Genomic DNA, 72,089 nt, shown 5'->3' with positions numbered 1-72,089 from the left:
AGTAAAACTTGAATATTTTTATGAATCTTTAATTCCATTTAATTAGTAAAAATAACATATTTTCTTAGATGGAAATGATATAATATAATTAGTAATAAAATTATCAACTTATTTTCACTTCATCATACTTATAAAATTTGTAAATACTAAAATAAAAAAAAATAAAAACAATAATGTGGATTCAGAGCTGAAAGTATAAAATGTTTTACTAAAAACAAATCAGTGTAAACTCTGTCAATGATTTGATGCTAAGAGCAGTTTCACAGAAAGTACAAAAAGCCTTCAAGATGATGCAATAAGCTAACACAATTTGACAGCAGCGCGCTTCCATCATTACCTTGCAGCAAAAACTACCGCTTTCCTTTCAGCTTGTTATTTATTAATGATCAACTCATTAAATTTTGCCATCAATAAATTATTAGCTGAGTATTAACGAAGCCTGTCACACGATAAAATTGTGTTTGTGACTGTCAAATTTAAACCAACTTTGTATTTCAATTCTGCACATGATTTAAAGATTGCTGTAGAATTCAATTGGGCTTATTGAACAAACGTATTAATATGTGCACTGAATATACCCGATATTGTGCTCTTTGATATTGTGCACGGAATATTTACAATACCTGAAGTAAAAATACAAGAGGTACGAACAATAAAATAACTCATTAAGCATTCCGCCTATGACTATAATTTGAGAAGTGCATCATTGCACATTGAATCAAAAATTAATCCACCAGATACAAAATACAATATTTCTGGATAGGAATCATCGAGGGAGAAGCGAGTGTGTTTTGGACTGAAGTAAGACACCACACTGATCAGATTAATAAATGTAGATATTATTTTCTAGATCGAATTAAAGAAATTGGATAATAAACAAACAAATACAGTGAGACAGGTGTTCCGAAAAACAGTAATATATTATTTTTATGATTTATCTTAATCGTAAATACTATAAAATAATAATCATACATAGAATCATATATAGGAAGAGAAATCCTAAAGTTGGAGTTTTTAGTTTTCTAAGTCTTTTACTGGCATATGATGTAATATACGGGAGCCATATGGTAATTAATTTTGAAACAGAAGTATGCATATTTGAGGAACATGCGATTTTAAGTTCATATGACTTTTGAACACAATGTACATTTTGCAAATATATATATTATTATTATAATATATTATGTAGCACTGTATATATGTTTCAATTTAAATTCTTGGTGCTTTATCCTAAAGCTACCGGTACGCTCTATAGCCTATGAATTCCTGTTACTGGATGCTCCCAGAATACTGGCCCTCTCGACCACAGAAGCTTCCGGCCTCAAGACGGTTTTATATCTATATGATTTACTGAAGTAAAAATATCTAGCTTTTGTAGCTTTTGGCTTCTGTAAGATTAACGCTTCTAAGAGCTTGTGATATCCTATAAGGTTTTGGCCTTTGGCAGATTCCAACATCTGGGAATCCTCAAACTGTGACAGATCCTAGCCTAGAGCTCACCTTCCTAGAGCTGATTTTCAAGCCTTCTGTATGGGTAAACCAATCCAGAGATTTGAACCTATAACACTTCCTTATTATGGTGCTCATTAAACGTTGAAAAATCAAACCAAGGAGTTAAAAATGGAGAAGCTTACAAATTCGTAACAATACATTTTAAATATACAAGCTCTTTACTTAAGAGTTATACCACTAAATACATGTAAAATAATAAGAAATTCAATTTTTCTTCAACTTTATTATTTTTTATGACTACCACTCATGAAATCCATCGTTTTTTCTACTCATGCCGGAAGATATAATCAATTTTGAGGTTAAAACATATACTCTTATCATCAACAATATCTAGTTATAAAACAGTAATAATGGTGTAATAACATATTTTATAGTCAAGATGAATATGAGATGTTTGAAGTAGTTTTATAAGTAGTAATTATATATATATATATATATATATATATATATATATATATATATATATATATTATATTTAGAGATGATTGTACAAACAGAATCCAATAGCGGAGGGGTAGACTTGCCGAACGCTTCCCCACGTATTAACCGCAGTCAGGACAGGGAGGGGTGTCATCCTTTATAGTCAATACAGCCACACACTCTGTGTCCTCAGTGAAAGGGCATCACTGCTGTCCGGTGTTGATTTGATTTGAAATTGCTACAGCCTGAAATAATATTTGTTTCAAATAAGAACACAATTATTTAATAATGAATAAGAAATATAAATTGATCTTACTTTCATGTTCACAATAGATGAAGCACAGTTATATCACTCAAAAATATGGGCAGTGCTAGAGCACATGTCTATATGTATAATTGCGCTATATTGAGTGTTTTAGCAATCGCACATTTTGCTTCTTGAACGAACATCTCTTTAGTGATTAATAAGTTTGTCGAGTAGGTGCGTAACACAGATGGCATAACGTTTGTGCAGAATTCTAAGGGTTCAATTCTGGCTGGTTGAAACCTTTCACTTAAAACTGCAGTGGGCAGAGCAAAATCTGATGAGTCACTTAAAACTGGGCAATCCTATGGATGTCCAGGTGTGCCACATCACTGACCGCAAATGTCGCAATATTAGAGTGCAAGGATAAATCGCTGGTCTCTGGGTCTAGTCTCGACATGAGGTCTTGCCACCCCTGCCCACTTTGACCGAAGAGGCTAGTACAGATCTGGCCTTCCCTCTTCAAAGGAGACATGGTTGAGATTAATCCTTCGTCAGAAGTTTTTCATACACAAACAAAGTATGGGCTAGCGAACTTTTTCGTTCTGAGAAGCTTTTCACGAATAAAAAAGCGTCCGCGGATGAACATAATAATATACTATTCAAATGTAATGTAATGTTGTTACCGCTTATAAGCCGAAACTTTTTTCAGCGTCAGTGCAAGAACATGAGATGTTTTATGAATGTTTATCCGATTGCCTTCACAATATCACAAATCCAGCAGTTAGAACGGTTGTTGTGGGTGATTTCAATGTAAATCTATCTGTTCCTGACATAAAAGTAGATAAGCTTTTATCGATGATGGCATCTCACGATTTAAGCAATAAAGTAACTTCATTTACGAGGGAATTTAAAAACTCCCGGACCCTAATCGATCACGTATATACTGATCTTTCTGAAGACATTTTGAGTTGCTCTGTCTTGATAAATGCCTTGTCCGATCACCATGCACAAATCTCACATGTCAGGTGTTTATCTAGTCCTGGTTGCCCTAAGGTTATGCTTAAGCGATCATTTGTAGAGGAAAATCTTCGTATTTTTAGACATCTTCTGGGTGGGGAAACATGGCATAATGTTTATGCGGCTAGAACAATGGATGATAAAATGAGCTTGTTTATGTCCTCTATAGAGTTTTATTTCATTCAGGCTTTTCCTGAGAAAAGATATCGGATTCGTGGGCGTTCTCCAAATGCCAAAGTGTCTTTAACCCAGGAGCAAATTGAGGTACGTGATTTGGTTGTGCATTGGTATTATACAACTAAAGACCTGAGTTCTTCTGATGAGAGAAGAAAACACTATCTTTCTTTGAAGAGGCAATTTAGGGCTAGTGTTAGGGAAGCTAAGTCATCTAAAGTTAAACATTTACTGCAGACTTCCTCAAATAAAGTTAAGACTGTGTGGGACATAGTGAACGAGCATAGAGGTAAGGCAAGAGTTTCAGCAGATATCCCTCGAACCATCAAGAATAGTAATGGAGTCATTGTTAGGGATCCGAAACACGTTTGTTCAATGATTTCTTTATTAATGTGTCGAATGCAAGTTCATCTTCCACATCGTTGTCTCTTCTTCAACAACAATCAAGTGCAAGGGTGTCTTCATTTTTCTTTTCACCTGTTTCTGAAGTGGAAGTATCTAACATCATTAGATCTATAAAAGCAAAGGCTTCTTCTGGCTTCGACAATATATCATCGAAGCTTCTTAAATCATGTACGGAGCATTTTGTTAGGCCACTTGCCCATTTGATAAATTTTTTCGTTTGAAAATGGCGTGTTTCCTGACATTTTTAAAGTTGTCTATACTGAAGCCATTTCATAAAGGGGACTGGTTGAGGAACTTGATAATTTCAGGCCTATTTCGATCAGATCGACATTTTGTAAGGTGTTTGAGAAGGCAGTTTTGATAAGGTTAACATTTTGTTTGACAAAAAGTTTGGTTTTGTCAAGGGAGGCTCAACTGTGAAGGCAATGTTTGCTCTCTTGAATAAAGTTGTTAAAGCTCTTGATGAGGGAAAGTTTTCTGCTGGTATCTTTTTTTATTTAAGAAAAGCATTTGACATGGTTTCGCATGAACTTCTTTTGCAAAAGCTTGACAGAGTGGGTGTGCGTGGTTTGGCAAATCAATGGATGTCATCTTTCTTGAGTCAGCGTAGACAAGTTGTGGAAATTCCATACGTTGACGTACATACTAGGATTCTGACGAGAAGATTGTCAAGACGGGTGTGCCACAGGGCTCCATACTAGGACCCTTCCTCTTTATTTTGTATGTGAATGACCTCAGCAGTTGTGTTTCGAGGGGCTTGTTGTGTTTGTTTGCTGACGACACATCACTTGTAATTGACGAGTCTTGCCGTTTCAATATGGAGATGAATACGTTTGTTCAGTGTAATTCAATAGTCCAGTGGTTTCAGAGTAATGGTTTGGCCGTGAATGCTGATAAAACTACATTGCTGGACTTTTCGATTTCATCAAGACGCAATGACTCTTTGAGTGTTTGGGTTGGCGATGCAGAGGTTTGTTCTAAGCAGATGGTCAAGTTTTTAGGCCTAATTGTTGATAGGAATCTTAGCTTCTCCTTTCATATAAATCATGTCTGTGCTGGTATTTTTGTTCTTCGTAGACTTTCATCTTTTACGGGAACCGATGTGCTTCTGACTTCATATTTTGCATTGGTTTATCCCTACCTTTCATACGCTGTTGAGATTTGGGGTTTTGAAAATTGCAGAACAAAACATGTCTTTCTTTTGAAGAAGAAAGCGGTGAGGGCTATTGCTGGCATCCGCCAATCAGAATCCTGCAAATCACATTTTAAGAAGTTCAATCTGCTTACTTTTCCAAATATATATATATATATATATATATATATATATATAATTTACCACACATTGGTATTTTTTATGCAAAACCAGGGCATTTTCGAGTCACTAATTCCACAGTCCAGACACTACCTCAGAAATAGCAACAAATTAAATATTCCCCCCCATGCTAACCTCTTTTTTCAAACAACACTGTTTTTATAATGCCATAATTTTTCATAATTCTCTTCCTGTGGACCTAAAGAATGTAAATGATGATGTAATTATTGTTCAGTGGTCTTTAAGAGAACACTGAAGGCTTTTTTAATAGAAAAATGTTTCTACACCCTCAGTGAATTTATTGGTAAATAGTCTGTATGTATAAATGTAAACTGTACTTGTATTTTTATAATATTTATGACGCATTACAATGCATGTTATATGTCTGTTTGGAAATACAGGTAAAGGATATTTGATTTGATTTGAAATGAAATATTAAAGTTTTGGAAATTTTGTTATCAATACATGTACTTAATTATTGGATTAACAGAAAAATGTTAAAAGACAGTCTAAAGATTGTTTTATATATCATCGAGACAAAGTAAAATCAGTTTACCAAACTCGACAGACGTATATGAAAGTTATCCCTTCAAGTTCTATCCATTCTTCCTTATTATCAAGCTACGAAAAATCTTCATTCGTTTAAGCTGTATAATGTGTGATACATTAAAAATAACACTTACAAAATCATAAATAAATTAATCGCCCAATTTTCAGTTTATGTAAGTTACACGTTGTACCAGACATGAACTCTGCTGGCAACATGATCCCGGCAAGCGATATAAGCCATAAACGCCGCTGCTGTAGGGATATCATACGATCATCCTGCTGACACTCACATACGTTGATACTTTGTGCGATATCATTGGGGCTTTATCTCTCTTTTTACAACTGTCACGTTCTATACACGTGTAACGAACAGAAAACTACCAAGGTAACATTTTGTATGACCTTTTCAAACATTTGCAATATTTCCAAATACAGTAAGTTTTAGACAAGGTATTGTAATTAGTTATTGTCCACTAACTTTGGAAAAAATAAAAACGTAAAGTTCCTATGAAGAATTAGAAATATTGATGTTTACAGGGAAGGGGTTAAAACTATTTTTTCAAAGAGACCAATAAATTATATGCTTAAAGGTATAGTAAAAAATGCTTCCATCACGAATCGGCTAATTATTCACTGAGACGTCAATGTTAAAACTGATCCTATTGGTTAAATAAAAATAAAACAAAATTTATCAAATATATGGTTTAATATCTTCTTTAGTAATGTTTTTCTTAATCTAACGTCTGGTTTAGGATAAATAAATATAACATTAGTTTAATTTTGATACGTACTATGTTCTGTTTTATAGATTTATGCTAACTATTCTACACTATCTACTGTTGTTCCTACTAATTGTGCTGACTGCATGTTTTTTTGTGCATTCTGATCGAACTTATATGTACAATTCATCGAGTGTAAACAATAATATCGATTATAACATAATGTGAATCACGTAAAAGGAAAAATTACCTTTACGGCTACGGAATAAATAAAAATCGTGTAATTCCTAAAATAACAGAATTGTGATTTATAGAATCATACAGTTTTAATGTACTTGTTTTACAAAATGACTTTTAATAATTTACTTGAAAGTTAGCTTTTCTTAGTTTAAAGTACTTTATTAACTTACTTTGTATTTTAAACTAATATAAACAAAGTTAGTAACATAATAAATCTATTTAAATTAATTTATGTAACCAAATTAGTTATCTTGATTTTAAAATCAATTCTAATTATCCAAGACATTTTTCAGCAAGGTCGTTGGTACTGAAACTCACATCTAGAATTCAACGTTATAGACGGCTTGGCCATTGGGTATTAGATGTTACGATAATTGTTATACTTAACATTTTCAGCTAATTGGACACTGTATTAATGTATAGACTGTACCAAATATAATTAATGATGTTTACATGGTTATGGGCAAGTTATGCTAATTCACCCTATGGACTTTAATATACAATACATTTCAGCACGACCTTCTCTCCATTCATCATTAAACAGCCTACCATTCCCGGCATACCGCCGACAATAGAACGCCTTCCGCGATCTCATAATATGCGTGCCTCCACACCACGCTCTCTATTTCGTATTTATATATTTTCTGGTATGCTATATCAATGGATAAATTAAATGTAATTTAGTACAGTTATATTAAATTAATGTATGCATATCACGAGAACTAGTTCTTCACTAAGAAAAATTAATTGAATCAAATAGTTTTCTTTAAAAATGTTAATTGATCTTTCGAGTATTTAAACCCTGATGTTTCAAACAGTTCTAGAGCAATATAGAAACATAATTAAAGTTATTTATTTTAATATTTAACCTTGATAAGAAAGTTTTTAATCTATTTTATGTCATATTACATGTCAGTACTTATTTGAAACTCCTGTTTGTTAGGTTAGTGCGCTTAATGTTTGTTGTTTATTCTTTATTTTTATTCCTAAGAAAGAATTTTAAGTAATTTCTTTAATAATCTGTGATTAATAACTCTAGTCAAATTTTTACGTCAGAGTGATAAATCTTTATGTGTAATTTATTATAAATTAATGCAAACTATTTTTTTTCTTTTGAAAACTTGGCTACTTAAAAAAAACTCACCTCTTATTCGAAATGATCATGAATATCATTTCATATAAAAATGCTCAATTACGCCGTCAGAAGGCACAACAGATAATTTTGAGGCAAACTTAAAGTGCATGGACTCAAAATCTTTGTGGGAAACCTTGCGTGCAGGAGATCTAAAGGTGAGAAATGCGAGGTATTTCCCCGGATGACATAAACCGTTACATTGTTGGCTTGGGCGGCTATAATAAAGTGAGCTCGGAAAGGCCTCACATTTTAAAAGAGCGATATTTGTTGAGAATGTGCAAGATAACTTTTCAGTTTAGGCAGGTAAGTGAGAGGGAGGTTAAAGCATTTTTAAGAATACCTCCACAATAGCGTTGGGAATTGACGGAATTTCAATTAACATTATCAGAGCAGTTAGTCCTTTCCGTATCGGGGCTATCACCCATGTTGTTGATCACTCCCTCTCCTCTACCAGATTATCCTCTGGATGGAAAAAGCCTGGTCATCCATCTGCCCAAAATAGTAATCCTGTAAGTGGTCTGAGCTTAAGGTCCATTTGCATTTTACCAGTTCTGTCCAAGGTATTTGGAGAGGATTGAGACAAATCAGTTGGTTTCCTTTCTAGAATAGACCAGTGTTTTGCTCGATGGTCAGTCTGGTTTCAGGAAGAGTTTCAGCACGACATCTGCTCTACAAAGTTTGACAAACCAACTGTTTTCCGCTTAGGATAAGAATTTCCGTAGTGATCTAGCAGCTCTTGATTTCTCACATGCATTTGACGTAATGCATTTTGATATGTCTTTGGCTAAGCTTCAATACTATGGTTTTAATCAAGTTTCCTCAAGAGTTTCGCTCTTATCGACAGAACCCAGGTAATGAGGTTGAATGACCGTCTGTCCGGGATTACTTTCAAAGAGACTGGTGTTCCTCAGAGTAGCTGCTTGGGTCCTATTATGTTTCTACTGTATACTGTGGGCCTTAATATTAAGCTATGATTTGTTCGCTTTACTCCTAAGCTGATGAAAATCAGCTTGTGCTGACACTCCATTACAGTATACATTGGCAATACAGTGGGATTAATGATGACTTGTTCAGGGTCAAACTCTTGGCTGACGATCACGGGCTTTCAATTCTATCCAAGACAGTGATATCACTTGTTAATTTGTAACCTTCTTTAAATGCAGTCTCTTTTAGTAAGGGGCCTTTAGAGGTTTTCTTTGGGAGGTATTTATTTAAAGGTTTTGGACTTTGGTGTGACTTTTTACAAACAGTAACCTTACTGAGCTATATTAAAAATATCTATGACTTTGTAATTAATGGGTTGAGGGTTTTGTTTGGATTTAAGGGGTTATTTCTGGAGGAAACGAAACTAAAAATTGTCAAAGCTGTGGTTTCCCAGTTATTTTTATGCTCTTATTGCCTTGAAGAAAGATTTTTTCCTTGAGAGCACGTTCTTGATTGATAGGCTGCAGAATATTTGTATACGGCCGGAGAAACTTTGATCACGTCAGTGCAGATATAAATTCTTCTATCACAGTGCAGGTATAATTCTTGCGGTAAAGTGTATTGTCTGGCTTCAAGTAGCTTGTTTTGTGCACAAGAGGTGTTGCTGTTGGGAAAACCCTCTTACCTGAGGAGGATACTGCAGACCAGCGCTGAGATTAGGGATTGTCGCACTCGGCAGGACGCCATGCTCGACGTGCCCAGGGTCAGGCTGGATATGGGGAGGAATGGACTTGGATAACTTGGCCCCAGATATACAACAGCATCCCCCATAGCCTTAAGGCTTATGGATACGCCTCGTTCAAGAACAATGTTAGACTAACTTCGGAAGAGTAGTGTTTTTGCTCTTAAATACTAATTTTTCTTTTACTGTGTTAGCTACTGTATTTGTTTTAATTTTCTGTAATGCTCTGTAAATGTATATGTATATACTTTGATTTTGAAAAGTACTTAAGTTATTTTGAAAAACAATTCTGTAATGTTGAAAATCGCTTTATAAAAAATATTCTTGGTAATAAAATAAAGTTCTCTGATTTTTGTCTGACTGAATAAAATTGAACATTGCCGACAAGAGTATATCAACTGTAAAATACGCATTCTTAAAAAAATAATTATTTTATGTAAAACCTCTGTTTCCCATCCCGGCAAATCGTCGTAATAACAACATTAAGAAATTGAACCCTAGCATAAATTATTTGGTAATGTTGCATCAGCATTCCTCCAGTCAACAAAAGTCTGAAACACCTGCAGTATTTGTAAACATCTTGTGTTTAAATTTGAAAGACCTGACTGTTGGTGTTTCGAAAATAATGCTACCGAAATGCGTTTTGCAAATCTATAGCAAATAAAAAATATCATATTACATCGAGCAGATACTTCTTGTAGAAAGAATAAATTTGTAATAACACTAGTATGTAGCTAGTGAGTAGCTACATAACATTTTAACCAGATCTGCAGGAGCGTCACGACGTCCTATGTAGTCTTATGTAGTCTACAGCTGTAGTCTAACTTATGTAGTCTACAGCTGGAGAGAGATTATTATAATTTATATCGTATTGTAAATATAATAATAAGAATAGAAATAAAACCTGATATGGGTTATAAAAGACTATTGATCACCGGTTTTACCAAAAGGATAAGCACCACATACAATAATGGGTTCAAGGTTGTTTATGGAATACACATATTAAAACCATCAGAATGTAATGCAATAAAATAATGATGCATTATTTTATATATTTAATTTAATCTGAGTAGCACATTTAAATGAATGAGCTGTCTCTCACAGTAATAATAGTGTAGGTTAACGATATAATTGTATACTGTAGTAAGTGATGTATCTCTGAATATTGTACAGTATCTGATTATGATAGGCCTAATCAGAACTGTTTTCCATTCCGCACAACTGACGAGAGCTGAGGTTAGCTTGTCAGAATCAGGCTCTTGGGGTGGGGGGGGGGGGGGGTGGGGGGGGGGGGGGGTGGGGGGGGGGGGGGGTGGGGGGGGGGGGGGGTGGGGGGGGGGGGGGGTGGGGGGGGGGGGGGATTGTTGCAACCACAGTCAATTTTATATATCACATTCTTGGTTTTCTTGATGTTTGTTTTTCGGTTTTAATTTTGTTAAATAGCTTTCTTATATTATTTTGGGACTTAAAAACAGTGCGGATGTTAAATTTATAATTTATCCTACGAATTTTTTCTGATTTTTTTTACATAAGGAATAGTTACGGTAGTGAGATAATTAGGATTGTCTTTTTTTGGTAATTTGTTTTCAACTTTAGTTTTTTAGCTTTAGCTCGTTCAATAATTGATGGAGGGTAGTTGTTTTTAATCAAAAGTTCTCATGAAAATCTGCCCTATATAAGGCTAAGAAAGTATGGCTAACAGAAGAGATCAAACATTGGTATCAATTGAGAGACAATGTTAGTACATATCTTAAAATTATTCATGAACTACTCATTTTGAGATTACATCCCATTGAATTAGATATATTTTCAAGCAGAAACTTTTGATATTGTCAGTGATACGATTCATAATGTTTTACTAAACAAGTATCAAAGATTGTAAGGCTTTGTAATGTTAATAACAAAATATGTCCTTTTTCTGATTCCGAATTACCTTACTCCGATAATAACCAGACAAATAATAATCAGTTTGTTCTTAATCTTTTCTAACAAATCGATGACAGATTGTGAGTTAAACTTGTTGAGCAAAGGCCTAAATTTTCAATATCAAATGGACACTTTTCATGCGTGGATATAGTTATGCCAAACAGATTCATGCTGCTAATCTATTACCTCCTGAACAACAAGACTATTACCGGGCTTTGATCCGACAAACACTGGAAAAGTCAAATAGACCCAAAAGCAATCTTACTTTCACAGAGATTAAGTGCTCTTAAATCGCTAAGAAACGATGAATCCATAGTAATTCTTCCTGCTGATAAGGGTAAAGTTACAGTTATCTTGGACAAGGAAGAGTATGACAGTAAAATTAATAAATTAGTTTAACTGTGATGAATATACTTCAATAAATAAAGGATCCTACAGTAAAAATTGAGAAAATTATTAAAACAAACACTAAAAAACCATGAAAAATGAACTAGGTAAAACCTCTTATTGTAAAATTAAGCCCCCAATATTCAAAGCCACCACATTTGTATTGACTACCAAAAATTCACAAAAGATTTAATTCCTCTTAGGCCAATAGTAAGTTCCATTTGACTCTCCTGTATCAAAGTTATCAAAATTTTTGTTATCTATTATTAGTCCATTATTTGGACAAGCTAATTCTTACATCAAGAATTCAGAAGATTTTATCAATAAAATAAAAAATATTAATACTTGATTACAATGACATTATGGTCAGCTACGACGTAAATAGGTCTGTTTACAAATGTACCTGTCTCTGAAGCTTTGTGTGTGATTAGACAACGACTTTCTAATGATAACAACTTCAGTATGAGAACAACATTATCTATTAACTGTGTAATGGGAACTTCTTACTGTAGTTATACTGTTAGCCACAACTATTTTCAGTTTAAAAGATAGATTTTACAATCAAGTATCCGGTTTTACCTATGGGTGGTGTTCTCAGCCCAATAATTAGCAACATACTTATGGACCACTTTGAAGAGATTGCTTTTGAAAATTGGAGTATTAAACCAAAAAATTTGGTTACGGTATGTTGCTGATGTCTTTTGTGTATGGGAAAATAAAACAAAAATCCAAGACGAATTTTTAAAACACATCAATTTCAAATTAGACCATCGATAAAATTTACTATTAAAAATGAGGTTAACAGAGAAATTCCATTTCTTGATATTTTGATAACAAAAACAAAAGAAAAACACAATTAAAAACAACATTATTTTTACAAGAAGACTTTTCAGTAGACAAGTACCTTAATTATAACTCAAATCATCCTCAACATGTAAAAATTGGATTAGTACAAAGTTTTGTTCCAGAAGATTAATAATTTGGTAACTGATAACAAAGACAAAATTTTAGGAGAAGATTATACTACAGAACTTTTGATTAAAAACAAACTACCCTCCATCAATTATTGAACAAGCTAAGGCTAAAAACTAAAGTTGAAAACAAATTACCAAAAAAAGACAATCCTAATTATCTCACTACCGTAACTATTCCTTATGTAAAAAAAAATCAGAAAAAATTCGTAGGATAAAATTATAAATTTAACATCCGCACTGTTTTAAGTCCCAAAATAATATAAGAAGCTATTTAAACAAAATTAAACCGAAAAACAAACATCAAGAAACCAAGAATGTGATATATAAAAATTGACTGTGGTTGCCAACAAGACGTATATCGGCCAAAACATCAAGACCTGTGGAAATTAGGGTAAAAGAACATATGTATAATTATAAAAAAGAAAACATTGAAAAATCTAAATTAGTTGAACATGCAGTAAAGGAAAATCATCATATAAATTTTGAATCGTCTAGTGTAGTGTTTAAAGAATCTTCCTGGACTAAAAGAAATCTAATTGAAAGTGCGTGTATGACAGTTTTAAAAGATAATTGTACTTCCCAACCTTCCGTAAAATTTCAGTGATATTTTATATACCATTAGTGAAAAAAGAAATACATTCCAAAATTATGAATTGCAAACCATATTTTTCTACATAATTCTTTTATAATTTATTAGTGTTTTGGTCTTTACAATAATTAGTTTTAAATTTTTATTCTATTTTATCATATGTTTATTCTATTTTACACATATGTTTTTTTCTGTAAACAATGTCAAACTGATGATGCCTTTAACCGGCGAAAGCGCTTTTTTTAATAAATTTAATGGGGAAGTTTTATAAAATATGTCTTTTCCATTAAAACCTACTTACTTCCACCAAGGATACAAAAGCAGTTTGATTCTATCAAGTATCTCATTGTTAGTGAGGTAAATACTGGTTTCAGAATCTATGTATTGATTCAATAAGGAAAGCTCGACATACCGATAGTATAGATACCTTAAGATCAGGCCTGGGACATTTCCCTCTTCAACAATTAATATATCTCATCACCTCCCCTCAACACATCTGTTCCCCAAACATCTCCCTTACGATACATCCGCTAACGTCACTTGAGCCCATCTGCTTGAACCTTGTAGTTTTTTCTGTGCTTTCTCCATTAAGATGGTTTGAATATTCGGTTGGAGAAAGGACATAACAAAACTGGAGTTCAGCTTGTGCTTTTAACTAATTAGAGTGTGTTATAAAAATAATTATTCGAAGCTAATCGTATTATTTAGAAACGCTAAACTCTTCATTATTATTTATATCTGCTCACATATGGCTACTCATTTCGATCCTACTACTCAAATGCTCAGTATTATTTCATGATGTGTTTTGGAAGGTAAACTGTTTTAGACTTTTTACAATTTTTTATATACTTACAAGAAGGCAAAACTAAATTTACTAAGTACATATATTTCAATTCATTAAATATACGGAGAGTAAACGTAGGTATGCAATGTATAGGTGTATTTATTCTACACATTTTCATCATACACATATACGTTTTTTTTTTTCAAAAAGAAATTCTGTTAGATTGCATGAACCTAAATGATGCGATAGTGTCATAACTTAAATTTCTCCATAGAGTATAAACATGCTATCACATTTATTGAATAGTAACTGGCTGATCGTAAATGAAGTCTATCTCCCTGTTAGGGCTGCAACCGTTTCATTTCTGTCTGCCTTAATAAAAAAAAACAATAGAATAAATAAATTTGTATACAAACTCAGTATACTCTTAAGAGATTTTAAAACATGAGGTATTAGACATGCAGCCTAATTATCCTAAGACACATCCAATATAATTTTATGACTTGGTGTGTACATTTTTAGTATTTAAATACTGATATGAAACACAATTTAATGCACACAACTGTAAATTATAGCAAGATCTTGTGGATATATCTCGAGGAAGATTTCATCTATAGTCTTAAAATTGTACATGAACCTTCACATCTACATAGACAAGAAGTGAGTTTTGTGGTGTTGTATGTTCAACCATTTGAGATGTGGCTGAGCGTCGTAGAAGCTTGTTATTCGGTAGTACCCCGCACATTTTATCTGTTTTATGTCGGGGGATGTAAATTATTCTTTGCTAAATAACTATGTTTCGTTCTATCTGTCATAATAAAAATAGCTAAAGACATTTGCATTGAGTCTCAGTAAAGCCTGATACGTGGTTTGGTGTACTACTACCTTGTATAGTGTCAATTCGAATTTACATAGGGTAACTATTAAGAGCTTCATTAATGTATTCATATTATTCAGTTGTGAAAATATGGATTGAATAAGGTTAAGTAGTAGAGAGAACTTTATGGTCCTAACTCAACCTCTAATACAGACATTTTTCATTTCATTTCAATCCTTTCTCTGAAAATGACATTTGAATTAAGCAATTTATTTTAATCTCTCTAATAGTTTAAATCTTATCACCTTATTTTCATCTCTTTACTATAATTTAACGAATTAAGTATTTATTTTTGTATATATTTATTTGCTATAATAATTAAGAACGTATTGGTTATTTTCATAAATTTGAAGCTTTATATAATCTATCAGGTTTATATTACATTTAAAAACCTTACTTTAATAATTCATAAACTAAGAAAGAGTTGATTACTCGTATTTTCAAATATTGGATGCTAATTATATAACCTCCAATATAAAACGTGTGTAATTACGTTCTGTTGGATTATTTAGCACCGTGGGGAAATCATTTAAGAACAGTTCATTCGTTTAACTTACACCGACATTATTCTTCTTACAACACTTCCGTAAAATGATAAATATTTGGTACACAATGGTTCTTTTTATCACGATAGCATTGATTTCTTGCATTTAATTTATTTAAAATTATTGCTTTTAATGTTTTATGAAATTTAAGAATCCTCCTGTTACTGGGCCTTGTTGCATTTGTGCAAAATAGCTAGAATATATTGTTTGTGTAGTAAATCTGATCAATATTCGTACATAGTTCATATATCGTATATGATATTTTCGTCAGTTTAGATTATTTTATACGACTTATCTGAATCCATTTTTGTTTGTAACCGTTACAATTTATATTTCTAAAGATTTGAAATAGGCTTACATCTTAAACTCATTAACAGATTGTTTTTTTCTCTGAAAACGGTGTTTATGTGTTGCAACCATTTCTCCTCTTGTTAAAGATTAAAAACTCATTCATTATTTTATCATGAATTTATATTTTTGAGCTTTTTACAATACACAACATTTTATTCAGTTTAAAGCCATGTATCATTACATATGGTGATGAATTAATTCAGTAATTAAACAGGTTTTTACTAAATTACTTTTTGTGTTCAGGCAACTAAAACGCTTACCATTTTCGACATGGTCTCTTTTAACTAAGTTGGAGACTAGAAACAGTAGTAATCAGAGACAACAGTGAGGCTGTTCAATGTAGCCTCCTTGTAATTTATACTTACTTTTCTGTTACGTAAGCTCACAGCCACTTTGGCTTACTAGTGTTTTAAGCTCAATTACTAAATTTGTTGTTGAGATATCGTAAATGTTCTATCAATTTTGTATTTAACAAAGATTCCATCTAACTTTTCACATTGACACACTACTTATCGAATACGAGGCCTATTAATAAATTATATAGGAACATACATACCTTTTTCCCTCATACTAATGGGAATTTCCATAGTGACATTTTTGTGATTAGTACTATCTAATTAAGTTTGGCTTACTTAACCTTGTACCATCATTTTTTATAAAAACAACCTGTCTCATCAAAATAAACATATCTATACTTTGGGTACATAAACGGAAGCAACAAGTTATAATAAGTAATAAGATGATTTGTGAACAAATTTCCCCTGTAAGACAATATCCAATTAAACTAGTATTAATTGGTTAAGCGTTTAGGAAGCCTATCGTCAGAGATGCTGGAAGAATTCCATATTTGTTTATCTGTTCACACAACGATATCTGGAAAACGAACTGACCTATAGACTTTGACCATTGTATGGAACTTCCTTTTATGTAGGCAACATTGATTTCGATGAAGGTGCTTGTCACTCTACAGTATTAACGCCAGAGTTGTTGCATATTGGAATCTGAGAGCGAGTAGATGGGACGGATAACTAATTCCCGGTACTTGGAATGGAGTTAGGCTATCGTTTCTGTGGAAACCAGCCTTACCGCAGAAACGATATAAAAACACGAAACGATGTTGCTCATCATGCGATCTAGCGGTCAGAGTTTGCGATACTGACGCAAACACAACCGGAGTTGTATAGTGGGCACCAGCATAATTCCCATAATTACTTTCCTACCAAGTTTCCTCCCTTTACACATGTAGACCTTTAAAGTATTTTTAGGTCAAAAAGGGATTACTTCCAGCCAGAGTTATACACTATGCTATTTCTGGTACCTTAGTAGCGGTCGCATTGTTCTCCTGGTCAAGATAACATAAACATACGAGTAAGTCTGAAAATATTACTTCCTAAATTTATAATCTACTTTAGGTCTAAAGTAATTCCGGTGCCATAGTTCGTTTGCCTTATTGTCACGATCAAGAAACTGTATACATACATTGGTCTGAAAAGTCTACTTCGGTCAAAAAGTCTCTACTTCCAAATGTAATCCGCCTTCAGCCTAATAATATTACTCTTTATTGCATCAACAATAGTTACAATTGCATTGCGTGGGTCATAAAATGGAATTTAAGTTGAAATTTAAATTGAAACCACAACTTTAAAATAAAAAAATAATAAATTAATAGGCCATCATAATGTATTTCCGCTTCTGTATATTTCAAATGTCACGTTATAGGCCATTTGAAAGTTATGAAACATAATCACAGTTTTTTTTCAGAGTAGATAGCAGAAGTGGAGTATTATTACAATCACTGTCACCTATCGAGGGATAGTATGGAGTATGTTGCTTTTCGCGTTAAGATTTTGTATTCCGTTAAAGTCGTTGGGGGCCATTATGGAATTCATTATGGATCTGCGAGATAGGATAAATTATTACAGATACTATAGTTTCATTACATTATCATAATAACAAAATTAGGCCTCAAATTCTTCTTGGCATAGTATCAGATGACGCTCCTTAGAGGAAGTAGCATGATATCAGTTGAAGTTGAGTGTCCAGAACAACCGGTACCCGTATAATCTATGTGAGATGGTTCCTAATGTGTCAGTGATAGTACATATAACTAATCGAATCAGATACTAATTCTTTGACACATCACTTCGGATTTTTAGTTATAGGTATTCAAAGGTAAAAAAGTAAAACCAATATACAAACAGTGATTTGAAAGTTTATAAACTACTAATAATATAAATAAAGTCTATAAAGCAATAAATCATTTAATTTGGTATAGAAGTCAATATTCAAAATTAAAGTAACAAAGTGGGGAAATATTTAAATATACTCAAAGTAATGAAGTAAAAACGAAACAGACTTATTACCATTTGTAGATAAAATGTTTCAAATAAGAAGTTGAGAAAGTATTACTTTCATTCATAGCTCTCATTATACAATTTCTTTCTTGTTAAAGAAAATAAAGAAGTTAAGTATAATTTATTTATTTAAATATTTAATAAATAAATTTAATTATTACATAACATATTCAGCGAATTTTTACAATGCAATAACATTTTTAAATATTTTTCAATATATCATCGATTATTTGCAAATGAGTTAGTTATGGTGGGAAGGGTTGATTCAATATGTATGTTCACTTTAACTCCAGTTCATTAACGTGACTCCAGAATCCAGGATTCAAATCTGTGACAGTGTCAGATTCCATTCCTCCATTAAGAGGAAGGTGAACTGGAGCTAAATTCAACCTTCATATTCAATCCACTCTTCCCACCATACCTGCTTTATGTGCACACAACTTGGTAGCACCACAGTGCTTAAAGATCGTGTCTAAAACATCGTTTTGTACCTGATGAGTTGATGAGAATTTCTCTTCTCTTATAATACACTATATTTTGTAGTATATGTATCTCCGATGTAGAAACGACATAAATAATTCATTTTGAGCTTCTTCGTGCCGTTTTTTTTTGATTACTTCAAACGAACATGACTCCGGATTCCAATACCTAAGTTTGTCATTTAGACTGCTGCTCAGACCCCAGACGAGGTACAAGAGGAAGGTGAACTGGAGCTAAATTAACATTCACATTTGTAAATTTGTCTGCATTTTTCATTATATTTGCGTGATTCCTGTACTAATTTCGAAAGATTAAATAGTTTTTTCTTATTCATAAAATTTAAAACAACCTATACATTATGTAATTACTTAGATCTGGAAAATCTGCAATAGAGTAAATTACTGTCAACACTTCGTTTTTTTTTCATAAGTCAATTGAATTGACATTCTATTTAGGTCTAAATGCTAACAACATGCGTATTTTTAAACACTCTTAAAGAATAATTTTGCTAATTAAAAAAGTGAAATAATTTTATATTTAATGCCCTAATAATTCTTGTTGTTACTGTAATAGCAGGTTTTCAAACCCAATTTAGGAGAGAATTCCATGTGACTGTCCATACCACACACACGAAGTGCAGGATTGAATAAAACCAGGAGTTAAAAAACAAATATTTTATTATTGACAAAGCAGTATACTGGCTATGATATCTCACAAAAAAAGTGAAAAACGAGTAGCATCTATTTTAACAAATGATATTGTTAGTTCAATATGGCACTGTGCACTCACAAATGTCTCAGTATTTTTTCAAGACATATTCTCGTGTTATAATGACATATCAGCATTACATTGGCATTATAGTGTCATAGTATAATGTCCTCATTATAATGTCTTACAATTATAGGAAATACTAAATACACGGTTATGGAACTGTTTGGTTATACAAATAGTCAACATTGCAAAAATATCTACAAATTATTTACAAATGAACACATAATATCTACAACATGTAGAGTGTGGGATACACAGACTACATCTCTTAACACTTGGTCCTAAGTCAAGGCCATGTTTCAATGTAAAAAGTAATAAAGTTCATGTTTATGTTTATGTGGTATATTAATTAAAATAAAAAAATGAAAACTTCATCGCTTTGAAACACCAAATAATGTTCAACTGCCAGTAAATTTAACTTTTAAATCCATGTAAGTTTCAAAGATCTACCTGCTCCATTTTAAAGCAGTTTCTAAACATTTAAATTACTGTACGGAATGCAATACCTTTATACAAGTATTGTCAGTAAATTGAAATATATTAATACTCCAGGAAAACTGAAAATTATTTTAAATTAGTGTTTTTTTTTAAAATAGTGGTGTAATTTCAAATTATATTTATACGTACAATTTATTTTTAAATACATTTAGTAAACGTTTTTGAGTAAAAAAACTATTAAAATGTATTCAACAAGTATATCGTATATTTTTCTCTGTGGTAGCCTATTAAATTGAGGTTTTAAATTGCCTCTATAAATAAGGGATTTTTATTTAGCTATCAATTTAAAATGTATAGACGATTGTTATTTGTTTAAAAAATATTGTGTTTTTTTGTGTGTTTCTTTTCAAAAATGTTGTTCACATATTTTCTTCAGTTTATTATCATAAACAAATATACTAAATTAATCACAACTGTAACAGTTTTAATAAAACTAATGATATGTAGGCTCGTATTATTAAAGTTATTTCGTCATCGAGTCTTCGACAGCAAATAATTAACTTAGAATTAACTCATTTATAATTTCACAAAATTAATATCGAGTAATTTTGTTATATTTCCAAGACTAAGCTATATCATAGTTTAATATTTGTGACTCTAAACTATCCATATTTTAGTGATAAAGCGTTTATTGATTCTTTGATGCTATGTCTTATATTTTAGTGAAAGGAAAATATTTTTTATCTAATCACATTGTCTTCTCTAAGTCGAGTTAAGAAAATCTAGATTCACCGTCACAATCCGTATTGTTGAAAGTGGTGAAATAAAACCAACGTAATTATGATATAAAAATATAATTAGTGCACTACATTACCATGTTATTGATATGGGTTGTTAATACTTGAGTTAGGCAAAGGATACATGTGATGCGTGGGTGGGGGAGGATAATATCTAAGGGGGCGCTGTCCTGTGTACCCTGTGGAGGAGAGGCCCGAGACCTCCGAGGGGTGGAGAGGTCACCCCGTGGGCCAGGCAGGCTGCGTTACACTGACACTTTAAAACCCACTCCACATCCACTGAGAGGATATGCCTGTGACCGTGGAGAGGCGGACTCGCCGACTGCCAGAGATCGCTCCCTGGTTCCACATCTTCTAGCCCGCTCACCCCACGGCATGCGAACTCCACCCGGATCGTGGAACTCAGCTCGGGCACACAACAACCCCCACACTCCCCGCAGGCCCGGGGGCGATAGCGACGTCGACTACGGCACTGCCCGAACACCAAATGAACCGCCGCTCCAAGTCGCTGAGTCGCTTTACACTCATGGCCTCTCTGAGAATACAGATCAGTATTAAATTACAAATACGCCCATCTTATGAGTTAAGAATTAAGAACATTTTGGATCCTAGCCGAACATACTTGGATTTGGAGTTATAGATTATTCCCAGAGTTCCAATTTTTAAAGTATCAAATTCAAATTAAAAAACCTAAATCGCATTTACTATTCCAAAGTGAATAGTTCAAAACAAAGTAAATAACTTATATAAAAGAACTAACCATGTGGATAAAAATTGACGGTATAATAATTCTGAACATTTAAAGGAACATAGTAGTTAGACAATAAATATAATAGTTTCTATTTAGATACATGACTCCGTAATACTTCTTATAAATATCAACTACATTTCGTATACATTAACTCATAATAATACCGTAATTGTGTTGTTGTAGGAAACTAGGTATTTTATCTCTTAGATATATGAAGAACGTTTTGTTTATATCATTATTATGCTATTCATTTTGGCCACAACAAAAAAATAATGAAAATCAAATTATAAAATTAAGCCATTTATTCCCGACCATAGTGTCCAAATTATTTAAATTTATCGTCAGAATGTTGCAGTATGAAATATTGGTTATCCATGTTACGCGTATTGTTAGTTTTTTAACCGGCCGTTTCACGTAAGGTATCTCAAAACAGTTGACTAGTTCTTAATTTTGCATGCTTTCCCCGTTTCATTATAGTTTCCCATAATATACTTTACCATTCTGTGTACAGAGATTCGTAACAGATCTTGAAGCATGATCATGTTGTTAGTACCAGATTCGTAAGAACATTAAAACGAATGATATCGGGAAAACTTTCGTAAATAATTTCCCTCAACAAGTAATATTTAAGGTTGATACATATTTTGGAGTCCCTCTAACCAAATTTATGGTTATAATGTATGTTTCTAAATTATTCCTGTATTTTTCAAACATGGACTATACCTCCCACCCTTGATTTTACTTACCCTTATATGATGACTCCTGCCGTGAAGAGGCTTGATGAACTGGGAGTAGCAGGGTCTGAGCTGACAGAGTCTGGTCTCGTTGCGAGGTTTGCAGTCAGGATTCAAGTTAGAAACGCGGTGTGAGAGACCGATACCACAAGAAGATGAACAAGGTGTCCACTGGGAGAATTCCGCTAGGCACTGGGGCGGTCGCTGAACTAAAGTAATCAAACAATCAGAAATTGTTCTAGCAAAATTATTGAAAATTCACTATGGATTTGTAAGTTAAAATAATAATTAAATATTTTTCAAATTTTCTAAACATAAAATGTTGAAATGTGTTTAATTTAATTCGTTGTAGCTTATGAGCTCCAAATCGTTTATACACTTCATAAAAGAAATGTTTAATCAAAGCATATTCTTTTAATGGACATTTATTCAACTCTGATTTCTTAGCAAAACACATTAACAATGTTTGTTTGAAAGCCATTGAGTTAATATTAAATTCTAATAAAATTAACGAAACCTCAAATCCTTTCCACATAAGAGAAATATTAAGCCTCATCCACTTTTACAACTTGACTTTTAGTCAACAATATATCTAGAGAAAATATATTATGACATGTTACAAGTTCCTAGTATCTCAAATTCTCGTTATTTAAAATCCTTTTATCAGTCACCTTAATCAAATAAGTAATACAATCTTGATATTTATAGTTTTATTATTAAACGGAGCAGAGAAATAAGGACTGTTGCATATGTATGAATCACTACTACTATATATAAACTGAAATATATCATAAGCTACTATATGGTTTTTTAGTAAGACTTCCATAATTTGGAACAAAGCTATAGCTAGTTATCAAAGGATTTAGTTTTTAAAATGTAACTCAACATTGCATCTGCACTGATAAATATTATGTTTCTTACGTAAATATTGTTACGTATTTTAAAAATATTTACGGATGTCATAATAGCGTTTTAAACTATGTAGTTTAACCCAAATATTGATAAAAGTAAACAATAACTTGTTTTTACTGTATTGGCGTTTCAAAAAACAGTATAAACTGTTGTTTCATGCCGCATACACAGAACGCTAGTGACCAAAATAATAGTTTACTCTCACAAAGGCAGGTAGCATTAGTGAGGTTATTTGTGTCTAATTATGTTTATTTTTAATTAGCTACCTTATTCAACGTAATGTTTTCATTTATTTCATACTAATTTTTATAATACACCTTTACTGTGAATGTTGAGTTTAGCTCCTGCTCACCTTCTTCATAGTGCAACGTCTGGAATCTGTCGCTGCACAGACACTCCTGGAATCTGGAGTTATGTTAGTCTGGAGTCAAGTTTGTGACAGCGTCAGATTCCAAACGCTGCACTAAGAGGCACTAACGATGCACTGGAGATAAAATAAACATACACATTTACTGTTGAGATATTCTTCTAACTTGTTCAATGAAGCACGAGAAAGACAAACCATGAACCTAAACTCTAAACTACTTTCAGCGTTGGATATTTTTTATTCTAGGCTTGATTTTTTATTTATGTTTGTGAATCCGGAATCTTATGGTATCTAGTAATGGATCCCTAGGAAAACTAATTTTTGACTCATAGCTAAAATTTGGAAGATATTAACCTAACATAATTATAGCAATTAATAAAATATCTTTGCAGAAAATGACCGTGAAAACGATAGATATTTTTCCAGAGATCGCTTTGTGATGTTGCTTCACGGTCTACTATGTTTATAAAAGTGTTATCAAAACCTACCGGTAAAGGCCACCATAGGAAGATAAAATGCCTCCTTATTGTGAATTACTACTGGAATTGATGAGGATAAAAATAGAAGTAAAACAGCTCTATATTGTGTGTGTATATATTTATAGGTGTCCCAAAACTCTCTAATAAAAACTTCAGGTATTGTTCCTAGACCGAACACAAAATACAATATCATAGTTAAACTTTAGAAAACCTAATAATTACTCAAACAGCCACTATATTGTTTTTCAGTTAATTAATTTTAAATTTCAAACGGCTTTTCGTAATAAATTCAAATTTATTGGTGGTATATAGTTTTATAACTTAAAGGCTCCTGAAGCGTTATTTTCAAAATGGCGGCTTCCTACAAATTTAAACGTAAATATCTTAAAACGGCATTTAATAAAAAAGGTACTTTTATTCCATTTTAGTCAGACAATTTAATTACAAACTCAACAATGCTGGCATGGTTTATATATGTGAAATCAAATATGGAATATGGTGAATGGGCTTTAGGAATATTTAACATAGATTGTTGATAGCTGGATAGAAACTGTTTATCCAGCAGCCAAAATTGGTCTTTTATTCAAATTTATTTTGTACTCTTTTATATTATCAACAGTTTTGTAAATTCATTTGAAGTCTTGTCTAAACAAAGTTATAATTTTTTTAGATAACACAAATTTTTATTTTCTTATGATTGAAGCAAAAGAAACATAAATAAGCTTAATCAAATGATTAGAACAGATAAAATTAAAACAGCTGATTGTTGTAGCTTACTAACAATGTTGTCACATGATGACAGAGGATATTGTTTATTATGCGGTTTTTCTAAAATCGTATAATCTCCATTATTTATCAACCGATTTCCTCAACCCTATCGTAATGTTTTATATATATATATATATATATATATATATATATATATATATATATATATATATATATTTGTAACTAACTAAAATGTAGTTAATGTGACTAATTTATCATACGTTGTTTTAAGATATTTACGTTTAAAGATTTTAGTAAGTCGCCATTTTGAACACAAAGCTTATACAATTTTGAAATATTTTGTGTAATTAGGCCTTTAGGCTATATGGTTATATACCACTAATACATTTCAATTTATTACAACAAGCCATTTTTCAAAATAATTAAGTTATAAAACAATAGTTTCCCTTTGATCCAAAAAAATAATAATTCAAATATCGGAGACATCCTGCATATACCTGTATATATATATATATATATATATATATATATATATATATATATATATATATATATATATATACATATTGTCATTCTATAGGCTGTTCGTGGAATTTTTCAATGACAAGTTACATTAAGCTGTTGTCATAGACTACTATCATGTTAAAAAATGAAACTAACATGAAACTAATACAAGTCCTTGATTATCTTGAATACTTGTAATACTTGTAGGAGTTGTGTCGTAATGTATGTTTATTGTACCGTGTTTAATATGTATTCTGTTATCAATAACCTGTGCCTACTTAATGTTCATGGTAAATAAAACGTATGTTCATTTTTACTATGAGTCTGATTTACAGTTGTGCTTAGTAATAACCATGATCTCAGGTTGTAATATAGAGTAGGATATAAATATGTATAAACCGATACAGATTCAACTATTCAACACCAGATGTTCTTGCAGTCTACGGAACAAATCCGATGTAATATTTCCATTCTGACGGATTCTAGTTCCAGTATTGTTCATATGTCTGACTTTGTATTAGTTTCCTACATCACAGATTATTTCATTGTTTTCATAGAACTGACAGTAAATACTATATCAACAACAATGGAGAGAGTTTGTCTTGTTTGCTTTTGTTTTATAGTATAGGACTGTTTTAACAGTACTGATTTGAAGTTGTCAGGTACATGAATTATTGACAGTAACAGATACACCTTCCTTAAAATCTAAAATAATGTTTTTCCAGAAACAAGTATTAACATGTATTGTTATTTATGCATTGGTTGAGATCTAACGACTCGTATTCGAGTATTACCCCTAGTTTACCGGGCGATGACTAATTTTCTTATCAGAAGAATGAAGTAGATTCTAAATGTTAATCGCTATTTTTTACCAACTATCATACATAGAATAGGCAAGTGATACTAGGGTGTTTATCTACATTTATCAATGTAGTACCTATTGCTCTTAAACTTATAAGTATTGTAAAACTAAATTAAAGACAATGGTGTATTGTTTTATCTATTATTTTAAGTACCAGTAGCCACATAAAGAAATGAATAAGTCAACGTTAAAAAGATAAATCTTCATTAATACTCAAACTTAACTAACACTCAGTCCCTTCGGTGGTCGTTTTTTCTCTCAACCTCCTCCCAAACGTCTCCTCTTACATGTACAAACTGAAAACAAAGACTCGAGAACTATATTTAAAGGCAGTTTTCGGACTAACCAGACTCGCCATCACACATCCACTCGCGGCAACACTGGCCCGGCACCTCCACTAGTCTCGGGTGTCGGCAACTCCCCTGAGGCGAAATGTTCTCTTGAGGGCACAAGCTGGCGCATGCGTAAGTCCCGTTCTGTAATCAGAGTAACAGTGTTGTTGTAAGGAGCAGCACTTAAAGAAAGAGGCTAACCCTAAATTTAATATGGAAAATAATAACTGATGGTCAAATATGCATTAAATCCAAGCCTAAAACTGTACTGTCTCTGTTAGTCGACTGTTTTCCTCAGGGTATGGAAACGTTTTGAATGTCTCTCTGTCCGCATGATATATCGAATATGAACTCATCTGTAGACACTTTTAATTTAACATGACACTCATTTATATACAGGCAACACTGAGTTCGATGATGCTCCACGCGTTAGCGGATATTTCTATTGGTTTTAAGGGTAATCATGGTGGCAACGATTAATAGTAGGGCAAATACATTTATATACAAACTCCGATACACGAGTAGCAGATTTTAACTTGTGATATATTAACACATGTAGCCTAACTTTCCCGACATATACAACATCATATTTTGGTAACTAGATGTATAGAATTTTAATACTCAAACCCTGCTTACCAATCTGCAAAACCAACTTAATGAACAAAAATGTGAATGTATAACGTAAGATATCTGGAGAAGATTTCATCTGTAGACTTAAACTTTGCATGAAACTTAATTTTTAATAGACAAAAAGAGTTATATGATGGTGGGATTTGGCAGAACGTTATTGAAGCCTACATCTTAGTTGGCTGACACGAGTTCTCTTTTTCTGTATATTGTTGTGTAATAGTATATCCGTCTATTTTCACAAGACACCTGGAGAATAAAATGAGTTGTAGATTAAAAATGTTGCATGCATTCTCAGCGAAGCCTGTTACGCGACAAGTAATGTGACGTACTGCTATATTATACTTATGTTAGATTAATGTCAGTAAAAATACAGCATTCTCTGTAAAACCAGTTTTAAATATGTATTAAAGTATCAAATTTCTATATCTTAGAGTTTTTCAAATACCTTCATACAAATAACTTCTCATGCATATGTTTGATTGCATCTTACTAACAAGGTCAAGATCAGACATCCATATTTAAACGAAGAGTCCATATTTGGGTCTCAATAAATTATGTATCAATTACAAATAATTTTATTTTACCATACATTAAACACAAAATCACGTTTCTTACTACATTTTTCGTCATATCTTTTTTTTATTGATTACGTTTGGATCTCGCTGCTATTATAAAAGGCAATTTTGTGTTAACCAATATTACATAATTTGCAGGATTAATTTCATTCCCTTGAAAAATATTTTGTTGTTAAACTATTTAAAAGTATATCAGGATGGATGAAAATCTTATTCTTGTGAGGTAAAAGAACAAAATTTAAAAAAAAAAACTATTTTCTCCCTTATTAAGATTCTTTTTAAGTTAAAAAATAGAATAGACGTTTAGAACTGTTTTAAATATAGTACAATTCTTCTTGTAAATTTAACAGAAGAATTGTGTAGATTGATTGTACACCGAATAGTTCATCGAAAGACTGACAATAAGACTAAAATTAGAGTGTCTTTAAAGGTTATTTGTTTAAAAAAACAAAGTTAAAGGTTAATGGGAGTCACATGATAAGGATAATTTACATTCACAAATCTCATTTTCAACTTTTATTCCTCAGAGTAAGTTATCTAACTTGACGTAATATAATTAGTTTCTGCATGAGACAGCGCCTAGCCACCGAGAGCGGCTTGCAGCAGGTGTAGTTGACAGCTTCCATTGTTCTGTTCTATTCAACGGTTATATTAGGTACAATGATAGGGCTCTCTATTGTCTGCAGGTTTGATCTTGTAGCTACCCCTATTTGACATCCAGCCTTCTCCATCACCGTTTATACAGTCCCATAGGGATTTAGTTACTCCAATATCCTTATAATATGAATACTTCGCCTGATCCCAGAACCTATATGAGAGTCAAATGTTTATTCTTCTTGTTTATTATTCTCTATTAAAATAAAAATCAAGTTTTACTTCATTTTCCAAACACTAAAAAATATATCGCTGATTGTATGTTAAAAGGAAAATATAACTAAAACAAGACTATGGCTCAAGGATTGGAATTTACCCTCTTCATCAGACGCCAAAGGCTCATTGTTTTATTATTATAGTTTATAACTATGCCAAATGCTGGAGAACCTTTTATCCATTCAAATCACCCATTGCCAATAACAAAGAAAGAGGTTGCTTATCGTCGTAGTATTTCACCGTAAACAGTAATGTCTGAGGATTCTATTTACAATTATAACTTTTTTCAATTTATCTACGTTTAACTTTAGTTAGAGTATGTTCATGTAGAGAGAGTATACAGTGTATGAAGCCCAATACATTCTACAACAAATTTAATGATTGATGCATAGTTTATTAAAGTGAAGTAAAGCAAAGACGTCTTATTTTACCAGGCGAAGTTAGAGCTAAGAAGCCCTCTCTAACAATTAACCTGACGACCAACGGCTCAAAGGTGATTTCCGAACCACCACCAACGGCCGGGCAGGCAAGCTGCTTGCAAGGATAGTATCGCTCAACGGTCACGCATCCAAGCAGCAACCACGCTTGACGTTGCTTGTTTCGGTTATCTTGCGATAACCATTATACCCGCTACACTACGCCCTTTACCATTAAGGTCTCATTGAAAAATTAAATATTGTAATTTGGAATGGCACTGTTACATTAGTTAGCATAATTTAATCTAATCATTATGAATATTCACTTTATTAATGAGACATTTATTTCCAATCAACACAAGGTAGCAAGATTTATTTTGTACTGACCTTGCAGGCACATTGGGTTCGACAGTCCAACATGAATGTTTCTCCATTGTCGTACGTCTGGTTGTAAATGGTACACGGTTTGCCTTTGATTGCTGAAACAAACATATAAAACGTTTAGAAAATATTAGTGATAGCATTGTTGAAATGGAGCATATTTTTTAAGGTCAAGCTTTAGTTACAGGAAAAGGAGACTCTGTCAAATATAAATTTACGTTAATATAAATAAAACAAAGATCTTCTTATTCATTCCCTACTACTTAAGATTAGATAACAATTCATTAGACTTGATTGATATATTCATTATATACGTTAATTAAAAATAATTAAGGTTTCCTCAAATATATTTTTAAAGAAATACCCAACATTTACTGTTCGTACAAAATAGTATCGTTTATTTGTTAATCTTACTAAAATAACTAAAATTTAATATCTAAATATGTACGTATGCGTAATTATTCAGAGCTTATGACTTTAGTTGATTCAACTGGTTAATTCAGAAAACATTCGGAACTAACACTTTTTGACCACTGTAACTTTTTTGTCGTTTCTTCATTGGGACAAAGAGACAAACTCTAACGATGGCAATTGAAATATTTTACACCCGAGGTAGATTACAAGCAGACGCTTTTTACCCAAGTATACCTTGAAAACCAACACAGGTATTTTTTTTTAATCAGGTAAATAAATTAGACTAGAGGTGAATTAATTAGACCGAAAATGAATTTTTGGACCTTAGTAAGTTTTAGTCTTATGAAATTTATATATTTTCTTCATATAGATATAAAGGCAAGCAATAACTATGGCAACTGAAACATTTTAGATAGAAAGTATATCTAAAGAGCCGAAAGTATACGCTTTTTGATCGAAGTTGGTTTTTGTTGGTGTATTCTCGTACGTGTTCACAGAAGTATGTCATAGGAAATACCTTATACATAAGATATAATTTAAACAGACGGAAGTTGACACTTTTTGACCAAATGTACAGACAGTTTTATGTCACCAGTCAAAATTTTATTTCTCTTTTGAATATATCAACCATGGATACTGAAATACTATGTTCCTGATATGTTTGAAAAATATCATAGGACTCCATCATATTACATCACAAATGATTTTACTAAGAAGACTACGACCTTCGATTTTTAAAATTGAATGTGAAGCCGCGGGTAACTGCTAGTTACTTATGAAATGACTTAAGATGATATTTTAACAAATATGCTACTTAGGGTAAACAGAGCGATGTTTTAAAATTGCACATTGTAACAATGACGAATTAAAATTCCTTTTTTCCCTAAAGATACTTTGATATTTCATCCAATCGTTATCTCAAAACGAATAAAAAGCCAAATATTCATTTCTGCGGTGTGTTGTAACAGCCATTTTTATAAGCATTCTTTCAAAAACATGTAATGTTTCTTTCCTTTCAATAATATTTTTTTAGTTAGTAGTTGGTGAAGAGTGTAAACCTAAATATAGAAGAAGGCAACGAAAACTATTATACTAGCCGTATATATAATATCTTTATTGATATGAGGTGCTAAGAAATTTTACATAATTTAAAATTGTGTATCAAATAAAAATATGCTAGCGTGGATCCGAGAAAAATTACTAATTCACTGAAAAGTTACAGTTTTAAATATTTTTTTATTTTTAAATAGTTGTTTAATCATTCTGTACACGTTTCGAATTCTGCATTTATTTTATTTTAGCCTTAATAACTAACTGAACTTAACAAGTATTTATTTTACCGTATTGATGTACAAGCTTGATATAAAAATTTAAACCTTTCTCGGTGTACATTTCACTTGAATTACCAACCGAAAGAGCGGTTGGGTTTGAATGTAGACCGCCACAATATACTCTCACCGTGTGTGACGTCACGCGCTCTGAGGGGGTAACCTGACGAGTTAATTAACCCCGGGGGCTGCGTCTCTTCATTCATGTTCCCAACCACGCTGTTCCAATGCGGAGTGTGTGGCTTTGTGATTCTGATTCGTTCAAAATTACATCACGGGTTTGGCGTCTCAGGCGCGCCGCTATGCATGAAATGCAGATTGCACCGAGATCTTGAACTGTTATAGTGGCTTAATTACTTCCAATACTTTAAAATTTAACACAAGGAGACATTAAAATTGCTTATGAGCACATGCCTTAAATAAAAACCTAGTATTTTCATATACATTTGTTATACTTAATACTTTGATATACATCAAGCACATAATTTTGTTTAATTAAATTAACAAAATTTATTAAAATATTTTATACAAACTTTTAAAGTTATCATTTGTAATTGTCTTTAATATTAAGTCAGTTTAAACATTCTAATCATTAACATAATATCTGTAGAAGTGTGTTAACATTGTTTATGTTTACTGTAATCATTGTATTTTGTAGATGTCATCTAACCTAAAATCTTATAGTATGAGATATTGTGAGATCTATTATTGGGATATATAATCGTTCCACGATTTTAAAAGTGATGAAAACTTATTTTGTGTTTAGTCATATTCTCGAGTGTTACTATAAACGTAATTTTAAATATCTGTTAACCTTCTGACGAGATTTTCAAAAAACTTTTCATTCTATCATATATTTAACTTATTACACTATAAACTGTGACTTTAGATTTAACTTTCATCATTATATTACTATTAAATGTAATGATATTATTAGTGTGTTATAGTTGGATAAGGACTTAACTTGTAAACATAGTACTGTATAAACATGTTTACGAGTATTTGAACAACTTTAAAGTAAGTTTATATCCCAATCGCAATTTCGATTGTCAATATACTATAATAATTGTCATTACCGTCGACAATTTTTATTATTTGTGTATAGTCCAAAATTAATAACAGCTATACATTATTTAGTATGAATTTTGTTTTATTTCTGCATATTAGGAAAATATCTTCTCACTATATAATGGCACTTCATATAATGGCAAATTAAAGACTAAGGTTCCTGAATAAACTTGTAAAACTCTTAAAACATAAACTAAAATTTCTTACAAATTTGTTGTTTTTATAATCATTTCAAATTGTATAAGACACATGCGTATTAAAACATTTAAGGCATTTTATACCCAGGAAAGTATTTGTTTATATCACATAATATCATAAAATATTTCTAAGTGCAAACAATTATTTTTAATTTGTATCGAAATTTTCCGATACACAACGCATTAAACTAAAAAGTTAATATGAAATAAAATTAATTGTGCTTGAATTATTGTCACGAATAAAGTGAATATCGACAAAGAAGATACGTTTCATATTGTCGAAAAGTTGTAAACCGTTATCTCACTCACTGTTGGTCATATTGGTCGTTGAGTGGCTAAGCTTCAGCCAATTACAACAAAACTTGTCCCTTTAACTGACTTGAATATTCAGATATGCATTACTGGCAGTTTCTGTTTTACGTTTGATTGTTCTTAATACCGAGTTTCAACCCTGTATGAACCGGAAAAACTTCACCAGTCGCGTAACCATAATGACTTACACAATTTATCTTTCCTAACAACCTTAATTTTATATCTTATGACTTACTTGATCATGTCAATGTAATAAAATATGCAGTTATATAACACTAATATTTCGTTTAAAAATTATCATGATTATATTAATTAAGAAGTAAAGTGCAAAATACTAATGAGAGAGTCTATCATCTTATTTTATCCAGCGGTAGGCTTCATCATAGAAGAATCAAGAAAATAAACTTGTTTTAGTCGTTGCAGTTGAGATACAAGAATTCCCATTGCCTATATTTCGTTATAACTTCCTACGTTGCACTTTTTCTTACCTTATTCACTGAATCAAACCCTACAGGAAAGTGCGTGTTAGAGCACAAATTTGTGGAGACTATAATGACATCAGATTGTTGCTCTTAAATGTTTCCAAATGAAAAATTACTGGAAACTCCGTTTGTACCCACTGTTTTTCAAATTTTTTAAAATAACATAGTATCGATTCTGAACTGTAACGTCAGGCTTTATGTTAATATCTCTTGAAAACAATCTCAGACACCGCCGAACACTGAATATTTCATTATTGACTACAATGGGGGTTTACCAACCGAGGCTATACAGAGGTAATTGTTTTCTTGGATGTGTGGAAATTTCCTAAGTTAGATGTAGTTAATAAAAGATGAATAGGAGTGCTTCTTCAGCTCTTCGCACTTCGGTGGACTTTTTCTATGGTTCTACATGGTCATCATCTAGTAGGAGACTATACATGTATATGTGTTTGAGAGTTGCAACACCCATACGAAAGATCATCCATTGTTCCCTAATTTGGTGTGCACTCCCATCACCAACATTTAAAGAATTGATTTTTTAAATACGGGAGTTAAGACGTCTTTACGGAGAGAGAAGACGATATGTGAGACCTTCTCAAGTGTTATATTCTTGCAACTTGGTGCTGTATTGGACACTTAACTTGACAACTTGAAATAAGATGAAAATAGCCAGGAGAAAGATTGTTCAGATGAAGAAATGAGTGGAACCTTCGTTAAAATCAGGTTTTTACAATTAAGGTACTGGTATTTACCAGAGTTATAGTGAAATGAAAAACTTTTAAAATCAATTTTTTCGCGTTTTGGCTGCCGATTGGGATATATCTTTGCCAGTCACACACATACCAAATTTGCAACATTTTAAACATAAATATTATACATTAAATATGGAACCAAACTGTGTTTGTATAAACGTTTTTGTGATTCCGCCTGTGTTCAATATCAATAATGAGCCATGGATTTAGTAATAATTCATATTATAAGCTGAAGAAACATCCTATTTTTTATATACAAATTTTCAACATATAATAATTTGTTTCACAATGGATGTTGCAAATAATTGAACATTATAGTTCTACTAATCTACGTATGTAAATCAATACATAAAATTAAAATTCAACTGCTGCAAAAAATAATCACTTATCATCTCCAGATAACGTTCTTCATTGAGTATATATGCATCACTACGGGCCTTTAAAAAAAGTAAGTGCCAATCATGCTGCCAACCCAATAACGTAACACACATTTATATTAGTTTCAGAAATATGTACTAACCTTTACACACCCCAACTGTGGCCTTATTCGTAACAAACTGACAGACCAATCCCTTAGTCTCATCACACAGCGCAGTGCCATCGCAGGGTTGAGCGACTTGACGAGCGCACATGGGACAACAGCCGCACCCATCCCGGACTACCGGCACTCCCGGGGGACAGGTCGGCATCCCCGGCTCGCAGAGGCATGGGTAGGAGCAGTGCGACCTAATCTGTAACATTGGAATCATTTGGCTCAACGTTCTGGACATTTTAGGTTGGTATGATTAAACAAAATTAAAAATTCGTACGAAGTACCATTGGTAAGTAGTGGATAATATATAACTTCACCGTCAACTTTACTGTATTGGATCTCATCCCCAATGTTATTAAGAAAAGCAGTGCTGAGATGTAAAATAGTCATCAGAACGAATGTTACACTCTACCTACGGGAATCGTTACGCTGATTAATTACTGATGTATTGGTTTAACATTATAATCGGCTAATTATTAACGTTTGCTGCTTTATATAGCTAATTAATCACATTGCTATGGTAAATATAGCGAAACGACATAAACATTTCATGTTTGTATCATGATTCGTAACAGTTGTATTGTTGCCTTTGACAATTTTTGACACTGTCGATGCCCAGGTATATTTCACTAATCTTTACTAATTTGCGAAAACTTCCTAATCGTGATGAAAATTTACTGAATAAAAAAATAAATAGTCACAAAAAGTTTTTTTAACAAAAAAGTGCTTGACGTGCTATAAGAAATATCGGCTTTTATCGTGTAACCATTTGAAAGGCCTCCTATTTCACATCTACATCATTTTTATGAAATTGCGTTTCTTATTTAATATTTTAGGTACGGAAATAAGACTAATGTCTATTATACGCTATGAATCCAGAGAAATAAGTAAGAGTTTCTTAGTGCAAAATGCCCAATAGGAAAATGCTTTTAAGAGTTTGTATGTTTGTGTGTTTTGGGTGGGTGGTTACCTATTGATGTTTTCGTACTATCCTACATTGATCATTGTTAGAAAAACATATTAGGGCTTTAAAATGTCTTGTTGATTCTAAGAACTAGTAAGTAGTAGTATGCCACAAAATTCATGAGATAAACAATAAACATAAACCTCATACCAAATTTGATTGAATAAAATTATTATTGCATATACAGGGTGTATAAGCGAGCACGACCTCTTTAAAGGTATGCTTGCACAAGCCGGAAGCGTCAAACATGTCACAATTGAAAGGTATTAGTTATTTATTGCAAAAACACAAGAGTATATTATGTGAAAGTACTAATTACTAAAATAATTTTATGTAAGTGGTAAAATATCAGTTTCACTAAATACAGATTTTAGTGTCTACGATTAATTTGATATAATGTACTATAATGATATAAATATTATTTCAAACTTATAATAAACTTCGTATACTTGTAAAGCTTCGGAACTGAATTATAAATATATAAACAAATTGCAACAAGAGAAGATGGCACAAAACTAACTTCTTAGGGAATCATAAAATATGGATGTAAAATTGAGTCGAGAGAGAGGAAATGAAACGGTTCCAGACCAGATCCTGAATTCCAGCGCGCCAAGTGGGTCAGGCAGTTATAACTTCCTGTGGGCCCGATAAACATTATCGGCCCTCTAGATGATGTTCCAAACTACAAATGCCTCATAACTGGATAAATTTAATCAACGGAATTAGCTTTTTTCCCATTTTAAAGTTGTTTTTGAAATTCATTTAAGTAAAAACAGTTCAATCTTCACCAAAACTAACATGTTCATAAATAATTATTTTTAATAAATATGGAAACATCAGCTTAGTAATCAAAGTGAGGCTATAAATCATACATCTACAATATAATTTAATGTTTACACACACACAGATATATATATATTAGGTACGGAAATAAGACACTTAACCGGCATATAGTATATATATATACAGTTACCAGTGATAACAAATTACCTGGTAATTTGTTATAACATACTTTATAATATTGTAGATGTTTGATTTAGAGCTACTCTTCGTTTAATAAGCTGAAGTTTCAATGTATTCACGATAATTTCTTTGAAACATGTGAATTATATGTAAACCTTAAAAAAATTCCAGTTAATCATACAAGTATCATAAATAGTATTTATTTTATGTTTTTTACTTTTACCATAAATTAGAATATTATTTTCTGAGATACATCAATAACAAATAATATTGGAATAATATTCTAAGGTTTAAATTCTTTAATACACGCGATTATATACTGACAGATATATAAAAAGGTTTTATTTTCAAAGGCTTAGCTCCTTATATGTTTCTGACACGGCTAACTAGAACCACTAACGGCTTCGAACTTTTTTAAACTCGCATTACAGATTTAACGTATACTCTTTTCAACTTCACAGTCAAACTTCTATTTATTATTTCAAATTACTTTTATAAGTTGAATAATGAAAGCTATTTGACAGTTGATATGAATGAGAAGTATGAATATTTTTCCTGGAGTATATCTAATGTCTAAAACTGATGTTAATTTTGATGAAGTAAATCATCGATAAAGACACAAGTGCTAGCAATAGAAGTATAAACTAGCTGTTATATTTTTACTTTGTAAAGCGGGCTTCTAAGTATTTACTTGTTTATTAAAACGTTATTGTTGAATTTTTACAAGGATTTATAACATTTTGTAGGTCTAAGTTAGGACGTCAATAATTCCCTTCTTTGCATTTTATTAGGGGCCCTCTGATACACAAACTGACGGTAGAATTAGACCGATGTCTTCTGAATAGGTCTAAGGAACCCCAATGAAGAACCTAAAAAGGCTAGTTCTCCAAAATGTTATCAATCCTCCCTACAGTCTTTTGGAAACCTTTACTTGTGCCCAGTGCTAAAATGTTATTTATTTATTAATTGAGGTCATAGTTTCAATTTAGTATATTCATCATGTAGTATGTTTAAGATTTTATAAATTAATGTAAAAACAAAACTTTTCTTCCTCACCTTGAATCTGTGGTTAGGAATCAACCCGAATGTTGTTTTATTTCTGGAACGTACATTTTTTACGATTCCCATTTTTATACTTGATTTTCACTTGTTGAACAGTATATTTGAAAATTGTGCAGAGTGCACAAAATCCTATCTTAATGTAATTAATTATGAATTTTGTTATTTTCAAAATATTATATTGGAAGACTTTGTTTTAATTATCCTTAATATTTTATCTCTTTTTAAATCTAATACTTCCTGTTTCCTGACATTAATATAGAAAGGGGATTTTATAGGCTCTTAAAATACTATAGGATTGATGTCAAATGAACACAAAGTAAACCAACCTCATTGTAAGGACTTGACTCAGGATGGTCGTCCTTGTAGTCCTCACACTCGTAACATGGAGCCCTCTGTCCCTCGAGCAACGTCACCAGCAGCAGCATCACCACTAACGTTTCCATCTTGCCTTTTCCTAAAATGCAAAACCAATAACAATATTACTCATTCTTCAACAACTAGAATAGTGATGAGACAGCGGCTATGATTATCAAGATATTTATAGCTTGCTCATGTTTGCTGCTCAACATCTGTAAATGATTAGAAAACATTTTTAAGTCAACAAGAAATAGGTTGTTATTTAGAAACGTTAAGACTGAATCAAGTTTAAGAAGTGTTACACATGACAATGTTACGTAAAATATCGGTAAGATAAATGGAGTATAAGGGAGGAATCACATTAGATCGGTTAGTGAGGCCTGCGTGACTTGCTGGCCAGTGCGCTTTATAATTATCCGATAACGTATCGATTGTACTGTGCCTGCCAGTGAAGTCAGCACCTACAGTAAATTCACTTCACATCCACCAACAATGCCTGTTCAAGCAGTTAAAAACCACTTTGCACAGTTTTATATTTAGAATGTCAATAACTGATGAATACACACATAGACTAGTTGTTTAGAACATAATTTACATACACGTTCTTGCGTTTTTCTTTTTTTTCTAGAGCTTATTCTGTAAAAGATTAAGATTTTACGAGCTTTTTTTAGGTAAAGATATTATTTACAGCGCTGTTTGCTCTTGATTTATTTAGAATAAACTATAAACGTTAATTATTTTCCAACTAAACGATTCATTATAATAACTGTACAATTCCTATTAAACAAATCATAATAAACCTAAATTCGTATTTTAATAAATGGTTGTTATTTAGATACGTTTAACACCATAATGTTAAAACCATGTATTATTATGGTTAATATTGGTAGTGATAACTAAAACTTAAATAGCAAGGATATTACTAAAAAGAAACAAACAAAACGATTGTAGTTAATGGAAGGTACTTTAATAATACAAGCAAATTTATGAACCTATGAACAGTCCAATTGGTTTCTTAAAGATGAATTAAGAATTGCAGTCGATATCTAGTTAGTGAATGTTTATATTTATACACTATATTATATAGACTAGAACTATACTTATAAACCATTGGTTTTGTCTTCTTATTTCCCTGATGCGGCTTTTAGAATAAAAGAAGTTTCAAATTAATTCTAGTCTTGTTTGGGATGTAAAGAGGGTACACTCGAATATATTATTAGAATATCTTCTTCACATATATCAGGAACATAGATCTCAAAATACTACTTACTTTTTTTAAAAAAACCTGCTTTTTTGCAGCTCTTGAGATATACTACCGATTTAATATATTATCAGTAGCATAGTCGAGTTTGCCTCATTTTCCCGATAAAAGAAATATATTTACTACTATGGAGTAACAGCCTCACTTCGGTAAAAAAGTGTCTACTTCCGGGCATTTAAATTCACTTCTAGTCTAAACCTATAAAAATATAAAATGTTTTATAATTAACTTTGAAAAATTTAAGAATTTTCCGTTTATTTTAACAGATTTTTAACTGATTGTACAGATTTTTCAGTTGGTTAAAATAGATTTTTAATTTATTTTTAACAGATTTTTATTTACTTTTAACTGCATTTCAGTTGCTTTTAACAAATTTAAAGGTAATTTTATCAGTTTTTCAATTATTGTTTTGAAATATGACATACATTTTTTTAAGATTTTTAATTTATTTTTAAAAGATTTTATGTTTAAAATATTAGATTACATGGTGAATTAGACAGATATATATATATATATATATATATATATATATGTGTGTGTGTGTGTGTGTGTGTGTGTGTGTGTGTGTGTGTGTGTGTGTGTGTGTGTGTGTGTGTGTATGTGTGTGTGTGTGTGTGTGTGTGTGTGTGTGTGTGTGTGTGTGTGTGTGTGTGTGTGTGTGTGTGTGTGTGTGTGTGTGTGTGTGTGTGTGTGTGTGTGTGTGTGTGTGTGTGTGTGTGTGTGTGTTATAGTTATATGACAGTAGTTAGTTGAAGACAGACAGTATATCAATGTGAAATCTATCTAATTCACCATGGAATCTAATATTTTAAACATAAAATCTTCTAAAAATAAATTAAAAATCTTTAAAAAAATTTATGTCATATTTCAAAACAATTGAAAAGCTATATATGTATATAATATATATGTACTATTAGTAGATATTTAGATAGCGGTAGCTATTTGAAGACTGAATTTGAGTTTTCTTTATTGCCCTGACCAAGAAAATATATACATACGTAGGTCTCAGCAACCTACTTCTGTCAAAATTGCTCTATTTACGTTTATTGCAATTTTCATTTGTTCTAAGATACTTCCAGGGTCAATGTTGAGTTTTCTTTGTTGTCTCTATGACGAAAATATACATAAGTTTTAATAGCATTCAAGAAATAATCTTTAAATCAAGTATTTTCAATAAATCTGATGTTTTTCTCACTGAATCATAGATCAAATTTAAAGGTTATCTCTGACTTTGTTATTTCCAATACACTACCAAAGAAGAACTTATGTTATAAAATTTAAATTAAAACCGGGTCAACAGCTGTTGAGTGTATGTTACATGTTTACTATAATACATAAATATTATCATGAAAATAGTGGTTACATTATTTAAATATATGGTTGTTCTGTAATAAGACAATCTGTACATAAAACAGTGGGTTCCACAATTTTAAAGACTTAGATGAGATTTTGTGCTCATTCCCAGACTAGGGAAGCGTAGCCCGGAGTGATTTCCGAAATAAGAATAGGCCTAAATTCATAATAGAGATCTTTAGAATGTCCATACAATTTTTTTTAATTACAGTAGGATCGGTTAAATATGTTACGTGTGGCAAAGCAAAAAATAAAGACACAATTCGCATGTACAATATTATGAGAATGTTCTAAATGAATTTTCATGTAAAATAAATCACGCTAATACGCTATGTTACTGACATAATAATGTAATTATTTAAATGGCTATTTATTGTTTGAAAAGGAAAACATAATTGTTTAATAATACTTATTAAATAATATATTTTATGGAAAAACTAGAAGGAAAATGAATATAATTGTAAATCAAGGAAGTATCTGAGTAGTGAATGGGAATATTTTCATTTTTGAATAAAACCTAAAGCAGCTAGAATATTCACGGTAGACTGAGTCTCATGTTATAATACATATAGAATGAACAAACATCACGAGAATATTCTATAAACGAAGTCCATTGTACATTTGTAACGGGAAATATGACACTCACGATCTTGACAAGTAAGAAACCCTTTACTGGAAATATCTTGTTTAAATATTATATAAAGTAATGCAACTCCACTGTAGAGCTTGAAAGAGTGTGCTGTTCTGTAATATAAGTGTTTGTATTCCATTATCCCTCTCTGGTTCACGTTTGTGCCAGAAATACATCATATAAAAGACTTGAGAGAAATATCCATCTATAACGGTGACCTATAAAACATGTTCCTTCAATACAATCTTCGATAAGAAATACAAGATATTGGTACTACTACTCCAAGTCTCTTGGTGTAAAATTGAATTTGTTTATATTTCGAAGTATTAAAGTATCAGTGTATTTGTAAATACATTTACCAATTTAGTTTTATTTATTTATCAATACATTATTTTAATTCAATTATCAACTCCAAACTATAATGTATCTAGTGTTGTGAAGGTAATAAAATTACTTTTGTACTATACTTATTGTGTATTTTAACACTGCTACGTGCTATATAAGTTAGTCCCAAGTAAAGATACGTATTACGTATGCAAAGTAATGAAATAAACTCTACGGCAACTAACAATTGATTTAGTCCTTGTGACTCAGGTGCAGCAGGTTAGTGTTTCATTCTGGAAAAGAAATGAGTTAGATTGAATCTCGTTCAGAAATTACAGACTTCAGGTTTAGAATAAAAGGGAATTTCTCGAATGGAAACTTTTATGCTCAAAAACCTTCACAGTCTTGGTTCAATAAAAATTCTTATCATAAAAATGTGAAAGGTGTTTATATTTTTTTAACATTATATTTTTTGAACACTTCCAACTCCTAATTCTGTAACGCATTATAGGTATATAACAGATTTAACAGAATGATAAACTTGTGAAATTTATATTTAAGTATCGATTACATTTAAAAATGTAATCAGGAAAACCATTGTGTTGGTTTTTATGCGTAAAATATAGTAATTGTTTTTCTCCCTTGTATACCTTATTAGCTATATTATAAAAGTCGCATTTTATATTATATACGCAATCAAGTTTTATTATTACTACTATAATTCAAATTAGTTATTAATAAACAAAATTAGAATTGAAATAAATATACTTTTAAATATTAAACATCTTTTTAATATTAACGATGACTTTGAAAATGACATCTACTTATAAGTTTTTAATTAAGCAAATTTCTAATACTACAATGACTACAGGAAGCGGGACTGAGTGTCCATTAGTAGTCATTATAAAGGATGATTCTTTTAACTACATGATTAAAATAAAGTACAAAGATTACAATAATAATTGTGCATTTTATTTATGAGGCAAATGTAAGAATTATTTTCGTCTTAATTGTGTTCTATAATTTGATGGACCACAAAATGTAATTTTCCATTTAAAAGCTTTTTACAAATTCAAGAGATCATAATATTTCAGATTTTTATTTTAATCTGATTATTATATATAAAGAAAAATATTAAAAATGTTACGAGCAGAGAAAATATATTGTGTCAGTTATAGATTCAGTGCACATTGGATCAAGACTTATATTGGGATACTACTTCCTCTTCAAGGCTTCTAGAACTTGGACCTTTTTCTCTGTTATAAAAGGACTTAATACTAGACATATAATGTTAAAGGCGTCAAACAATAATAACAAACCATTAAGTGTTGTTGAAAATAAAAATGTTAATAGTTTATTTTAGTTTCCTTAGTATAGACTCTATGAATAGGCAAACATTAACATATTCATAAGCAAATAATATTCAAGTAACAACCGAAAATTAATTAAAGAATATCAAATGAAAACCGCATTACGAGTGAGTGAGTAAAATAAAAATAAATATGAATACCAACTAGAATATGTGTTTGCTAAAATATTTCTTCTGTATATTTTACGTATGCACAAACTATTATTGTCCTTATAACACGGTATAGGTTATAGGTCGTGATTCCAATCAGCCATGAAGCTTTATTCCCTGCGGTGATGCTAAATTGGTATTTTCAGTCAAAAATTACTGGTTGACATCGATATATTTAATAGCAAAACAACAGACCAGTAGATTCATAGTTCGGTGCCACAACAATCAAATACGTCATGTATTATCACGAGAGCTTTCAATTGGATCAAAAATACTGGAAATTCTTTGTATTTTTATATCTTTGGCTTACATGATATGTACTATAAAATATCAAGGAAAATATATTCCAGTCAATGAGTTTTATAATTATAGAGTAAAAAGTGCATGGTTGGAGACTGTTTCTATTTACCTGCTGCATATGTCAGGTGAGATATTATTAGAATGATTGGTTGTACTTGGTAGTTAGTAATAGATCCAAAACCCAAGCATTGAACTACACTTTTTCGTAAACAAATAATATTTTGTTTAACATTTGTGATCTATCTATCTGTACAGAATGATAATAAAGTTACAAAACGCATCGTGTCGCTTTACAGGCAACGCAGCAGTTGCAAATCTATAGCTACGTGTGTTACTATCATATATTAAACTGTCATATGATTGAACTCAGTTTGTTTGAAATTTAAGAGTTCTACTATTTTCTTGTTTCCGTCATGTTTCCCCGTTAGAAAAATGTGCTTTAACGCTCAGCCAATTCTCATCAAACTCGATGTTGCCTGTACAGAAATAAAGCTTAATGTAAAATCTCGTCTGCAAGTCAGTTCAGTCGCAGATATAGTTTAGGCTAACAGAGATATATAAATTGAACTTTTTCCTCCCTTTCGAGTAAAAGGCTTCGCTGATGCTCAGCCAACAATACTTATTTATGATTATTGCTCAAAAGTTGTCAAATATTTTTCCTCTGTTCCATTGTCTCTCTGGCATTCTATCTTGACTTTTTTTAAGTGACAATTTATCTTTCCATGAAATACATTGCTACAAAGGAAATATCCATTTCAATGATGGTGCAATTACTCCATGCGTTATCCCACATTCTATTTTTGGCTAGGGCAATAAAAACTTTTACACCATAGTGTCAGAAAGAGGTCTGCAGCTGCCTTAAATTTATTCATAACAGTCTATTTCCAATCCTATTACAAATATCCCTTGGCTAGTTTATTGCCTTTTATAAATATTGTACTGTTATCTTACGTAATTACTTGTACGATTCATTACTTGCAAGAAAAGTAAACCGATAGAATAGAGAAGCAAAAGACTCGACAGAATGTAACAAAAGTTACCTGCCAACTCAACATAGTAACTTCATCAGGCGTGTTTATTACATACACAATAAAAACTATTTTGATTTTACTCCCTTTGTTTACAAAATACTTTGTACTATAATTTTATCGTTGATAACATAGACCCCTAATTTTATATTTTAATTTTTAATTTATTTAATTATAATTTAGTACTTTAATCCCAAATCAATGTAGTTCTTGCTGGATAAAGAGGAACCTTCAAACCTAGTTTCAAGACTCTTGAACCTTCCATTCAAGAGTAACCGCTCAGACAGCCAACAACGCCAAGATCACTCCTAATAAAGATTTAAAACATACTCAAGTACTTACATTTTTTCTTCATATCTTTACAAAAAAGAAGAATATTTGACTAAACAGCACTTTTAAACACTGTAAACACATATTAGGCTTTATTTCAAAATACTGATAATTACTAAATGGCTCAAGCTAAAGGCTACCATCCTCATTGGGTTTAAAGTTTTACCATGAATGTTTGCAAAAGTAAGTAAAAGAACAACAAATTAATGAGAACATAAAATTACAAAGATATTAATTTTTGACATTTTCGTAAATGTTGTAATTAAAATTGGTTACACTTCATATCGTTACTTAAAGAGTAAAACTCTCCTTTGTACACTTAAAGGAACTTTACTTCATTTTCTGTGTATCTTGCAACAATCTCTTTCCTAATAACATTGACTTTTATAGATTTTAGAATTCGAGTTAAACTCTTAATACGGTAGATATTTAAGAACGTATACATACTCGTCAACTTTGAACAATCTACTATGAGTGAAAGTTGCTACTTAATAGACCAATATGAAATACGAATATACTTAAGTAACGAATATACAAATACCAGAGGACCTGGCGATGGAAATCGAGTACTTCAAGGAGGCTTAGAATAATACAGCTTTATATCATTGTATTTGAGGCGAGACCCCTTTCTAATACTTAAAATACCCGTCCTCATTGGCCTATACAAAACAGAATAAGTTGATACAGTGCTAGGTCGATGAAACAATAAAAACTGCTACGATACAAACAGGATTTGAACGAGCTCTATCTGTAAATCAAATCTAAATTACAAAGTCTAACCCCTCTCCCATCAACACTTCCAATTAGGTAGTACAAGTGTATTATAGTTCTATATATATATATATATATATATATATATATATATATATATATGAAATATAGTGAGTGAGAAAAAGCTTTTATAGAATAATTAGCAGTTAACCTCGGCTTCGCAAGCGATTTCGTAGGTTTTGCACCTGTATGGTTCGAGTTAATTTTATTTCTGAAGCCAATGTTAAGTTTGCTTCTTCCCAAGAAGGTGTTTTAAGAAATGTATACTTTTGGTCATGTAAATTTAATCTGGTCTTAGTAATTTTTGCTCCAAAGCTGATTTTGTCTTTCTCCCGAACAAGAAAAAATATATATACATACACAGCTCTGAGAATCCTACTTTACCAAGCAAGCTAGATAGGTTTCATAACAGTCCTTAATTGTATAATAAAAGTTAAACTACATGTTTCTGCACTGCTAGCAGGTACCCGCTCCTTTGTACGCAATTTAGTAGACGTTGCATTTTTATGACCACTGCCGTTTCGACTGAATTTAATTCAGAGCCCAATGTTTAGTTTGCCTTGTTGCACGATGATTTACTTCGTTCTTGCTATGCTTTTTCCATAGTTGATTTTGTTTTGATATTCGATCAAGAAAATATATATCACAGATCAGAGAAGCCTACTTCTGTCAAAAGAGAATTAGGATAGGTTTTATATCGGACTTTAAATTTATAGTAAAAGTTTGTTTAATGCTTTAGAAAATTTAGAGCTGGAACTGGTGCATTAGTTCAAAAGAACTTTACAGCGAAATAGTTCATATTGATCGCCTCAAAGGGAGTCTTCGGAGTCAAATTCTGACCTTGTTATGTCAGACATTTTCTAAGGTAGATTAGTACTTACCTAACTGCTGAAATCTAAATTCTTAATTCTTGATCAAAGATTTACTCTTTAGATGATTCAATCACTATAAATGTAAACGAAAAGGAGATAATACGCGATGTTTAGACATAACAGTTGATAAAATTTTACAGACTCATTCAATAAATATTACACAACTTTACATACCAAGATGGCATTTTTCGCAAATTTAAACACAAGTGGAACTTAGCTCGGAAGGATTTCCGAAATAAGAACAGGCCTATATTAATCTCAGGAACTGTAAGAATAACGACGTAAAATTTCAGTACAATCCGTTAAGTAGTTTACGAGTAACTAAAAAAAACAAAGGCACTTTCATATTTATAATATAATTAAGATTGTGTGGGAGTATTACATATGCGGATATGTTTGTCCTTTAAATTTCTTTAAAATTACTATTACATTTCGTCGCTTATTTTTTAATTCTATTTTAAAGAAAATTAACAATTAACGATTAAAAATGTCTAATAGTATTTAATTATAATTAATTTAATTTAATTATATAACCTCACTCCAATATTGTTTATATTTATACAATAAAATTCGTTACTTTAATGTTAAAGATAGCAAAATAAGTGTTTCTTAAAATTGTTTCATAAAAATGAATTCTAAAGACACAAAATGATTCAATAGACATTCTGCTTGCAAGAACAATATCTTATTAAACAACACTTCCTTTTCCAACGTCTATTAGCTTCGTTAACTCTGTAATTCTATTCCCTTAATTACATCTTAGAATATTCCAGCATTGCAGTTTCAATAGGGTACTTAATCACTTATGAAAAGTTTTTGTTGAACCTTAATTAACTTACTACTTATAAAATAAGAAGTTGTTCTCGTTATATTTCTCCAAAATAAGCGTGTAGACGAATAAATGCTCAATGCATACCTTGTGTAGCTAGAGTTTGTAAATTTTTAATTGTAAACGGAAACCAAATGTTAATTTAAATGAAAGATTATTGAAGTTTATTATTTTTAATACTTTATTTGGCATTTCTAGTTGAATGAAAGAACTATACTTCGATTCTTTCAAGAGATCTGCTGTATCACTGGTCAAGGGATTGGTAAACTATTTAAATATTTAATGAAACCGCCCAGATACATTTATGCAAGAATTGCTTCCACACAATAGAAACCGATGCACGTGTCGCTCTGTAATAAATAAAGCCAAGACATCTTTTATTAGACCTCACCTGACAGCAGGCAGTTAATCAAAACGACAAACCATCCATCTTCGGTCCGTTCACAACTCGCATGACTGTCGCGAGCTGAGCTCTTTCACCATGTAAAATATTATGGGTCATATGTGGAGCCCAACGAGTCTACCGACACTCGGTAGTTTATCATAATATCGTACATCCCTACACCTTTGTGCCAAACTTCCGCGTCAGGTGAACTTCAATTTACAACAAGTGAAATATGAGTTTCGTTCAAATCAGCCAGAATTATTCATTATTAATGTTGAAAAAATACGTCAGGTTCATCAAACCCCGATATGTTTAAACCCCATCAATTGTTTCTTTCAATTTCGAGCTAACATCATTTTTACGGTTTGCTGTGAAAAATAAAAATCGGGTTTAAAACAGTTGAAATACTTTGATATCATGTAATACCTGAAAGGATTTTATGGTCAGTGATAACTCAGTAATATGTGTTTAGATGGGTGTATTATTAAACTAAGCAACAAAATCTGTCAACGAAAACTGAAGGTTTATTTAGATTAATTTAAACTATTAATTTATGATAACTTTTAACCAATCTCTTAGAACTCGCACTAAGGTGTCGCTCACCAGGATGGGACTGTTAACCGTTCCATGTATATAAATAATATATATATATATATATAAAAATGAAGTTTTTGTACACATTCAATAAAAATTTCCTGGAAATAACGCAAAACATAAGTACAATAACAAAAATAGGAACAATTGTATCAAGCTACACAATCTTCAACAGTTTTCTATCTGTTATCCCCCAATGTTACATCAATCTTAAAAATTCAATACGAATTAAAGAAATTCCTGTCTTCGTAGTTTTAACGAGTTTTTGTGACTGTTAGTGTCTCCTGTTATGCTCCCTCCTGGCCTATTTAATAAACTTAATAAATACTATAGATGTCCTATATTAACCCGTCAAGTAAGTATAAGTAACATATCCTAATAGTCTATATAGTCATTAACTCTGAAATATTAAACCGATTCAACTATAAACATTTTTTAGTTCCAAGAATCATAACAATTTATTTTACCATTAAATATTTCAACCTTTAATTATTAAAGTATATTTTGTGTTTTAAGTTACCTATAGTGCTTCCACTTAAGGCTTAAATTACCTCTACAGGGATACTAACATAGGAGCTCAAGGTTACACCTTATTATAATATACTAATACTGCTGAGTATATAACCCAGAGCAAACCATCTCGTGTTGAGGAATAATGCAAGCAAAGTAACGATGTATAATATAACTCTATGTTATTTAAAAATATGATTGTAGCCTAAACGTCACAAACCCAATTTAAATGCTTTCAGAACTCGCACACAAAATGTATGCACGGCACCTGAAATTACATTCTAATAGCATTACATGCACGCAACACTTAACCTACACATATACGTAATTTTATGTGAGCACATAAACAACCCTCACAAACCCATCACGACAAAACCATCACAACCCTTTTATACTGGAATTGAACGTGACATATTGAACATCAAACTTTGCACCGACTTCTGAAAACTGATTAGCCAATCTTCAGCCTTGTTGCAAAATTGATATAAGGCTGTCTGTACGAGTACATTTTAGCATGAATCTGACATATTATTTACTTAGCAATAGTACCTTTTATTTTTAACCCAGTGTAAGTGGAATTTCTATGGTCTATCAAATGTAATAATTTTGGATAAAACGTATTTGCTTATCTCAGTAAGCATATACTCGTATAAAATGTAAGGGTTTAATGTTTGCTAGTATCCCATAAGTTTAAACACGTATCACGGCGAGGGGTAGGAAAAGTTTAATTTCTATATCTCGCAGATTGGAGATTTTACACGCAACACTTTATTACTATACAGGCAACATCGAGTTTAATGGAAATTGGCTCAGCGTTAGTGCACATTTTTATGGGTAACCATGATAGAAACAAGAAAATGCTAGAACACAAATTTGAAAAAAAAACTGAGTGCAATCATATGACATTTTAACGTTAGATATAGTAACACACGTATTCCATAACGTTTTTTATAGGTTCACATGTATTTGTCTTAAACGCCTCTCTATTTACTTCTCAATTTAAGGGAAAGAACAAAGATTGCCTTCCCTCATCCACTGAGTAATTTCTTCATTTTATAAAACTATTTTGTGGGAAACACAATCATGCAGGGCTTGGTTATTACTGAGCAGTTAGTGTTGGGTGAATATAACAATAAGTATTAAATTGTGAAAGCGCATGATTCCAATTATCGTTTCTTAGAAATTAATAAGATGTGTCCTGGATGTCGACGCACATTAAAGTAATTGTTAATGTTACAAGTTTTAAATTTCTTTTCTTTTCATTATTGATTCACGATTAAACAAATATTTTTCAACGGGGATTTAAGGACATTTCATATTTTATATTTTCTATCTTCAATACGAGTACACACACTACATAAAAACAATTTAAAACGCTAAAAAGCCTTGTCCCAGAGGTTAAGATGCTCACACACTTAATGCATCAGGCACTAGAATATTATTACGACTACAACTACAAAATTGTATTTTCTATTGGGAAAGTTAACATTTTACAGAAAGTGTAAAAACTAAAAACTTGTAACTAAAAGTAAAGTTTATTGCAGCTATTCCACTCTTTTTTCTTCCTTGCCAACTTCAAGAGTAATGACTCAAATCTTTACTATGTTTAAAGATACTTTCTATAGTTATAAACCTAATGAGTGAACTATTCAAGTGATGACTTAAAAATCATAAACTATGGCACAATACTACGCCAGTAATACTCAATTGTGAGAAAAAATTGTTTTTTTACATATTCGGAGCCCTTACAAATGTTTTGTACACAAGGCACATATCTGCAGTTGTTGTTAAATACATAAACAGGATGTAAAGTCACTTTATAAATATCCATTATTTCGTATCTAAAAATAACCAAATGTGCCATTAAAGTTTTAAGGATTTGTTTTGAATTTGAGCAATATTTTAAATGGAAATGTATATAGTCTGTGCAACAACAATGTTAACGCCACTAAGGGTATCGTGAATAATAGACTGCAAGAGGAATAAAAGAGGCCAAAGTAGAAGATGTTTGACTGGAAAAGGCTTTTTAGACCGATTATCGATATGTTTTTAATCGTAGCAAGTATAGCAACAAAGATTACTCTATAGTCATGTGTAAAATATTATTTATTCGATTAAAAAATGCTTCTTTCACACGTTAAACCTAAAATAAGACCAGTAACAACCTTAGTTTTTTAACCTTAGTTGGAGGTATTCATTAACTTTATAGAATGGTTCAGAGAAATTTGTATATTTCATGGTACTCGTAACAAATCTGTTTCATTCTCCAACTCCGGGTCCCAAAAACATTGATTTTTAAACTTAAAGTCTAATTATTCTGGATCAGGATTCTGGAAATGGATCAGGAGTTCCATCTTTCAGTGACAATTACTTATTTTTAAGTGTTTATTATGCAGTTACCTATGACGTACGTGTTATTCAATAGGGCATACAGAGCAAAGTTGGCTTTACTTCCAGTATAGAAATAAAGTAACCTTGAAATGTTAATTTAATATGTACCAAATAATACAAATAGTTTGTAACAATATTTCTTCGGGGTATAAAATATAATTGATTAAGGGTTATATTTGCGTTGGTAAATATATTGCGTGTATGTATTGTCTCCTTCATTTAATATATTCAATTAACACTTTTAACCCTGACGTCCTACATATAGGACCATTGAGTTATTGCCAAAAATACTGAGGTCCTATATGTAGGACGTCCTTCATCACTGCTAAAAATACCGACGTCCTTTATATAGGACCTTCACTTTTTTTATTTATTGGTATTTTAATTTTGCCTAAGTCTAACCAATTTTATATCAGCTGTTAGGTAATGAAATTATAAACAAGGAAATATATAATTTGTAAGTCTTTGAAGACTTGTCTTGGTAGCAGACTACTTTGAAAGTTGCTTTGTCATCTGTCAGCTGGCTACATGACTCACCCGACTGTCCAGCTGGTGAAAAAACTAATTGCAGTTGTTTAGTTTTGTTTATGATGTGAGTTGGTTATGTAAACTGTAAACATACCAGTAAATATGACTCATGACAATGTTAGTGATACAATTGAACATGTAATCGCTAATTCAGACATCCTAGACCTACCTGCTATTCAAGAAAATGTAAATGATGATAATTTAGTACATCCTGTAAATAATGATGACAATGATGATTGGACTGTTTGTGATGAAACAAATGTCCCAGGCTATGACCATAATAATATTCAATTCTTTGAGACACCCGGGGCCAAAGCATTGCCCTCCTCATAATTCAAAACCCATTGATTATTTCCCATAATTTTTTACAGTAAATGTTCTTACCACATTTGTAAATGAAATAAACCGATATGCTAGGGAGTACATTAGTAAACATGACACATTAGCTCCAAATTCAAAGTGCAAGAATGTGGAAAAACGTCACTTTACGGGAAATGAAAGAGTTTATTGCTGTTCTCTTGAACATGGGATTCAATCCTAAACCCATAATAAAGATGTACTAACTAGCCTACTACAGATTCCCAACATATTTACCGTAAATTATGTAAATAGATATGAACTCTAATTTTTCTAGTTATTTTATGATTTATAAACATACAGTTTTTATTGCAATAGTCAATTCGTGTTATTTACTATAAAAGTGCATCAAAGACAAAGAAACTACTATTGACTTGTAAAATGGAAAAATTGTTGATTTTACCACAATTTGGAAAAATTCATCGTTCTTCCAAGTTTTTGAAGGTAGGTGTCTGAATTTTTGTATGTGGACTTATAAATACATTGTGATGATTATGAATATAATTTTGTCTAATGAAATTTGTTCATGAAAACTAGTTTTTATGCTTCAAAATTAAAACAAATTTACAAAATATTTTTTTACATTACTTATTTATTTTTTTGTAAATTTTTATTATTTTTAATTTTGCGTTTAAGTATTTTTTTATGTAAAATAATTTTATTTTGTAAGAAAATAAAAAAAGAATTATGATCCTATGTCATAAAATAAAGATGTTATGATTTTTGAAAAAATATCTACAAAAACGCGAATTTTGGCCCAGTATTTTTCGCAGTCCCTTACAATATATGTCTAGTATTTTTCAGTATGCCAAAAAAATTTTTGGCAGGGTTAAAAGGGTTAAATATGATTAAATTGAATTGAAGTCGCTAATTTTGGTAAAATAAGATTACGTAAACCATAGTAATATTAGAGCTTAACACGGAATCTGTGACAACATTAAATTGAGTTGGTAGGATAAAATATATTAGCTTTATAAGTCTATACGAAATCGCTTATGTATACATGAGGAAACATAAATGGTCAATTTGTATAACTCTAGATAACTTCAACAAGACCTTTTACACGTACACTTCATCTGTAGTATTCGTTGTTATCGACGAACAGTACTAGATACACGTTAAAGAATTTAATATTGACCAATGTATTTAGAATATTTTTTATTATATTTTATTTTAATATATTTTAGAATATTTAAAATAATGTTCAAGGTCAAGTAATATAAATATTTTGCTAGGTACAGGTGTGTATGCAAATATTACAAGCAACTAACGGTTTACGAACAAACTGATTGCTGTAAAACGTGGTTTTTGGAGTTCTGAAAAGCAATAATTATGGAATACCATGGAGGAACCATAGTCAACAAGATTTAATTTGGGCATGACTCATAAGTAATTGTTTAATCCAATCCAAGACACTAATACCTCTGTATAGCCGTCATTATAATTTTCCATAATATACAAACAAGTTTCAAGTGGTCAAATCTAACTGACCTTTATCACATTTCCACGCACCCGGTGGACTATGTTTATGTAATAGTACCGATAGGCCTAAATTAGGATACATTGTTCCTAATATTGGTCATTTATTCTAAAATTACATTAAACCTAATGATAAATAGGTATGATTCGTTGTATCATTACATTTTGATTCATTTCCTCATATTACTTTCACTCTGGCATTAAACATTGGTTGGAAAATTAGTTGAGTGCACCTCTGTATCAAAGGTAAAATTCTTAAAGTCTCGTCTTCCATCACAATCACAAGTGCCCTTCGTGCCCCAGATGCTTCAAGGAATATTGATAGGTTACTCCGAAGCTGATACATTGTTTTTAATATATAGAAAATATTATTACCAAATCAACATCATACAAAATTATGACTTATATCTCGACATCTCATTTCAATTACTCAGAAGAATCAAGATTAGGTTTGCCTGACGCAAACTCACGAATTGTATGAACAAGATGAGTGGAAGGAAGTAACGGTTCGTTATACGTGCCGTTATTTATTGGTTGTAGGGAGGATTCCTCCAGTATACAATATATAAAGTTCAATAATCCAATGTATGCAAAGACAATACCGGAGTAGTAGTATTTTTTCTAAATTTGGTTCAAATATCAAATGAAATGAGAGCATTTGTTACTATTTAAAACTTTAAAAAGAACTTTCAAGTAATCATAAATAATGTAGGAGTATTACAAATACACTGTATGCAGAAGATATAAATGTCAATAGTGCACTAAATATTTAACTATGTCTCCCATACTTTAAAGACAAACTAACCCGATTATTTGGTTTCGTTTTTATCAGAAATTGATTACCTAACTTTTAATATTGACATCATGTGGCGTATCGAACACTATATCTCATACTTCACTTACCGTTTATCCTGGCTCGCTATACAGGACACAGCCACAAGGGGGTACACGACACTGGCGGCATCTCGCGCCAACTGCACTCAACAAGTAGACGTCGCGACGCTGGGGGTACGCAGGCGCCACCCGCCACCCCCGCCACTCCTGCTACCCCACCTCCGCGCCGCGTCACGTCCGTCTAATCTATAGTGGTAATATTTACGCCGGACCCTGGCACCTTGGCTTCACACTTTGTTAGAGTTCTCTGGCAACTTGTTTGTTCCTTCAAACAGTTCACTTTACATATGTTTGTTTCAAGCCTCCTCTGCCAAACTCAAATTTCCTCTCTCGCTTACAAACCCGCTGGGTGTGTTCATACAAACAGTTCACTTCACATATATTTCTATCAAGCCACCCTTGCCAAACTCAAATTTCCTCTCTCGCTTACAAACCCGCTGGGTGCGTTCATACAAACAGTTCACTTCACACATATTTCTTTCAAGCCACCCCTGCTAAACTCAAATTTCCTATCTCGCTTACAAACCCGATGGGTGCGTTCATACAAACAGTTCACTTCACACATATTTCTATCAAGCCACACCCCTGCTAAACTCAAATTTCCTATCTCGCTTACAAACCCGCTGGGTGCGTTAAAAACCGTCTACTTTACATATGATTGTTTCAAGCTACATCTGCCCAATTAAACTTTCCTCTCTCGCTTACAAACCCACTGGATACGTTCACACAAACAGTTACTTTCAGCACATCTCCTATAATATGGGTGGTGTTTTATAATCCTTTTGTTATCTGTGGACATAGTTAAAATTTAAATTTAATTAAAAAGAAGTTTAAACAATATTTCGACAGAACAAACTAACTAAACTTTGTGCTATAGTAAACCACCCAAATATATACTGCTTTCCAAACAATTATCTTAAATTTGTGAAATATATTTGAGAAGAAACACAAAAGGATATTTTAAAACTCACTGATCACGTTTTTATAACTAACGATAGCAAATATCTGCACTTTATCATACAATGCAAAATGCATCATGTCCGGCCACGCCCTTGGTGAAACATCTAATGCGAAACCCTAAGCCATACTGCACATAATTGTAAATAATTATTTAACCGTTAGCAAGGAAAGTTTAAAAATAAAATCTTTATAATTCCGTGAAAATTCTAATTATTTATACTTGATCATGAATATTATTTTATACAATTGTAGTATAAAAGTGTAATAGTTTCAACTTAAAAAGTTTAAAAAAACACACGTACGATAAATACAATATTTTGGTTATTTTTTAGATGACTTTAATACACTTTATTTTAGAGTAGTAAAAAAGTAGTAATAGCAGTAAATTAAAAATTATTCATCTAAAATATAAACGATATTTTTATAATTTAAGAAAAACGTATTTTATTTCATTACATGTACAATATACAAGAATTTCGGTGTTATATATCGTAACAAACTCTATTCTACTAAAAATCTTAATTAGCTGCACACCTTATTACATTCAACACAAGAAGTATAGTAATAGGAGCTCCAAAGCTCAGGTAAATATTTTTTAAGATCTTGAGATAGGCATCCCTTAACGCAAGGAACATGGCAAGGCTATAATCATATCGTTGAGAATGTTTAAGCTTGGAGAAATTTAGAATTACAAGACCCATACAATATATAGGCTTCAAGGATTCATTCCGTAGGAACTTTGTTGTCTTTATTCACCTAGAGTCTGAGTGCTACTGATATCCTAAATTTATTTTTCTCTAAAAAGAGTGATTCCCTGTATTATTCCCTGTTTCCAAAAAAGCTCCAGAATCTTCCTCAATTAGGGACACTTATCTTGATCATTGCACAACTTAACATTCTAGAAATCTCTAACTCCTGGGACCATTAGCCTCTTGAAACCATTTCAGCTTCTGTAAGTTTCTGTCATCTAGGAGCATTGACTCTGTAAGATTACTTATCTAAGACAACAGTTGGCTACAAAAACTCTTAGGTTTTGGATACCACCCAATAAAACGAGGGAAATTACAAGGAATCTATCGAATAATTAAAGTAATTTTAAACTACTAACTCACAAACTGTAGAACCCACTGAACGTATAAGAAACGTCTATCTTAGAAAATTACACAATTTGCCAATTTAACCGAGTCAAGAGTAAGAGAAGATTTTTTTTTTAATATCGCTTGTGTAAATAATATAACATATTTTCCACTTTATGCTATTGTTTTTTCTTAAAGAAATTATACCATCTTAAAATAACTCCTAACGTGGAATTGCCAACGATGCCAGATTTACAAAATGTAGTGTACCTACAATATTTTCACGCTATTTTAAATTTTACGTGTACACCGTACGTCTCTTTTTTGCGAAGAGCTCATGTAAGAAATTACATTAAACCTATGGAGCGATGAAGTATTGGTGTAATACTAGTTTTCATATTTATATTGAAAATGGAATGCATACAACAGAATAACCTGACCATACCTAATGTCATATATAATGTGGTTAAACTTCGTCAGATGAACCTTTTATGAAGGCATCCAATATAAGGTGTGAGAATTCCGTAGCTGTATTGTCATCAGCTTCCGTGGAATCCCGAGCTCTTTAATGATGTGTAGATAGAATGCGGTGCTGCCAGCAAGTGTGAGGAACTGTGAGTAAACTACATTTTTCTTGGACATGTATTAGTTTAAACTAATATATTAAATTTAATATACCTGAAAAGTGTAAATGCGTTATTGTATTAGGTTTTGAGGAATTAATTATTCCCCAAACTAATTTTCAAACTGTTTGTCTGGGCAAAATCATCTAAAAAACTGTTTCATCGGGCATCTATCTTTTTTTATTATTAAAAGGTTTTTTAAGATACTTATGGTTACGTTACGTAATGCTGCCATACACTTGCAAGCATGATAGTATAATGATTAAATAAGATGAAGTTTGCTTAGGTTTTATTTTCTCAAAACCAAGCGCTATTTATTCTTTTTACTTTTAATTCGTTTAGCCCGAGGTTTGTTAGCATTAAAATTCTATATAAAAATTGTTATATCCCGGTAATATATATATATATAATTTATATATTATTATTATATATTATATTAATATTATATATATTATATATATATATATATATAGATATATATATATATATATATAGATATATATATATATATATATATATATATATATATATATATATATATATATATATATTATATATGTAAAGTATAGGATACTTTACAAACAGTAACACTCGCCGTAGGTGCTTTAATATTATGTGCCATTTCTCGTTTAAACATTATTTTATATTAATAATGAAATTGCATCAACAACCTTTAATCTATCTGAGAGTGCTATAAACACGAACAAAAGAACCACATTTATCGTTTAAAAATTATTTTATATTAAAAATGAAATTGCATCAACAACCATTAATCTATCTGAGAGTGCTATAAACACGAACAAAAGAACCACATTTATCGTTTAAAAATTATTTTATATTAAAAATGAAATTCCATCAACAACCATTAATCTATCTGAGAGTGCTATAAACACGAACACAAGAACCATCCTAAACCCGACATTGCGATTAGTTTCCGTGAATGCCGAACGCTATCAGATTGAGACAAATGATGGTGGCCACCTTATCTCTCGACGTGATTTGATTTCCTTTCCGGAAACTGTGATTTATTTCCTGGAATATCCCGTGGCGCAGCTTTGTTATTTGTAGCAATTTCCGTAGCCAAAAATTTGTTTAGTGTGGCTGGCACACTTAGGCAGCCCTCTAGGATAATTTATTTGCAACAGCATCTATCTTTTTTATTATTAAAAGGTTTTTTTAAGATACTTATGGTTACGTTACGTAATGATGCCATACACTTGCAAGCATAATAGTATAATAATTAAATATAAAAAGTTCAGCAAATAGCCTATGATTTTATGGTTTTATCTGTGGGCAAAATAGACCTGAAGAGACATATTTTAAATAATGTGTTGATAATATTTTCAAATGAGCTGTTAAATGATAAATAATAATACCCATATGTTCTTTGATTTTTATATAATTTGTCTTCAAAAAGCTTTGATATAAAATATATAAGAGAAAAATACAACAATAAGAATCATCAATAAGATTTCAATCACGATGGAAAATATGTCACTGTCTTGGAAAAACTTAAAAGAATCTTTCTTTAAATAATCTTTCTTTTGATAAATATCTTTCAGGAGATAAATCAGTTCTTGGTTTTGGCATTTTAAAGACAATACGATATGGCAATGAACTGAGATCAATGCTTAAGGTATAAAAACTGAAAACCGCTGTACCAGAAGAGCTTAAGAATATGACTGAATATAAAATAAAGAAAGGTTAAAAGCACACATATCCAGATAAAACTAAGAGCAAGTAAGTTAATTAATAACGAAAACGCTTAGATCCCATAAATATGTCAATATCTTATAGGAAGAGGTAAAATAGACTAGGATCACATTCCTACTTATAGACAGCGTTCTTTCTTTTCCATACCTTAGTATCCCAAGCTCAGTGGTTTCTCGAACCAATATTCCTTTGGTTTTGTGACTATCGAACATTAACTTTTAATATGCAAGGTACTTTTCCTATTTAATAACAATAAGCTTCAGGCTAATCTACTATAATATTTGCATTAATAGGTAGTCTAAAATTTGTATATAACCTGACGTTTCCATTTCTTTTGTCCTCTAAGTATCATATAAAATATTTTCTCATGATATTCAATTGCCATAGATTCTCAAATGCAATATTATAAATCCATGAACGTACATTACCCTGTAACCTGATTCTGTTTGACTATATATATATATATATATATATATATAGGGTGAATATAAAGTCAGGACCCCCCCCCCCTCTATTTTCTTCTATAGGTAATATAAGGAGATATCCTTTTGGGTAGTGGTGCAATGTGGAAAGGAAGTTTCATTTTATGACATTGAAAATTTTTTTGGTCCCCCAAAAATGCGAAATTTTGGGGGCAACCCAAAAATTTCAAATGTAAACCCCTATCAAGTGACCCCTCATTTTAAAGAGCATGAAAAAACTTAAGTATTGGTGAAAACCAGAGATCTCTATCTCTTTTTCCAACAACATAGCCAATAAAAATTGTAATTAAGTCTTTACACCTAAATTTATTTTGTTTGGGTACAGTTTCCATCTGCGTGGAAACAGCTTTATTGGTTGTTTGTGTTTCTCAATGAGTGAGTCATGCAATGGATGAAGAATCCAATACTAGAAAGTAAACTGATAAGGAGTTTATTGTCAATGAGTTTATTGTCAAGTACAGTTAGTAAAAAACTAGTCCATTTTTGCTTATTTTGAGAAAATCTCGTTCAAAGTTTTGATATTGTACAAAACGTACATTAATTGTAATTATTGCGTAATTTTCAGTAGGTTTGTTCTTGAGGTCAATAGCTACACCTGTCCACTAGTAAAATAAAATTATTTAAGTAATTTCATGATTTCTGGATATGTAATTTTGCAGTTAAAAACTTATCAAAACTATAATTTCTCAACTTTTTGGGATAGGAATTTTCCAGAAGGATGTAAAGTAAACAGAAACCATTTAAGACTATTTTTATTTATTTAAATATTGTGCACAAAAACTTTTCCCAGAAGTATATTTTTGCGCTTGCAATGTTTTTCCCACTTCTTCCAGCCATTGTCTTCATTCCATATAGCACAATATACTTGCTTGGTTACACTGTAAGCTGTCATATTGTACACATTCAACTTTCTTGTATAGAAAAATGAAACTTATAGATGCTCTGGGACATGTAATGACATTCTCTAAGTCAGAAAGTAATACTTTCTTTATGATATTTTTTTTATTTCTCCAAATAAATCACTGGATGAATTACTTTCTAAATCACTCTGTGCCATTTTTTAAATTTCAAAAATTAAGAAATATTCACATCAAAATCAACTGGACTATCATCAGTATACATAACCTCAATGTAAATAAATCGTCAGAACACATTATAAGCAGTATGAGTCAGCTGATGCATTATTATTTATAATAGACAGTAGAGCTGACACCAACAGCTGATCATGCAGCTGGAACATTGTCACTTTCGTATCTTTATTATTATGAAACATACGACAATGAGAGTTAGTGCATTAGATAGAGAGTGTTTTTAAGTAGAATAATTGCAAAATAAACTCAATTTTCATAAAAAATATTAGTTGGAACCTTGTCAAGCCAAGGTAGCGAGTAGTTATTATCTTTAGTAGAACATTATTATCCAGTGGTATTGTGTGGTTACTGTTCCGTGAAGTATTTTGAGAAGGTTATATGTGTTTTAGTGTAATTACAATAATTTAATTAGATACACTATCGCATTGTGAGTTTTAAATAATATTATATAACTAAAACTGATTACGAGTAAAAATGGCACGTAGTCACGAAGATAAAGTAGAAAATGATGTTTACTTTCGGGGCTTTCGAATGAAAAATTATCATGAGGCAGAAAGGCGGTTTAATTTGGCACATCCTGATAGACCTGTGACAAGGAAATACTTAAGAACTTTAGTAAATAAGTTCCGAGAATTTGGTTCCATCAAAGATGCCCCACGCTCAGGTTGGCCTCCTTTAGGTGGTGACAAACAGTTCGAAATATGTTGCACAATTTGTTAAAGATCCGCAGCAGTCCACCAGATTAGCAGCAAATCTTTTTGATGTTTCCCAAATGTCTGTGGTAAAGTTTACTGAAAAAAAAAAAAATAAATTTCACGCTAAAAAACTAAGCTTATCCATGAGTTAAACGAAGGACGATCCAGACCGTCGTCTACAATTTTGTGAAGAAATGGAAGCACTCATTTCTGCTCATCCATTGTTTGTTCGAAACGTTGTGTTTAGTGATGAATGTAGTTTTTTCGTCAATGGAGATGTGAACAAACACAACTGCAGGTACTGGGACACAGAAAATCCCCATGTTTTCCGTGAATCTCGCACGCAGTACCCAGAAAAAGTTAATGTTTGGGCCGGGATTTTTGGGAATCACATTATAGGACCATTTTTTATTAATGGAAATCTCAATGGTCAACTGTATTTGGAAATGTTACAAGAATCAATTTTTTCCTGCAATAAATACTGTTATTAGGGAGAATCAACATGAATTTGAAGAAGAACTCGTTCATTTCCAGCAAGATGGTGCCCCATCACATTATCATCGTGCTGTACGACATTTCCTGGGAACTCAGCAACGTGGTCAGTGGATTGGTAGGCGTGGTGTAATAGAATGGCCTGCACGGTCTCCGGACCTTACACCCATGGACTTTTTTCTATGGGGTCACATAAAATCCGCAATTTACAAAACACCAGTAGCAAACATTGAAGATTTAAGAAACAGGATTATTAATTCTTGCAACCAAATACCACCTCAGACTTTCATAAACGTCAGAGAAGCGTTCACCCTACGCTTGTCTCACTGCCAAACAGTAGGAGGGCTTCAGTTTGAACATTTGATTTTGACTTCGTGACGTGGTGAGTTATTAAAATTGTTTTGGTAATACTGGCTATTATTTTCGGATTAGGAAAGAGATAGCAATCTCTGGTTTTTCACTACTATTTAAGTTTTTTTCATGCTCTTTAAAATGAGGGGTCACTTGATAGGGGTTTACATTTGAAATTTTTGGGTTGCCCCCAAAATTTCGCATTTTTGGGGGACAAAAAAATTTTCAATATCATAAAATGAAACTTCCTTTCCATATTGCACCACTACCCAAATGATATCTCCTTATATTACCTAGAGAAAAAAGTAGAGGGGGGTCCTGACTTTATATTCACCCTGTATATATATATATATAAAACCAATCAATGAAAGTGTTCAAAGTATAAATTTCATAATGTTGCACTTTAACACACTGCTTGTGGAAGACGCCTTACAGAGCACATTCAGATTGACACTAGTTGATCTCACTCAGTATAGAGCCCAAGTTTATGTGTATTATAGACCGTTATTATACAATATCTTATCTACATGTATTTTAGCTGGGTAATTATTGTAAAATATTGTACAGGATGTAATTTAATGCAATATTTTATTTTATTTTTAATAGTATTTTTTACTTTCAAGAAGAAAAGTAGCAGTACAGAAATAAAATATCGGATGGATCACAGATATAAACAATCATTAAATTAATTAGTTTTAATAGTAACCTTAGTTCAGGATACCTTTTATTTAGTAATTTAATCTTCTTTTTAAAGTTAAAGAAAAGTGTTTTGCTTCTTTTTATTTCAACCATTTAATACGCTTTTTAAGATGAACCATTTAATACGCTTCTATCAAGAAGTATTAAAAGTTATTTTCCAATGCATTTAATCTACGGGTAAGAAAACACCCCTACAACAAACAACTCAACTTTAGAATCAATTTAATTTACGTTCTAATTTAATTATAATTTAGTATTCTACTCTCACATTAAATTATATTCAATTTTGACAGTGGTTATGTAAGTGCTTTACAGAATACGTTGTATCATTATATGAATACTCCTCGAAGCTTTCTGTGACCATATGTCAAAAGCTGAAAGATAAACATCGTTGGTGCTATGGTCTTAATATAGTTTACTTATCCATATGCATAGAAACTTTTAAATACTACTAAATTTGTGATGTGAGTCTTTACAACCAAAATTCTACCTCGCACCTTTAATTAATAACTAATTTATTCATCTATATTACGTCAAACTCTCGAAAATTCCGGCTACTTGGTGCTTCTTCAACCAGAACTTGCCTAGCTTCTAAAAGCTTCCAGTCTTCATGAGGTTTTTACTTTTGGTAGCACTTCTTGAAGCCTCTAGAAACGTTTGGTCTCTAGAAACGTTACCTCTAGAAACATTTGGCCTCTGAAAACTCCAAACATTCCTTTTTCCCTAGGTCTAGTCTCTGGAAGCTTCCAGTGACTTAAATGTTCTGTATTTCATAAACTGTCAGCCTATGGTAGCTAATATCTTTTGGAATTTCTGTGTCTAAGTCCAAGTCTCCCTCTGTAACTTGAAGTCTGTAAAAGATTTTGGAATGTGGGAAATTTCTGCTTCTGGGAGATCCAACCACTTGACTGTTTGACTGAAACCGTAAAACATAATTCATTAGATACTCGTATTTATACTGCTGTGATGATAACTGTACGTGCCTTTACAGTGATTGAAAACTGTTAAAACATACTTAAATATGATGGCCTACATATTTGTGTCAGGAATTTTTCTCCTTTAAAAGATATAAAACAATTTTAGCAAAGGTTTTGTTTCATACAAAATTCAACGCATTTACTATATACAAGACATTGCTTGGAAAATGCTCTGGTTATTGTTCTCCACACCATAAGATTATAAGCTGCTCAGTGAATGTTCTTTGTTAAAACTTTTTCATGAAACGTTGATAATAATATTTTATCTGATTTCATCAATTGAACAGAATTTCATGGTAGTTTATTCCATTGTAGTTTATACCTATGGTTTCGTCTCGTTTGCCCCAAATAAGTCTAATATAGCGGTACTCTACATTAAAATCTGTCTATTCTACAAAACTATCATGCAAAAATCGTTCAAAGTAGCGTTTATAAATACCACGGGTTAGTATGGAAAGAGCTCCATACATACATATATATTCACACTTATATGTCGCTAAAAAAATTAATTAAAATATATCGGTTAAATATGCGGAAGAGTATAGATAAATATAATTAGAAACCCCGGTACTACGATTTCTAAATTAACAATTTAAACATTAAATAATAATGTTTCATATAAATAAATGATCTTTGGTTCATACATTAACGCGCCCAGTATCATAACTAACAATAAGTTCACATCATGCACAAAGAAATTCATGAGATATTTTGGTCTAGCTTTGGAGAGCCATCTTTATTACACAGATTTTGAACGTAAGCAGAAGTATTATATATTTTTTGTATATGACGAATTCTGACTGAAAAATTTAAATAGTAAAACATCATATCTCTTCTGTATCAATCAAATTTCACTAGGGTTAACAAGGGTGGTGCAGAAACTGTACAACACGCGGAATTGCTATGGTGACGATAATGCACACCTCTCTCCCCCCCCCCCACAACGAACTGCTGGTGTTCCTAACATCGCTAACGAGCTGACTGTATAAAATATCTGTCTTGTTCTGAACGTACAGTTCCTAGAGGCATGTTTATTTAATAAGGCCATTACAACGGAGCTTTGTTTGTCTTTTAATATCATCATTTTGTTTGTAAAATGACACAATGCTTTCTAATATCTTCAATGTTTTACAATTGTACAACATATCTTATTTCTTGATATATTAGTACATGGCTCAATATTGTTGTCGTATTCTTATAAGATCAATGGGCTATTGACCGTCACCTCATTATCATTGAGTTTAATTTTGTACAAACAAAGTTAATTTGTCAAGGACAAAGTGCGGATAATAGATGAGGATTTGTAAGCGCTTTTGGGGTTTCAAGTAAGAATTTTGCTATCCAATCAAAGTACTTATGATTGTGATAATAAAAACCTTCCAAATTGAAAATTTCAGACATTTGTCAATTATTTTAGCCTTATGAGGAGGGATACAGTGAATTTATAACTACTCCTCCTGATTTTCACAATTGGTCTTAATATTGCTTTAGAATAATCCCCACAAAATACATTTTCTTAGACAGCGAGGTATTGCAAAGACTTAAACTTTCTATATATAATGTGATTCATTGGTAGGATTTTCTAATATTATAATAGTATAAGATGTATTGGTGATTTTTTAGAATGACTGTTACTTATCTAAATGCTGACATTTTCACGTTGACACTCTTTTTGATAGCCAAGATAATATTTTATCACTGTTTATAGTCAACAATTTATTTTTCTTTCTTACTTACTTACCAAAATTACTCAAACTTTATATTGACCAATGTTTTTATTTTTTTAAGTATGCTGGTAAAATTGTAAGTAGCAGTAAAAAAGGAACGCATGAATGATTCCAAAAAGCTAGTTACTAAAGTTGGTTTATGCATATGAATGTATTTTATTAAAAAACTTAAATCGTGCATGGTCAAATCTTCTCCCACATAGATAAAGCAACCCAATCGTTTTTTAATAGAGTTTTCCAACTCAGTTAAAGAGACAACTAAAATAATATGTTACAAATAAAAGTGTGGAGATTAGATCGTACAGGACAATACAACGTGGGATTAGAACTGTCAAACTTCACAATGAGTTATATCAGATCTTAACTTTTGCGGCTCATTGTAGTTTCGCTTTGTTCCATTGTCCTGTGTATCAGCTTTGACGTTTGTGGCTTATCACAGACAGTGTCGTTACCACAGGTGAAAGGTACACCAACAGTAACGCCACATTTGAACTGTCCAGTATTTTAGTACTTGCTGTTTTATGTTTCGTTAAACAATATTTTTTACATTCACTAAAAGTATTGAAGAATTCAAAAGTAAAATGGATCACTGAAATCGTTAAAAAGAAAGTTTACAATATTTTCGAAATGGGTTCTGACATTGCGGTTGAAACAGTCTTCACATATCAATCGGCGTTCTTATTTTATTTGAATAAAATAATTTGTAAATTCAGGGATAGTACGTGACTACTGCGTTTTATAACTAGGAATTACAAATTAACGTTGCATGTAATTCTTGCTTAAAATTGAATTTTTAAATTTTTAATATTAAACCAACTCATAAAGTAATACGTCCACTCTGAGACCTCTGCCAAATTTGAAATAATGTAAATGAAAATATGAAACAGCCCACAGAAAAGAACATGGTTTAATATAATACGTGTGCGTTCTCAAAATTTTTTGTTAATATAAAATTATTAGAATTCTTAATAACATTACAAGTTGATGTTATCAGAATATATAACACTAGCGGGCCCGGCGCGCTTTGCTGCGCATTTCAATAATTTTTTGCAACAAGTTGCCCGCGGCTTCGCACGCAAATTTCCCGTTGAAAACAGTACCCACTATATTCACTTATTCTTTTTCTATCAACAACATTTGCTGAGATTAATTGCTGAGATAATCGTGAGCCTCGTTGGAGCGTGGCGTATTATGAGGTATGGAGTACCATGTACTGCCTGCCTCTATATAGCTAGCTGTTACCCACGGCTTCGCACGCAAATCTTAAGAACGAAGTCCTTATATTACTTAGTAAATTTTTTTTTTTTACTATAATAAATTTTTAGATAATATCTAAATTAGTTTTAAAGCTATTGCTCACGATTGTCTTGCGATTTGTTGTCTCGATCGAGGAAATATGTACACACGGAGTTTTGAGAACCATACTTCTGTCAAAAAAAACAACTAAGGTTGATTTTTATAACATTCTTTATATTTGTAGCCAACGTAAGATAGTAATTATGATATCTGCATTACTCTTCTGATCAAGCATGAGCATGGTTTATATTAAATAAATATTGCAGTTCCCTTGACAGTTAAAGGTGAATTTTTACGTCAAATTTGAATTGTATTATCTGGATAGTAAGTCTAGTCTATGTTTAACAGTGATTGCAAAAAAAACAGTTTAAGCAAATTTGTCGTTTCCCTCTTAAGCTTACTCTATGCTTTAAAAACTATAAGTGTAATATATGTTTACAAAGAAAAGCTGATTAAAAAATTTGAAAAGACGTTAACATATGTTTGCTGCAATGCATTTCTTATGGGTATTTCTGTAACCAGTGGGCGGAAATCCCTGAATCGGGAAAGGTATGGGCATAGCTTATAAACCTTCTCCGTGGAAAAATACATATACGTACAAATTTTCATCATGATCGGTCCAATAGTTCACGATTCCATAAAGGACAAACATACAAAACATTCATTTTTTATATATATAGACTAGTGGGCCCGGCGCGCATTTGCTGCGCATTTTCAATAATTTTTTGCAAAAAGTTGCCCGCGGCTTCGCACGCAATTTCCCCGTTGAAAAAACAGTACACTATATTCACTTATTCTTTTTCTATCACATTCTAAACATTGCTGAGATAATTGATAGTCGTTCCATCGTGAGCCTCTTGGGCGTATTATGAAGGTATGTACCATATTCCTGCTTCTATCTAGCTGTTACCCACGGCTTCGCACGCAAATCTTAAGAACCGAGTCCTTATATTACTTAGTAAATTTTTTTTTTTTTTTACTATAATAAATTTTAGATTAAATTAGTTAATATCTCCGATGCCACGATTGAGCTTGCTTTGTTGTCTCGAACGAGAGAAATATGTACACACGGAGTTTTGAGAACCATACTTCTGTCAAAAAAAAAACAACTAAGGTTGATTTTATAACATTCTTTTTATATTTGTAGCCAACGTAAGATAGTAATTATGATATCTGCATTACTCTTCTGATCAAGCATGAGCATGGTTTATATTAAATAAATATTGCAGTTAAAAGGTGAATTTTTACGTCAAATTTGAATTGTATTATCTGGATAGTAAAGTCTATGTTTTAACAGTGATTGCAAAAACAGTTTAAACAAAATTTGTCGTTTCTCTTAAGCTTACTCTATGCTTTAAAAACTATAAGTGTAATATATGTTTACAAAGAACAGTCTGATTAAAAATTTGAAAAAGACGTTAACATATGTTTGCTGCAATGCATTTCTTATGGGTATTTCTGTAACCAGTGGGGCGGAATCCTGAATCGGGAAAGGGTTGGGATGGGGCATAGCTTATAAACCTTCTCCGTGGAAAAATACATATACGTACAAATTTTCATCATGATCGGTCCAATAGTTCACGATTCCATATAGGACAAACATACAAACATTCATTTTTATATATATATAGATTACAAACTGTAAAGGATTACCTTTTATGTTACTAATGGTACATTACATGCTGTCTGAACACATTTAAATTATCAACGTGTTAATTTTTGTGACCCGTTGTAATTTTTAACATGGTATACGCTACTGCGGAGTTTGAAATGTTTAGCGACTAACCAACGCTGAAGAATAAACACCCTGCATAACCGATGAAAAGACATCGCATCAGAGTTCATCAAACTTTATCACACCTTGTTACTGAGTTCTGTTCAAATCCTCGCTTCTCAAATCATTTACTCTAAAAATACGAATGTCAACAGGGATAAGTCAGTTGCTAACATACAGATTTCAAAGACCACTAAACGCTCAAAAGACTTTAGCAGCCGTGGAACTGATCGCATTGAACGAAGCCCCTACGTGATCTACTTGTTATGGAAAACCTGGATCAAACAGATCACTAAATTGTAAATAATGAAAAGCGAATACGTACAGTTCCAATCGAGGATAAGACGGTTTAACTCAAATAGTGACACTGAACACGATTTAAAAAAAAGTACTTAGTAGTCCTTGAAATGCATAATAATGTATGAAACGGTTTAAAGACTTATCTTACATGAAACGCTTAAAGTACTGTAAGCACGTAATAGCCTTTGGCCTTAAGAGACAATTGTACACTTTTGAGATTATTTGATAACTTATAGACAAATTTTAAAAAATCTCTTAACTTAAGATATACTGTATTGAGTATAATAGCATATATTGGAGAGATCATATACCGAACAACGACTACTATTATTCACAAGGTTTACGCTGTAGGAATTCTGCAACCAAGCACTAATATTTTATTGCAGAAACGTGAATTTATGGAATTGACACAGCTGCTTTGCTCGTTTCGAATAAAATAAGGAATTAAACAAATAATAATATATTTGTTTAGTTTACATAAAAATAAATAAATAATAATATTGATATTTGTGAATATTGATCATTTATTAATATTATAATAGATAAAGTACTCATTAAAATTAAAATATATTTTGATGTTTTTGGATGTTTGTCGTGATCTTTCTTCATTTCTGATGCACATTTTAAGGAGAAAGTTTAAAGATTTCGTTCTTTCTTATGAGGATTATGTTGGGTCGTTCACTGGCTCTTATACGATACACTACGCTTATCAACTGGGCTCTATGCCATTTCTATTGGTATAGGCCAAATAGAACTACTGTAATGGTTAACAGTACAGGTTTACTTTCCCTGATGGCAGCACGCTGTAAATTAATAAATTACAAGGGAAGGCTCGTTATAAAGCTGTTAGTTATTACTTTAATCAAGCAGAGAGTATCAAGTTACCATAGAATAAGAGGGGGTGTCTAAGGCTTAATATTGTTTAATGTGTTTCCACACTAAAGGAACTGGACACCCTCTCAAATTACTCAGTATTCTTCTTGATTAAAAATTACTTGTGTTCTTACTTATCCCATTACAGTTTATAAATTATTATACATTTTAAACAGAATATCCCTTTCCACACGACTTTAAAAGAATAATATAACTTATGTCTCATATTGTTTAAATACCATAAAATTAATCAAATACTTTTAGTTAAGTAGTTTTACGTTTATAATATGGAACAAAGGCGCAATTACGTACATTAACGGAATGAAATGGAATTATCTTTAGGAATTCGCTAATAAAACCTGAACTGTAAGCATGCGGCACATATAATAAAAGCTATGATTTACTACTACCTTAGTTTTCAGATATCGAAATTAATGAATGTTTATTTGAGAACATTTTTGTACGGTACAGTACGGATATTGAACCGTATGAGATGCATTTAAACACGTGATAATAACTATTTGTTAAATAGTAAAGTAAAAGTAAAGTAAAGTAATGTCTTATTTTACCAGGCGAAGTTAGGGCTAAGAGGCCCTCTCTAACACTTAACCTGGGGACCAACGGCTTAAAGGTGACTTCCGAACCACCACCAATGGCCGGGCAGGCGGGCTTGCAAGGACAGGATCGCTCAGTGGTCAGCCCATCCAAGCAGCAGCCACACTCGACGTTGCTTGATTCGGTTATCTCGTGATAACCGCTGTACCCGCTACACTGCGCCATTGTTAAATAGTAATTACTTTTATTGGTTAGATTTTTAATATTTGCACATAACCAATAAATGTTTTAAGATGACAGCTTATCAAATTCGATCAATAATTTTAACTACTAATACTCCCCGATAGAGACTCAAAACTGTGCATTTTTAATGTACTAAATAGTTGGGGTGTCGGACAGGCCTATCTATCCCATGCTATTTTGTTGATTTTTAGGAACACATTTATCCAAAACTATCTGACTTAGGATGCTGCAATTTTTTTTATTTTAAAGTACATGTATTTAAGTGTTTTATGAACGGAGGGTTTTTATTTAAAGTGTTAATTTATATTTTTTACAGATTTTAAAACTTTTTTTTAAAAATTACGATGGAAAAAAATGATTTAAAAATTGTGCAAAAATATAAATATGAATGATTTTAATGATCTCTCTGTTTAAAATGTAAAGCTATAAAATAGAAACATTTTTTTTTAATCAAGATGATATCTTTTGTGGTTTTTGAGATATATGTTCCTAAAATAAAAAAACGCAAGTTTTCGGGAAATTATTAATTAATTTATTTATTTATTCACGGCAATACGCCAATTACAAAACTAAACACAGTTTGCAGATGGCTGCCTGCAATAATAAAATAAAAGCCATCATGACTACAATTAAAGTATGGATAAATATATAATAAGTAATATTAACAAGATTGTGTAGTAAAAAGCTAGATACTTAATGAAAATAACATAACTGGATAGATGAGTGACACTAATACCAGAAACGAATACAATTGATTACAACATAAGATAGACAACGAAAACACTAATAAGTAGCATTAACAAAATTGTACAGTAAAAAAAAGCTAGATCCTTGAATGAAAATAACATAACTAGATATATATGAGTGACACCAAAAACCAGAAACGAAAACGATTGATAACAACATAATGATAGACAACGATAACACTAATAGTGTAACATATACTAGTAACCACTATAAATACGCGAAAAACTTGAACATGCTACGGAAAAGATAAATACATAACAATTTAAATAAGTAATAACAGAAGATGCCGAATACACAATAGCCTAAGAGACGATTAGAATAAATACAATACAATAAATAATAAAGACAGATATGAGCTTAGTTAATGAATGAAATACACCCGAAATCAGTTAAATGCCGCTATTGGTTATGGATTTCGGAAATCGCATTTTAATATTTTTAAGAACTGATGTAAACAAAAAACTTACAATCAATGCATTCCAGCTCCATATGTTGGATTGTCTGGGTCCTCCATCTCTTCATAAGTGTCTTCTAGTCTCTTTTTAGCTAAGGCAAGCTGCTTATGGCGCTTTGTTTCCATTTCTTGCATCGCTTTCTCTGCTTTTTACCCTTAGCTCATCCAGCGACTTCATTACCACAATGCATTGATTGCCTGGGAACATTCCTAGTTTCTCTAAAACTTCTAATCTAACTATGTTACCTTTATTAAAGGTGGCAATAGCTTCATATACACCAAATTGTAGGGTTTTCTTCATGACGAATGTTGTCTTTGGGATCCTTGTCCATATAATATTATTCAATGACTCGTTAGGATTTTGAGTTCCTTTGTGCAGGCATTTTCGTAGCAATTCTCGGTTTGACAAATCTCTGAAAATGGGTTTAATTTCCTCCATTACTGCTAAAGGTAAGTGGGTGTGAGCAGCATGGTCATACATTGTATTTTCAGCTATCGCTCGCTGGTATTTACACCAACTTTCGTCACCGTTTGGACATAAACCGTGTGCAGGAGATTCATTACTGGAGGCTAGATGAAAATAAGTAGCCCAAACAGCTTTCCTCATGTTTTCTAGGCTATCAGTATTTCTAACAATAGCTAAATGATAATAGTTTTGAATTTCATCTATCATTACTTTGGTCAAACGGCCTCTGCCGCCAATAGTTTTACCGTCAGACAACTTGTATTTGGCCGATTTGTCCTTCAACTTCCTTAGCCTACTCCCCATTCTTTTCTTTACATGGCCTAAACACTCAAGCTTTTCTACAATATATTCTGGGCCATATGGTTTTTCTTTGACAATAGTCGGGTAGGCTGCACTGTCGCCATCACCGAGGTAATACTTATACCTGACATTGCGTGTGGACAGAGACTGATAAAACATGTCTACTACACCAGCAACTTCCATCCCACCACTTACTC

General features: G+C 31.7%; 1 protein-coding gene across 1 annotated transcript; it reads right to left on the bottom strand.

The window, feature by feature from the left end:
* Positions 1-19,322: 19,322 nt before the first annotated feature.
* LOC124363968 (CCN family member 5-like) lies at positions 19,323-54,084 on the bottom strand. The gene is made up of 7 exons (XM_046819240.1): positions 54,008-54,084; positions 37,612-37,739; positions 34,285-34,495; positions 29,218-29,309; positions 26,354-26,483; positions 22,167-22,363; positions 19,323-21,204 (listed from the first exon to the last, which is right to left on the bottom strand). The coding sequence occupies exons 2-7, from the start codon at positions 37,726-37,728 to the stop codon at positions 20,824-20,826; spliced, it is 1,128 nt and encodes a 375-aa protein (XP_046675196.1). The 5' UTR covers positions 37,729-37,739; positions 54,008-54,084; the 3' UTR covers positions 19,323-20,823.
* Positions 54,085-72,089: the final 18,005 nt, after the last annotated feature.

The sequence above is a fragment of the Homalodisca vitripennis genome, chromosome 1 (genome assembly GCF_021130785.1).
Source record: "Homalodisca vitripennis isolate AUS2020 chromosome 1, UT_GWSS_2.1, whole genome shotgun sequence".
Taxonomy (NCBI): domain Eukaryota; kingdom Metazoa; phylum Arthropoda; class Insecta; order Hemiptera; family Cicadellidae; genus Homalodisca; species Homalodisca vitripennis.
This window is presented reverse-complemented; position numbering and strand designations above follow the sequence as displayed.

Coding starts and splice junctions, on each gene's coding strand:
- LOC124363968 (XM_046819240.1), bottom strand. CDS start 37,728: ATGGAAACGTTAGTGGTGATGCTGCTGCTGGTGACGTTGCTCGAGGGA. Junction 22,364..26,353: donor GATGTGTGATGGCGAGTCTG/GTTAGTCCGAAA, acceptor TGATTACTTTAG/TTCAGCGACCGCCCCAGTGC. Junction 21,205..22,166: donor GCAGGAGTCATCATATAAGG/GTAAGTAAAATC, acceptor CTGTATTCTCAG/AGAGGCCATGAGTGTAAAGC.